The sequence below is a fragment of the Pituophis catenifer genome, unplaced genomic scaffold, assembly GCF_029215685.1.
Source record: "Pituophis catenifer annectens isolate HBS135680 unplaced genomic scaffold, rPitCat1.0.hap2 SCAF_2, whole genome shotgun sequence".
Lineage (NCBI taxonomy): Eukaryota > Metazoa > Chordata > Lepidosauria > Squamata > Colubridae > Pituophis > Pituophis catenifer.
Window position 1 is genome coordinate 82,665,820 of NW_027256882.1, and position 72,089 is coordinate 82,737,908.

The window sequence follows — 72,089 nt, forward strand, 5'->3', positions numbered from 1 at the left end:
CTTGATCATTCCATTCAATATAGAATTCCTTTTAAATATTGAAGTCAGGTCCAAATAAAAATATTCCAATTAGTTTTCTTTCTAATATGCTTAAAATAAGCAGGTGGATCTATTTCATGTTTTTGATCAAAAACTTTGCCTGGATAGAGGCCAGTAAAACTGTTCTATGAACATTTGTATTGGACATTTTTCCAGTTGCCTTTTATCCAAAATTATTGTAACTTGCTGTGATAAAGATGCTTCATAAAAACAAATTGTTCAAAATTAAAATTTTAATTAAAAAATTAGAACTCTCTTTTGGCTGTAAGGTCTGGCAGTGCTGGCCTAGGTGATGCTTTTGGCACAAGAAGATCTATGGTATCCTCCCAGATCCTGGTGGGTGTCATCATCTGGACTAGGGCTGGTTGCTGGCCTTTGGCCTCCTCTTCGTACTTATGGTCTATCACCTCAGACTTGTTACATCTTGTCCCCCTTTGGAACAGGTGGAGAGGACTGGAGTTGACAGGGTATTTAAGACTGCCGAGTGCAAAGGAGTAGATATACAACCTGAGGTGAGGTCCAAGGACTGCTGCAAGAGCCAGGGGTAAATGGAATGTGTTTGGTTATATGTTTGGGGTGAATGTATGAGTTGATGGGACCAGAAAATGAATGAGGGAGGAGAGCACAGAATGGGAATGAGATGGGAAGAGGAGGGAGGGCACTCTCTTACTGGCCTGCCCTCAACAAGAACAAGATTCGCCCCCTTTCCCATTCCCTGCCCTCAGATAAACTTAACAGACCCTCCCTCCCTCCCTCTCACCATGTACTATTTATACCATACATAAAACGTTTATTTCATATTTAAAGTATGTTGTCTTTTATAACAGAGTAATATTGTAATTAAACATTGTTTTAATGTTACAGCTTTGTTCTGCAACTAGCACTGGCTCCCAATTTGCTTCTGGGTGCAATTCAAGAGGCTACATGCATGGGGCTGGTTATTACCTATAAAGCCCTATATGGCATGGAGCCAGACTTTCTGAGGGATTGCCTTACTGCTATTGTTCCTAGCTGACCTATTAGACTGGGCAGCATGCCATTGCTCCACATACCATCAATTGGTTTTTTTTAATCTAATGCTTTTTCCTTTGGAACATAAAACAGGCCAAGATCTGATCGGCCCTAACCCTTGTCACCTCAGAAACCTTGAAGACCTGGCATTTTACAATATTTGAGAGATTCCTGCCTTCACATTGGACCAGATATTCCTTTGATGTTCCTTGAATACCAAACATTTAGGGTTCTATCTAATGTATCTCAGTTTACATTAGTATGGTAGACGGTTGTGGATGGCTTACTCTATTAATCTTACTATTGAGAACAAAAACTCCACATCAAGGTACAGTCAAATGATTTCTCCCATTGGAAACAGCAAATCAGTCTTTTAAAAGCTGACTGTGAAATAGCTAGGTAAGAAATTCTGTGCAGTATTAAAGTAATTCCATAAGTAAAATAGATCAATATCTAAACCTTTAGATTGCTGGCTCCAGAGTTTTCTTCTCACTTCTAAGTGTATGGATTGCACTTACAGAACATGGCAGTTGATCTAACTAATTGTTCAGCCAGGTTTTTCAAATAGACACAAGGCTGGAGGTTGCTAAGCCTCCTGCAGTCCTTTAGAAATTGGTATGAACAGTTGCTGGGGGAGTTCAGGTTGGCTGCTAATTATTGAGTCATTTACAATGCACACACACTGTTCTGTGTTCCTATCTCTCTCTTATCCCAGATTATTTTCTGTAGTTGCTATTTTCTGTCATTTTTATTAAAAATTTTTTTAAAAGGACGATAAACTAATATAAAGCAGGAAAACAAATTAAAGAGAAAGGTAGAAATGCAAAAAAAAAAATAGAAAAGGAAGAAAAAAAAGATACAAAGAAGTATTTACTGAGGTTATTAGTACAATCGTAAATTTGCCTCTTACTCTATGACTCCATCATACCTCTCCTCTTTCCATAATAAGCCATCCTGTCTAAACTTCAAAACCATAAATCATGAGTTCATTTCTTCTTGTTTCATACAAAAAAAATCTAAAAGGGGTTACCAGTCATCAGTAAATGTAGATATTGCCTTTTCTCTGCTCAAAGAAGTCAATTTAGCCATCTCAGCAAGTTCTATTATCTTCACCATTCTTCCATTGTGAGTAATACTGAATGTTTCCATCTTTTTCGCTTCAGAGATCATGTCCTATAGTTGCTATTGTTCTGCAACATTCTTGTCAAAGCACTATTAGTATGTTTGGATTTCTGGAGAAAAGAAACCAAGCTGTACCCATGTTTCTAATCTGTCTTGCGAAGCAGGAATGATTAGAAGAGCCAGGAAAGTTGTTTTGGCATGGTAGTGCTGCCAATTGCTAAGCCAAACAGACAGCATGGAAAAAGATGTTCCTTTTCCAAAACCAACTCTCTGTACCATAGAGAAGGATGCTGTGATGGTCTGGCAAATAAGAAAGCAATACTAGAAGGTTGAACAAAGGTCTCATCTGATCTTTAATTTTCTGCTCAGCCATTTGCTTGCAGAGTAAGACCTTCACAGACATCACTGCCAGTCCTCTAGGCCCAAGTCCTTGTATTTTGGTCCAGAAAGAGGGAAACTTTCCCAAAATGCCTATTTGCCACTGAATTTCAGAGATATAGTCTCATGTTTTGCAGGCCACAAAAATGGGCCATAGATTGCCTCACATTGATAAATGTCCCAAAACTGAAGTCAAGGGCTAACAGATATATCTGTGCTCATACATATAAATAATGAAAATGTACATGCCTAGATACACACATTGACTCATGGTTTTTTGTCTTCCGAAGATTAATAAACCAAGGCCTGATCATTGTCTGCCCAGATCATTTGGTGCAGAGGAATTTAATTTGGGTCTTGAGAAAGAGGAAAGAGAGAAGATATTTGCTCAACTCTGGGAAAGCAGAAGGCATGAGAAAAAATTTCAGAACAGCCCTCACCTTGACCTTGTTGTCCTTGAATGGGGGCAGTGAAAGTTTGGGATGGGCTTTCTAGATTTTGTTAAGGTACACCCAAAGATTATCTTGACCTTGATCATCCCCCTGATAGGCTTGACACTTTGGCAGAAAAATCTGCCAGGAATCTTCTGGTTGTGTGTTCTTAGATGTATACAGACATAAACCTTCTGAATGTGGTACTTCAGAAAGAGGCCTATCACAAATCTAGCAGAGCTTGGGCCATTTTTATGATGGCTGTAACATTTTGGAATTCTCTTCCCCGATTAGTGTGATCCGCTGTTTCTTTTATATGTTTTCACATTTTAGCCTTCCTCCCACAGCTGCTGTTTCAACTGCCTAAAATTTATGTTGCAATCATACTTTGGATATTATTTTGATGTCTTTTATATGTACACACATGTGCACATACATATCCATGTACATACTGCTTTGATAAGGCAGCAAAATGCTGTTTAGCTGTTTACTATGCTGCACAGCATAGTAACAAAGCATCTTATCTTTACACTATTATAGGATAGCCGGAGACAATGTATAATTTAAATAATCATTACCTGAACCATTTTTGCTTTGTAAAAGAAAATGTTTTCAAGACAAGTTGAACCTCAGGTATTCCTATTAGCAATTTATATAATAGTTTTATTTGCGAAATACATTAAGCTTCTAAACCATGGTTAGCCAACTATATTAGCTGTGTTCATATACCATGCTTAGCCAAAAATAACAAGTCATGTCATAGTGTCCATGGTAGATGGATTCATACAACACATTACAATACAATGTGATTGGGATTATTCATATTTGAAAAACAAAGATTTGTGGTTTAGTAGAATGCATGAACGCAGTTTATATAGAGTTTTCTATAGGCATAAGAAAATATGCAGTTCTGCACATTGTGTCTAGACTGTCTCTGACCCACAGCTTTACCCAGGGGTGGGTTCCACTTACCTTTACTACTGGTTTGCAATGGGGCTGCGCACAAGTGCAGAAGCTTCTGTGCATCCGCAGAAGCATTTTGATGACCTCGGGGTTGGTATTACAGAGCCTCCCGCCGGTTTTACTACCGGTTCTATAGAAACGGTGCGAACCAGGGGCAACCCACCACTGGCTTTACCTCAAGGAGCCCTACTTGGTTGAGTAAGACAGAGTTCCCATCAGAGTCCTCTGAAATTGTATTACAAGTAGTCCTTGAATTACGACCACAGTTGAGCCCAAAATCTTATGTTGCTAAGCGAAACATTTGTTAAGTGAGTTTACCCCATTTTACGACTCTTCGTGCCACAGGTGTTAAGTGAATCATTGCATTTTTTAATTTAGTAACATGATTGTGAAGTGAATCTAGGTTCCCCATTGACTTTGCTTGTCAGAAAGTCGCAAAAGGTGATGACATGAATATGAATCAGTTGCTAAGCATCTGAATTTTGATCATGTGACCATGGGGATGCTGCAATGGTTGTAAGTGTGAAAAACAGTCATAAGTCACTTTTTTCAATGCCATTGTAAATTTGAATGGTCACTAAATGTACTGTTGTAATTCAAGTACTGCCTGCATTACAATCCATATTTCCTGAATTATCTAAAATTGCTCCCAAACCACTCTCAATTTTTTTAAAAAAAAAACTATGTCAACTGTTAATAGGGTGGTCATCTTACAAGTTATTTAAAAGTCAAATAAATCAGTTAATATTAGAATTCCCCAAGTCAAAAAATCCAAAACTGCTTTCGAGGTTTCAACTTCAGAAAACCGGAGCATTTTTACAGTCCCCAGAGCTCCTTCAGAATGGGAGAGATCGCTATTTTCCATTTATTTTTATTTTGTTTTGCTTTTAAGGAGTTTCCACAGCCAGGAATTATAAACCAATTCTATTTTGTTTTTGTTTTGTTTTTTAAATCGGCAGATATGCTTTTCCTAATAAGGAAGTAAGTGTAATGTGTATAGCTTTTAAGAACAATTTGAACAAGTGTAGCCTGAACCTTTTCTCTGATCAACAGAGAATGAGTGCTTCATATCATAATCCTGTGTGTCAGGGGTGGGTTCCACTTACCTTTACTACCGGTTCGCAGCGGAAGCGCATACCCGCGCTTCTGCGCATGCGCAGATCACCCATGTTGATGTCGTGGCAGGTGGGCGGAGCCTCCTGCTGGTTTTATTACTGGTTCTATAGAACCGGACCGAACCAGGAGCAACCCACCACTGCTGTGTCTGTACATAGAAGCAACAGTCCCAATCTAGTCAGTCACCCCCCTTTTTTACACTGGAGTTTGGTGAATGACATTAAGCTCAACCACTGACTTTCTGCCCTAACAAATTCAGCATTGGAAATGGCTCTGCTGGCAAACTGCAATCATCTTTGTTAACTTTTCCTCTCATAAATCTGAATTAGAGCAGACTGCTCATATTGACTTTACTTGTTTTATGAGCAGGGAAAGACACATCAGGAATATTGAGCAAAAGTGCTGAAGATGTCTCTGCACCATTGTATTCAACATTTCAAACAGAACATGGTGACAAGGAAGTATCAAGTAGCGTATCTCAAACCCAAAGGTGTATATGAATACGTGTATAGGTCTGAGTGTTGCTAGCCATGGAAGATTAATTTCTTCTTTCAAGTGAAGAGTAGTTGCCAAATTAGGGGGCAAATGAACCACTTCTCAAATCAAAGGAAAATAGAATAACAATGCTAGAGCTTCCCATTACCACTGCTTTCTCTCTCCTGCCCTCCACAAGCTTTCACCCATCCCTGAAAAAAACACTTGTATTAGTCTCTAGTATGCTGAGGCTGGATCAGTGGTGGGTTGCCCCGATTCGCACCGGTTCTATAGAACCGGTAGTAAAACCGACAGGAGACTCCGCCCACCAACCCCGACGTCATCAAAATGCTTCTGCGCACATGCACGCAGCCCCATTGCAAACCGGTAGTAAAGGTAAGTAGAACCCACCCCTGGGCTGGATGGCACAAAAAAGCAGCCTGACAACAGAACACTTTTCAACTTCCCACATATCTACTGTCTCTGTGGTACAGGACAGTCTCCAATGCCAAGCTAAAAGATTGGTGGTAGCTATCTACTGAACAGAAAGGGAGCATTCTTTTTATTAAGGGACGATAACAAGAAAAGAGTGTCTTTTCCTCAGACTGCACAAAATCTGAACTTGTTGGCGTTCCTCCCCCACACGCTTCAAAAAACTCTGCTCTTCCAGCTGGTAATTTAACCGAGAGCCATGCTAGATTATTGCTGAAGCTTTCTGTAATACATTTATTATATGACCACATTAATAATTCATTTTTTTCAGCCACACAAGAGTCCAGTGCTGTTCATGTTATAGTTCAGAATATGATCCTGATTCTGAATTACTGAGTATCACAAATGGAGGCAAATGGAGGGTTTGAGAACACTAGTGTACCAGCAGCCTGGGACGGAAAATTCGAGGCTGCTGACACACTAGTAACAATCAGTAGACTGCTGCTGATTGCCGGTGTTTACCATTAAATCAGTGTCAACTTTTAGCAACCACATATCTATTCTCCATGACAATCTTCCTCTAAGATAATCCCTACCCAGATCCTTCAAGTATTCCAAAAGTGCATCCATCACCACTGTAACTGAGTCCATCCACCTTGCTGCTGGTTGTCCTCATTATTCTCTTAAATTTACTGCTGGCTACATTTATTAAACAACTATTACAAAAGAAAGTAGGAAAAATTCTGCTTCAATGCTATAAGTTGTTCTTCTTTCCTTCGTTTGTATTTCAAGAGGCATTTGTAACTAAGCAGCTCAATAGCAAAGATGCTCAAGTGTTGTGGGGCAGCGGTCCCCAACCTTCGCGGCTTCACAATTTGGCGGCTTGGCTTGGGGGTGGAACATGCATGCAAGTTGAGCTGCATGTGCATGCACATGCATGCCAGCCTGCCGTTCACATGAATTGAGCTGCACATGCAAGAGTTGAGCTACATGCACATGCACACTGGCTCACTTATCATGCGGCCCGGATCCGAAGAGGCCACAGCCTGGTTATTGGGAGCACAGCCCAGGGGTTGGGGACCAGTGGTGGGTTGCTAGCGGTTCGCACCGGATCGGGCAAACCAGTAGCGGTGGCAGGAGGCTCCGCCCACCCACCCGGATGCTTCTGCACACATGAGCGAACCAGTAGTGACGGGATTTGGAACCCACCCCTGTTGGGACCCCTGTTGGGGAGGGTTCTGTGCATCAGACAATGATAGATTTGCCCTACCTTCATTCAACTAGGATAAGCAGAAGATATTCTACATATTAAATGGAAGCATTCTAGGTTCTTTTCCTTTTCTTTCCCGTAAAGGCTGTGACTGTGGAAACTTTACTGAGAGTACCAGACTGCATGTTTTCATAGGCCCACACTAGGGGAAGTCTGAATGGAACAGATCCCAGACAGCTGTTAAAAAAATACTCACCGAGGGAGTGCAAAAGGGAAGTGAAGCAATGCTGAACTTCATTCAAGCAACCCTCACTGCAGTTACTCCGTTAACTCTTTCGGTGGTCAAACTACACATATAAACCATTTAAGTGGGGAAATTATTACGGTGGCTCTTTGCCACACTGGGGAAACTAATGAAGAAATGATGCAAGGCCAGAGTGGCACAATCAAGAAAAAGGGACTTAAATTTACTCTTTGGTAGAGTATGTGAGAATGAAGTGAGCATTCCAAGTTTATTGTTAGCCATGGAAACTAATCAACTGCACATGCAGTTATGTGTGGACCCGATCTCTTGAACTGATGCAGATTTATTTTCTCTGCTGGAACTGCCCAGAAAGAAGATTTTAAGCAGATGCTAGGAGAGGAACATTCTTCCCCAACTACAGATTGAAACAAAGAGCCCAGTGGAGCAATTTAACCTTTCTAACTTAAATTTGCAGAATAACACATCCAATGTTAGGCAGGTCTCTGAGAACGAACGACCCAGAGGAGTTCCAGTAGTAAACACCAGATCCAGCCTTCCTGCTCTAAGCAGTGCTAGGCAGCTGACTGCGCCTATGTTAAATTTCCTTGACAAAGTATTGCTGCAAAATGCCATAACAGAATAAAATGGCAATCAGGTCCAGCTATTTCCAGTGTTACTTAACACTCTGTCTAGGTCTAGGATCTGTTCAAAATGAATGTTACTCCTGCCTCCATTTTTGGTAATGTTTATCTCTATAAGTATTTCAGGGAAGCCACTATAAAGCATAAAGCATGTTATAAATCTAATCCCATATTGAAGGTTTACATTCAGAGGGAGTTTCCACACTAGAGGTATTGTTGCCTGGGTCAACTTTTTTGCCCACATTGTTAAAACACATATGATTCATCATTTATCCCAGACCAGGGGTCCCCAAACTTGGCAGCTTTAAGACTTGTGGACTTCAACTCCCAGAATTCTCCAGCCAGCATAGGAGAATTCTGGGAGTTGAAGTTCACAAGTCTTAAAGCTGCCAAGTTTGAAGACCTCTGCCCAGGGGTGAGTTCTACTTTCTTTTACTACCAGTTTGCAACGGGATTGCACACGCGCCTTGCTTCTGCACATGCGCAGAAGCTTCTACGCAAGTGCAGATCGCCGATGACGATATCCGGGGCGGGGCCTCCTGTCAGTTTTACTACCGGTTCTTGCGAACCGGTCTAAACCAGGGGCAACCCATCACTGCCTCTGCCCCAAACGCTTATTTGAGTAAAAAAATTATCAGTGTTAAAATAACAACGGTAGGAATGGATTTTTGTAACTTAAAAGGCTATGTTAAACCCAGAATTTAAAGCTGGTTTAGAAAATGAGAAACTGAAATGACTAAGAACTCTGTATTTAAACAGCTATTCTTATCCATTCTTGGAAATGTATATTGAGACCAGTTCATGCATATTACATATGTACAAAATTACTGGTTATCCCTATCAGAATGAGCCATGGAGGCATATGGAAATTTAAAATAGTTATGCTCACAGTGACTATGTGGATATAGAACAAGAATGCAAACATGTCTCTCAGTACTTTCTCTTTAATTATAAGGCAATGTTCTGCAACCAAGAGTCAAATTATGGTTAATTATAACTGTGATGATTGCATTGCCTACTCCACTTTTCCACTATTTGGCCTCCAAATAGTAGAATAACAACTTCCGGAATTTCAACTACACTTTGAGTTGGGGAAGGACGCCTAGCCATTGAACATCAAAGTATGTTTCCATAATAAGCCAGAATGACCTTTTCCCCCACAACCAGTTGGAAGTGAGATCAATCAACACATCAACAAAGCTATAAATTTTAAATACCGTGTTACCCCCAAAATAAGACCCTGTCTTATATTTTTTTGAACCCTGAAATAAGCACTTGGCCTTATTTTCGGTGTGATCTTATTATTTTGGGGCGCATGGAGCAAGACGGGGCTCCTCTTGCTGTTTTACCTGATTTCCAGCTCTGTCTCCCTAACCAGAGGAAATGGCAGGGACCGGCTGCGCGTGGTTTATATATTTTCAGGGAGGGCTTATTTTCAGGGGAGGGCTTATTTTAGGGGAAACCCAGTACCTGTTGGTGCTAAAGTAAGAAAAAGTAAAAGCTAGATTAGATAAAGAATGAACACACTAGACTTAATACAAAATGGGGCTTCATTCTACTACCAGATTACATTGTCGTTGTGAGAATGGGAGTAGAGAAATTATATCTCATGCTGGATCTTTGACATGTAACTTTTTTCCATCCTTCATATGGAAAGAAATATACAGCACTATATAATTATAAATTAACCACAACATTGCTTTAGTTTAAACTCCTAGACAGGAAGGAAAGTGGGCATTGCTTAAACACTGCTTTTTTTCACTGTATTTGAGTACGTTTTAACATGTTCCATGCCCACAAGAGCCAAAAATATTCCTTTGCTTCAGGCCCTAGGGAGTATTCCAAATGAAAAGAGCTGTTACTAAAAACTTCAGTGAGGTCATATGTTTGGCAAAGTTAATGGCAACAAATTAAACTGCTGTTTTAAGAACTTGGCTTAGCATTGGCCTCTGAGATGCCAAAAAAAGTCCCTTAACTCTTTGTAATCTGCTCCAGACCAAGCCACAACTCATTTCCTAAGCTGTATATATCGATGGAGTACTTAAACAGGAATTTGCATCAGACAACTATTGAGTTGTTTCCTGAAAAAGCAGTTTGCAAGATGAGGAATGCAGCTGTTTCATGAAGGTACATGCAAGGAATAAGTATATTTGTGATCCTCCCCGATTAGAAATATTATTTGAAGCTACCGATGTACTTGAATTCACACATCACACTAAGTCAAAATGCAATTTAACCCTGGGTTTAGTCTGCTTGTTTGAACCTTATGACTGATTCAACAAACTATAATTAAACCACAGTTTGGCAAGATATGTAAACAAACTCTGTGAATACTAATTAGAATTTTGACTATAATGCATGAAAGTTATATTGATCAGACTGATAAAAAAATTAAAGAGAACTTATCTTAAAGGGGAAACCTAGGAGGGAAAAAAGCATATCAAGATTGTTAAAGTAATGATAGCAGATCACCAGCTTTATATGCACTCTTACTAGTAGGTTTATTGCTACTTCATCTACAACTTTGTTACTTAATGGGCAACCAAGAGATCAAAGCAAACTTCGATAAACTGTGCAACATCTTGGTGAGTGCTTCAATTCCTTAGGTTACAGCTATAGTCGTTGGGCTTCTCACTTGAGTATAAATTGCTTGGGACTTTTCAGTGCCTGTGGCTTCTTCTCAATGCAAGTTTGAAATACTGCCCAGCCATTTAGAACAGCCAAGGTACAGCAATGGATGATTTGGATCGGGCCTTTCAATGAACATCTGTATGGATATTCAGAACCACATGAAAATACCCCCATAAGCAGAAGGGCCACAAAAGTTAATATTTATCTAGTATAGAAATATCACTTTATGTGTACTTATCTGCAACTGAAAGTGGATTTTAAAATGACAGACTACAAGAATGACATGGAAAAAATGTTATATTGGACATAAAAAAGAACTAGCTGATGTCTTAATAATTCAAAGCCATGTAGAAATAATGAATCAAGAGAGTGACCTGGATAATGTTCTTATATTGGATCTACAAAAGAAGCTTGTTAAAGCTTTCAAAAATTTTGTCTGAAGGAACAAAAAAAAAAAAAAAATGGGAAAAAAAATTCTAGGACCTTATTTGAAAGGAGTAAAGATCAAGATTGTTAGAAATAAAAGGAATATAAAGTTGATTTATTTGATCAAGGCTCAAATAGATACGTTGTTACCGGTATCTCTGGTAACCCTTAATGGATTTTTGCTGACATCAGCATTGAAATGATGATGTTTTATGAGTTTGTTTCCAGTTAAGAGATGGATATGGGAAGAACATCACTTTTTAGTATTTTAAAAGAAGGTGTGTTTATACTTGTGATAAAGGCGGAAAGACATTTCTTTATACATTTCTTTTTACTACATTCTTATTTTTTTCTTTTCTATTTCTCTTATTTCCTTTTTCTGTACCTTCTTTTTCTTTTCTTGTTTCAGTTTCTATTATTCTATTATTATCAGTTTCTATATTCTTGTATTTAAAAAACACCAAATTAATGAATGTTTCAGGGGGAAGTAATTACAAGTATCATTTGTAAATAATAGAAGTATGGGGTAGGCAGTTATGGCAAATAAGTCTATGATTAGGAACAAACGTACAGATCTGAAACAGACAAACAGAGAAAATATACTAAAGGTTCTGAGGTTTGATAACCAGACAAATAATGTTCAAATTAACATTAAAATACAACAGCAATATACTTTTTTTTACAGAGAAACGTAATATCAGAAGTATGTGAATCAGCATGGTGTATTCATTTAGAAGTTGGACAGGATGAGGAAGATCCAAGTTCAGAACCACCCTCAGCCACGGAACTTCAGTGGAGGACTTTAAACAGATTATCTCATTTCTCAGCCCAACCTACCCCACAATTTTCTTATATTGGGAATAAAAGGAAGTGGTGGATGGGATACTCTGCTAAATAAAACACCTAGAATTCCTGGAAGAAAAAGCAAACAGAGAGAAAGACATGTATAAACCATAGATCTCTCTGTGTAAATAATATTTCAGTTCTTCTGGCATTCGAGATTCAAGCAGAAATCATGGTGTTTTTTTTAAAAAAAAACAATTTGAACTTTATGCAGCACATTTGTAATTGAGACATCTTCCATTTTTTAATGAAAAACTCCCACAGTGTGTCATATGCATGAATGCACCGACACACAATACTTCAACAAGTCTACTTCAAGTTCGAAAAGATCGGTTTCAAAATAAGAATATCCATTTCTACTTTCATTTCATTTTTGTTTAGATTTAGATTTGAAATGTTTTTGCTAAATAAACCTTGGACATCAGAACAGTAAAGCCAAGCAACACATCTGGCCATTTTTAATAAGAAAGGAAAGTTTAATCTTAACCAAAATGTATTTACAAACATTTTTAGCTATACAGTTTATTCTAATAAAATATGTTTCACTTTAAAACCATTCACACGAAATGTCTTCATCAGCTTTGGGGGAGAATCAGTTAGCTTTGCTCTGAGCAATTTTTTGTTGATTCTCAAGACACTCCTTCAGCTTGTCTTCTGTTAATGTCAATCTTTGTTCTAGAATGGACACAGTCTGCAAAATGAGAAAGATAATGACAGAATGTGATAGGGTTAGCATAAGTCAAGACAACAATTCTATGTAACTACTTAGAACAAGTCAGATTCATGTGAGAACACCATCTGAAGAAATATCTGTAATATTAAGCTATGCTGCCCATTTTATTTAAGGATACCATGGGCTGTTTTTCTAAGAAAGGAGTGCAATAGAATAAATTACTAAAAAGCAATAAACTCACACAAAAAATCATGCACTGGCAAAAACACAATATTGCAGAAGAAAACATTTCGCCACATTACGTATCAATTTGCTGGCCATTCCCTATAATTTAATGGGAAATTATTATCTAAAGTAGAAAAGTATATAATTTGCTAAATAATTCATTACTATTAATCTTAGCCTTTGAGAAAAGCTAACATTGAAAAGAAAATATAGCCTTAATTCCACATTAAGGCTCAGCAAGCAGAAAGGATGGAGAATTGTCCTTTTTCCAATTTTGCTTCTCCTAATAATTGATCTTACAGCCTCAGGAAGAACAAGCTTGCTCTTTTATATGTTTGTTTTGCTTCTCCAGCATAGTATTGTCTACAAAACATTAAACAATATTGGACCCAACCCCAATCTAAAAGAACTCTCTGATCATCAAGTATAGGGGGAGACCCTTTCAGAAATTTAGTGACTTCCCTTGCAATTCAAGAGCTTCCTTGAAGCAGGAGTAGAATAAGGACTGGTAAAAATATTTTGAATTAAACTTTACTCTCATCCCCACAGGTATGAGTGACAGCAACTGACTGACACCAAAGATGGCAGTAACGTACATTCAAGGTCACCGTGGTAGAGCAGTAATTTGTATGTCTGCAATGAAGTATCTGATAAGAGAAAATTTCTTGTTGCTTGCAAAGAAATATCAGAAATAAATCCATTTTGAAGCTATAGCCAAGATTTTGTTTTGCCGACCACAGAAAATTATGAGAAGATTGGGAGATTAACTTTTGCGTCTTTTTTTTTTTTTTTTTTTTTTTGTCTTTGTATGTGTGCCTTCCAGTTACACATGGCAATTTTACTCCTGGCAATTGCCTGGATAGGTTCCTGCAATTTTCTTGGCAAGATTTTCAGGAATGGCTTGCCCTTATCTGCTTCCCAGGGCTCAGAGAGTGACTAGTCAAGGTCACCCAGTTGTCTTTGTGCCTATTGCAGAATTAGAACTCATGGTTTCCCAACTTCTTGTCTGATGCCTTAACAACTAGACCAAACTGGCTCACTTTGCAAAAGCCTAGCACATAATAGCACCAGGCTCATATATATTACTAGGAAAGCTAAATTATCATTTTTCATTAGATACCAAATTATTACACTCTTAGCAATTTACAACATCTGCTAGAATATCTTACTGTCATGAAGCCAAAATAATAATGGCAACAAGTTTCCTATTACTTCCATGTTGAGTAGCTGATGCTATAAGTACGCCATTAATCCCTACAGATAATCCTCAATTTACAACAATTGGCACTGGAATTTTGATAACTAAGCAATGCAATTGTTAAGTGAGTCATCATGTGGAGACCCAATTTTATGACCATTCTTACTACAATTATTAAACAAATTGCATGGTTGTTAAGTGAATCACATAGTTATTAAGCAAATCTTCAAGTCCACTGCAACAAATTAACTTTGCTTGTCGGAAGCTGGCTTGAGAAGATTGCAAATAGCAATCGTGTGATTGCAACATGCTGCAATCATCATAAAGGTGAGCAGTTTGACAAGCCCCCAAATTGCATTCATGTGACTGCAGGATGATGCAATGGTTATAAATTCGAGGAAGGATCGTAAGTCATTTTTTCTGAGTTCATCGTAACCTCAAACCATTGTTAAATGAACATTTGTAAGTTGAGGACTAGCTGTAGTAGGGAAATGGGCCAGGTACAGCTTGGGAAAATACTATGCAACGAAGTTTGTTGAATGATACAGAGTTCTACACAATGGGATTAAACAATCTGGTAATGGTTCCATTAGTTTCCTTATCCTCTTTTAAGCCTTATGACTGATTAAAAAAAAACACATATTTAAAATGATTGTGGCTATATAGTTTAGACAGATTAGAAAGTAGAGTGACACTCCTTCAGTAACGTGGTATGTGTTTAGATCCCTCTGCTGTTCATTCTAGGGTACTAATCAAAGAAGTGCTAATAGTACGATATAGTTCTTGCTTGAAACTTCTTCAAGTTCACTGCAACAAAGCTTTTCTTCTGGAATTTGTCACCATGGAGGAACAATATAGAAAAAACTCTTACCCAACCCAAAATATCTTAAAGATTGGGGCCAACATGCAGTAATGAAGCAAAGTTTTCAAGTCAAAAAACATTTTAAACCTACTAAGCATGGACTACTACAGACTATTTTTTTAAAATATTGCAGATAATAAGCATTACATACTGTACAATAAACACGAAGTAAAGTATTTTTGCGTACATGAATAAAAGGACTACATAAAACGATCAGAATATCTCCATTACCCTCAGTATTTTTACAACTTTTTTTTTTTCAGGAATGGCATTACATATGTCCAGTAATACTCAAAAGCCTCCCAACCACATCCAGAGAGGCAGTTAGCCATTCTTAATGTCACTGTCCTGGCTGAACTAAAAGTTTCTCCGTCCCTAGGCCATGTGACTCTCGGCCAAAAGCAGGCACCATTCATTGCAGCCACTCTGAAAATAGCACCCGTTTTCGGGACACAGCTATGAAGCCAAGGATGCTAAGGCACATAGAGGCCTGTCCTCCTTCCCTCACATGAGGGAACTCTTCTAAAGTTAAATGCTCATTTAGTGACAGGGGTTGGGTAGGATGGCGTGGGACCCAGTGGAGTGGGAACTGGTCCAAATCTTGCAGGGACCCTCAAGGACAGGAAGCAGAGCACAGGGTGCTTCAGGGGTGGAGAAAGCCTGGGACAGGCAGGTCTGGGCCTGTACTAGCCCTCCCATGGCTTTCCCCATCCCTGAGGCACTCTATGCTGTACTTAATGACCAGCACAGTCACTTAATAACCACACTGGGAAGAGCAGGGAATGCTCAAAGCAGTGAATGCAGCCCAGAAATAAAACATTGGATACACAACTGAATGGATAACATCATCATCATCATCATCTCATGATCATTTTGCTTAACAACCATCACAACTTGCAAACATAATGGGCAGGTTCCATTATGGTCATAGGTTGAGAATTATCTATAGGGTTATATGCCTCACGCCAATCCAAATGAATTCCCAAAGCAAAATTCTTTTATGAAATTTTCTGTACTGTACTCTTCTAATTTCCCTGAGACTTTTAAGATTCAGATTTGCCATCATTCTTCAGATTGGGAAGCCATTCTCTTTTTTCTTTATCTGAAATCCGGATGTGGAAAGTATCACACAATTCCAGCCCTGTTATTTCTACTAATTAGCATCTGCATTTGAACACTTTCATGTGTGCATGCATATATGTATTTTTATATTTGAACATAGCAGAAGACATATTCCAAAAAAGAGCTGGCTGGGGCAAAAATTGAATTAATTGAATTAATAACTATATTAATTAACCTGCATATATCAATTATTCTCTTCACATGTAAAAATACGACGACATACTCTGAGAAGTGACCTGAGCATTGGAAACCTCTCTAGGTTTCCAATCTGAACTAGCTCTATGCCAGTAAAAAAAAATAGCAAAAAATGGGAAACCTGATCATCTCTTCTTATATAAATGTACTAAACTTTTCCAATCATACAGTCCAACTTTAAAGAAAAGTCACCTCACAATTTTCCAAATAGGATCACACTGTATATAAATCTATCACTACCACCACCCACAGTGTCTGTATACGGAAAATACTGTATAGGGAAAATACTGAATGCCAGGAACCTCTGTGGCATGTTGGCTAAGGAGTTTGAATAAGAGCGAATCAAGGTCAAATCCAACCCATTGAATCAATCACTATCTCTAAGCCAAACCTATCTTGTCTGTTTTGGGGAAAAAACTGGATAAAAGAATGACATATATGCCTCCTTGAGAAAGAATGAAAGACAAATGAAAGTTAAAATGTCAAGCTTTTTGCTATGAACACTTATTTATTAGATATGTGTGTCACCCCTCTAGTCTAGTAGCAACTAGCATGTAAGGCAGGAAGTTCCTAACTATAAATTATGCACACAAGCTGATTCCAAACATTAGCAACTTACAGGCAAAGAAATGTAAAATGCTGTGAATCAGAAAATTCTGCTTTGCCTCCCCTCACTAATCCATTATAATGCAAGGCAAGTATACAAGCATTTTTTGTTTACAACTTAATTTTCATATGTAGTTACCCAGAAGTTTCTTCATCATGTTCCTCACACTGATTCTTCCATAACAGCATGATTCCATTGTTATAAAACTATTTATAATATTATGACATTTCATCAAAATGCCGAAGTCTTCTCTACCTGAGTGAGAACATCCAACTGTCCCACGATGTGCTGGAGAGTAGTGGTAAGCCCAATCTCATCAAACTGTACTTGCTGTTTTTGGATTAATTCTGCCGTTCCAGCTTCTTGAGTTTTTTGTCTAACTGGAAAATCTCCAGAATCCATCCCCAGTTGCTGGAGGATGAGAGACACAATGAAGGTAATGAAACAAAAGACCTGTCACTCTCATCACATACACATTTAAATTGGCACAAACATATGCAGAGAAGCTTACGGCACAGAAGAGGTGCCTAAACCAAGGAGTTGTGCCAATGTTGCCTTCAATCTCCATGGTTGGGGAACAAAGATTTGAAGAAGGAAGCTGATTTTGTTACAGATCTTCTGTTTCTTGTTGCTGGAGGGAGATGGTGGCAGTTGTTACCTGCAGTTTATGTCTGGGACCTCCAGGAATTGAAACAGCAAAAACCTGGAGCAAAATCAATGGCAGAAAGGTGCAAGTCCCAGAAAGCTTGCAAGCCGGCAGGCAGGTGACTGCTGTGGTACGAGTGTGTTGCAGGTGCACCAAAGATGGGAAGAGTGGCTGCTGCGGTCAGGCACAAGTGCAGTCAGATGGGGAGGGAGGGACAGTGTGCAGGAAAGTGGCAGGAGCAACTTACTGAGACGACTTGAAACCTTCCCTCTGGCTTCCCCATTGACTTTACTTGTGGAAAGCCAGCCGGGAAGGTTGCAAATTGCAACGACATGACCGTTAATTAATTGCCAAGTGCCTGAATCATTATCATATGATCATTAACGTGCTGGACAGCTCAAACTTCAAGGACTGATTTTAAGTACCACTCATTTAGCACCATTCTAAGATCAGTCACTGAACAAGTGATCAATAACTGAGGATAACCTGTATACAAATATGAGAAATATGTCTTATCAGTTTGAGGGTGAGCTTTCATCCATATTCTGATGACACCCAGCTATGTATCTCCATCCTTGGCTGGACACGAGATCCAATAGATGAAGGAAAATCCACATAGGCTTATTTTTCATTTTGGGCATATCCCCAGAGAGAAAATAATGAAAAAGAGACAGAGAGAGTGTGTGTGCGATTATAAACTGTATTAAGCTAAATTAAATTTAGTTTTGTCCTGGCCCTGACCATGTTTGAGAATCCAAAGAATGTATGTGGCTCTAATCTAATAAAAGAAGATCATTTTCATGTTAAAATATTGTATGTAAATATTTTTAATTTTTTAAAATATTTTTAAAACGTATTATAAACAAACAATAGTCTCCTGATAAGTATACATTCAATTTGGCTTACCTTTTCATGTCCGTAATTTCCAGCTTTTTGTTGCTCGCTATAGCCAGTGTCCATCGGTTTCTGCAATCAAACGTTTGAGAAGAATCTGTGTTATTCTACATGCTTGCAATTTCACTATAAGCATCCAGATATTCAATCTGCCTTCCCCAAATCTCAAGTCCTATACCATCCCTTACTTTAACAAATGTCCCATCAATTAAAGAATATCATCTGGCAGGCCTGCCTGGTGGAACATCTTCTCCTACCCCCAAGTCAGACTGGCTCTGACCCTAATAGACTTTTCCAAGACCCTGAAGACTTCACTATGCTCCCAAGCATGGGGATCAAAGTTAAATGGCTGTACTGATGGTTGTTTGGATGTCAACTATTTATTTTGTCTTCTTGTTGGCTTTGTTATTAGCCACCCAGAGTCACTTTGAGGAGATGGACAACCATTTAAATCCTGACTGGCCTTTTCCTCTGTTTATAGTGCAGTCATTTTGATAAGCTATTGTTTGTTTGTTTTATCAAGAGTCCTGATTTTAAATAACCCATGCTGGACTCCTGTTGTCTCCTCTGGTTTTCTTCAAACCAAAACCTCTCCAACTTTATACCTTCAAATTTCATCATTGCAGTGAAGGAATTGATGCCTTCAGACCCTCAATCAAGGAAATGTTCACGCTTGCATAACAACAAAGTGGCTGTTTGGCCATAAAATTATTCTCCAGATGCATATTTTGAGCTCCACAATCAATATAAAAACATCAACTATTGGAAGGGAAACTATGTAATTATACTGGTAAAGAGATGACACTTATTTTAGTTCATTGTTCCAGTTCAAAATTTATTCAGCACAATAGAATGTTTAATACTAACAGTAGATGGAATCAAAGCCAGAAAAATGTTAAATGGAAAGATAGAGAAATGAGTGTTAGTTCAATTATCAGCCACTAAGAATCCTTATTATCTAATTGTTTATAATCTCTACTAAAATATTGGAATTGAAACAGTTGTGGGATAGAAAGGAGAAAAAAAGCAGTCTTTATTTGAATCACTGATTATTCTTGTTAATTAAGTTGGCCAAATTAGACAAAACAATGTATCTACAAATAATATTAAAAACATCAATGCATTGAGAACTGAAGAAATGTTATTTACAGAAGCATAAATTCAATAATAATCTTGTAAAACAATTTCTAATGATTTTATTTATTTATTAAATTTTTTGCCACTCGTCTCACCCAAAGGTGGCTCTTTTATCCAGTATTAAAATATTTCACATATTTTCTTCACTATAACTTACAAGAACTCTACAAAATCTATCTGATAGGCAATAAATCCATTTATTGTAGTATCAAGACCCAGTAGGTGTACCTTTTCTCTCAGGTAGAAAGCTGACAGATAAACAAAGAATGGAGTCAAAGCATCTTTGGTCACTTCAGATTCAAATGTTCTTTACTCTTTGCCTTGGAATGTTTCATATATTTTAACATTCTAAAATTATTAACCCGCCCTATCAATTATTTTTATTTTTTACCCACTGCATTATTTTTTAAAATCTATCTGTAAACTAATGATAATTATCAGTGACAAATAATTATGTGAGAAATGCTAAGTAAGGAATATGTTAAAAAAAAAAGAAAGCTGAAAATACAGAGCACTAGACCTATTTTATATTAACATTTCTTTCAAATAGAGCTAAGAATTAGGTCACTGTATTATGGTTCCATGGTTCAAAATGGTAGAGTGTATCATAATAAGAAAAATCGGCATGTACAGTGGTTAGAAAGTCAGATTGTTAAACATGTCTTTTCAGTTCTATCCACTAACACATGAGTTTCTTTCTACTACTTTTAGTGTTTTCCTTGTAATAACAGCACCCATCAATTTTAACTCAAATAAAATTTCTAAAGCTCTACAGCAGTTAAAAACTTTCAGTTATCAAAATCAATCCACTTCTATTTCAAATTCTCTTGATCTTTCTGAGGATGAATTATCATCACTACTGACAGATTATCAGCAAATACCGTATTTTTTGGAGTATAAGACGCTCCAGAGTATAAGACGCAGCTTACTTTTTGGGGAGGAAAAAAAATATCTGCCTACCAGGTATTCATCTGGCTAGCATCCTTAGCCTGGTCAGCTTCAGCACATTAGTTCGCTGATTTTGAGCATGCACAGTTGGGGCTGAAAAAAGCTTCAAAAGCACTGCTGATCGTCGGAGGGAGCAAGTGAAGCTTGGAAGGGGTAAGAGAAGGCAGCAGCTGTTCCAGGTAGCCATTTTGGGCACCACGCATTGTGTTTTAAGCCTCCAAATGCATTGCGTTTTCGGGCTGTGATCGGCGGCGATGTGCTTTGGCGATCCACGCAGTCTTGAAGAGCTCTCAAACAGAGCATTTGGAGGATGAAAACGCGACACGGGGAGCCCAAAAACACAAACCATTGTCGGGGGCAATCTCTGCAGGCAGGAAGGGGTCGTGCGGAGGCTGAAGGGTGGGAGCCGGTGGGTGAGTGGGGCTACATTCGGAGTATAAGATGCACCCAAATTTTCAGCCTCTTTTAGGCGGGGAAGTGTGTCTTATACTCTGAAAAATACGGTATATGGAAAAAGCAAACAAGATGAGAGCCGATATAATGTAACACATTGGTTATAGTGTTAAATTAAGATTGGGAAAATCTAAATTCAATTGCTCTTCAACCAAAGACTTTGCTAAGTTAAAAAAAAAAGGCCAATTGCATTTTCTGAGGCCAGCCCACCTCCTGGTTGTATTACAGGTAGTCCTTGACTTACAACTATTCGTTTAGTTCAAAGTTACAACCATTTGTTTAGTTCAAAGTTACAATGAAAAAAGTAACTTATGACTGTTTTTCATACTTACAACCCTTGCACCATCTCCAAGGACACGTGATCAAAATTTGGGCTCTTGGCAACTGATTCATATTTATGAGGGTTGCAGCGTCCTGGGGTCATGCAATCCCCTTTTGCAACCAAAGTCAAGCAAAGTCAATAGGAAAGGCAGATTCACTTAACAACCATGTGACTAACTTAACAACTGCAGTGATCCACTTAAGAAAGACCGTAAAATAGGGAACGATTCACTCAACTAGAGTCTCACTTATCAACAGAAATGTTGGGCTCAATTATGGTCGTAAACCGAGCACTGCCTGTACTGTATTAAATAAATATAGTAGTCTTATTATCTAAGTTTGGTGTTATGATTAAGGTATCAGGCTAGAAACAAGGAGACCATGTGTTCTAGTTCTGCATTATGCACGAGGCCAGCTGTGTGATCTTGGGCCAGTCACTCTGTCTCAGCCCTAGAACTAATGACAAACCATTTCTGAAAGAGCTTGCCAAGGACTTGTTCAGAAAGTTTCTGAAAATTGCACACTACCAAACAGAAGGGGGGAAAAAAATCTAAGAATTCAGGATATACTGTTGTGTCAAACCAGAAGAGAAAAATCTAGAATAGCAATTCCATCAACTTACCATACCATTAAAACAGCCATTCATATGCATAATGGAGTTCTGTGTTTTCAGATTATTACCATAATCATTTGCATTCATAGTATATTTCTGGCCTTGTATTGTATCACCATAATCAGCAGCATCGAAGTTTGTCTTCCAAACCATTACCTACGAAAGTAAAATTGTAAACATGTTTAAATAATCAGACTCAGGATCATAGGAAGTTCATTTCCATAAATTCATTTCCATTTCTTTGTCCCATTCCAAATTCTTTCAGAATACAACCTGGAGTTAACACGTTATTCATGTGCACAATAACATCACATCACTGATCCACAAAAGAGCAGAGAGAAAATACTAAACGTTGTTGTTGTTGTTATTTAAGCTAATGAAACATTCATTTCATCATATGTGAACCTTCTTCCCAAGGAAGCCCAGAACCACTAATAATAAAATGAGGAGCTTTAACACTGACACTTCTTAACCATCAATGGTTAAAGACAAGGTAGCCCTTTCCATATGTCTACTTCACAGAATTCCCAACTCTTTTGACTCAATGGGCACATTTTCTAATTTCAGAGTAGGGCACAAATGCTCACAAGCACTGGTTGATGAGTGGAGGGTTTTCTTGCCAATTCACAAAATAATTGTCACAGCAGGTATAATCTGTTACAAAACAGCAAATGATTAGGTTACTCCCTGATGCCCTCTCTAAGACATTTACTGAAGGCACAATTAGATTGGTGAGCATGGGAGTGTTCATGCAGCATCTGTTTGCAACCCCCAAAGCCAAATGCATCTTTTCTTGCGGTTCAGCAATCACAGGAAACAGCACAACTGCTTCAAGGAACTGCAGTTAGGGCACTATATAAGCATACCCATGCATTCCAAAGCACTTTTTTGCCTTGGAATCAAACGGCTTGCACAGTACTTGTGAGCACACACTATTTCTGCCCTATAGGTGTACTTGCTACAGGGTTATTTACAAAAGCAGTACCTGCTCATCAAAGCCTCCAGACGCAAACAAATCTCCTGTTCTTGAAAAAGAAACACAGGTAGCTGGTCCCTATAAGGTTAAAAGAACAACCATTTAGTATAGATTGGAGGTACTAAATATCCGTGTGAAAGCCGATGGCATATTTTTCCTATTACCCTGTTTCCTCCAAAATAAGACATCCCCTTATAATAAGCCCAATCTGGCTTTCGAGCGCATAGCAATAAGGCCAAGCGCTTATTTCAGGGTTCAAAAAATATAAGACAGGGTGTTATTTTCGGGGAAAACATGGTACAATACCCACACTAAGCTATTTGAACAACAATATTGATTTTGATTGGATCTATATAGAACTGTGCATATAAATAATATGTACAAAATAGTGCTCTTTTCCTTAATGGTAGTCTACATTGTATTCTTTTTAATTTTATCTTGTAAATTGCCTTGAGATCACTTTGTGTTGAAAATCTGGCATGAACTCATTTTAATGAAAATAGATGAATACAACTGTACTTGATTTTCCCTAAGAAGTCTTTATTGTTCCTAGATCACTCTTATTTCTAAGTCATACACAACAGTATCCACCATCCCACTGAACAGCAATAATCTCCCTAACAGATGATAGATGACTGATACATGAGTCATGAAGCATGGTTTCCTTAACAATCACGTATCAACAATGGTTCTACGCATTCATTCCAAACCTTGTTTATAGTTTAAGGGAAAAGTACTGCATAAATGAAGATACCGTACTTAAAATGCAGTCAGAATATATCAAATTGTGTAGCTGTAAATGTCAGCAATTAAACTCCATCTCCCTAACAAGCTTTCTGGTTTGAAAAGTAAGCACCATTGTAATTAAAGACAGCAATGTAAACTTAGCAGTATTCTCTATGTAATCAACTGGCAACTGATTCCGGTACAGAAATATGTTACGTCAAAGTACATTTAAGACATCTTGGGCTTTTCCTATGAGTAAGTATCCCAGAGAAGTAATCAACTGTTAGATTATAAACCATATTTGAGCCAAGCAATGTCTTTAGTACAAACATGCAAAGTTACATAAAAATGTAACAAGCTCTTAATCCAACTAATATTACTCGCAGAATTAACACTTAATTATTAATCCTTGCATCTTTAAGCCTACTTTTATCTATTGTTAATATAATAGATTTAGCTACAGCTCATTAATTAGAAATATGACATTTAGTAAATTATATACTGCACAAAATAAACAGTGCAAAAACATATCCCCAAGTCTTTCTAGCATATTCCTACTAACAACATGGAGAACTTGCTAAAGTCAACTATAATGCAGATGACAGGTTACCAAGTACACAGGAATGAAAACTGGGAGAACAGGTTGTCTCAGAAATGTTAGATTCAAGTATCATAGATAAAAATTTACAACTTTGATCAACATTAAATCAATGGTTAATTAGAGCTTACAGATATAAAAATTGCATTCTATCGTTACCAGAGCCTCCACAGCACGACAGGATCTGTGGCACAGATCCTTACACACTATGCTTTTTTTCAAAGAATTCTCCCCTCCAAAACTCAAACAACCTCCCTCACCCAAATAAGGTCATGCCTTATCTTTGTGAACATGGATATAAACTGCGATGTGCCAGTTCTGTTGAAATCCCATGTGAATATCATGGATATCTAGCTGCATCTGTGCCTTGTAACTGTTTTTGTGCAATAGCGCTCACTGGAAAAAGCAATGAATTCTTTTACTTGTTTGTTATTTAAACTTCTCAATTTCCTTTCATAGAGACTTGGAGAGCCAAATGCTGGTTCTTTGTTGGCTTGGCAGAAGAAGCTCATGCACATTTAGGATAAAATGCTTAAAAGAATATCTTTCATCCTTTCTATTATGATCAACCTCTGTTCAAACTGTAGGAGAAGGAAAAGTGAAGAGAGATAGGACATGTGGCCAGGTGGGCATTTTGCTTACTGACTACCTGCAGCCGTGTGGCTGCATGTTGCAATGTGTTGTATGTGCAGCTCCTTTCAAAAACTCTTCTGCAATATCACTTAATACAAAATGTATCTGCAGTTATTGACTAGAATCAATCGGAGTAGGAATAGCACTTATAAAACTGGTTACTGGTACATTTCTGGGCACAATTCTAAGTACTGATTATTGTACCGATGAAATCCTAAAGAGCTTGGAAGTAGACTCTGCAAAAGATATTACAACATATCACATCAATCTTTCTGGAGCCATTGTTCCTTTACCAAAGACTCATTCTCAAATTACTCTGGATCATAATGGTCCCTTCATAAAATACTGCCACTGCACACACTGCAAAGTTTGCCTGGTATCATTTTTTATAATTTTTTTATGCCCAGCAATTAATTTTTTATATAGTCATGTTTCCCAACATATTTAACCTGTTTTAGCTAGGTTTTAATGGGTTTTGCGCTTTTTAAAACTCTACTGAATTTATAGTTGTTGTTGTTAGTTGCGAAGTTGTGTCCGACCCATCGCGACCCGATGGACAACGTTCCTCCAGGTCTTTCTGTCTTCTACCATCCCCTGAAGTTCATTTAAGCTCACACCGACTGCTTCAGTGACTTTATAGTTACTGGATTTTAATTGCATTATTATTATTTTATTCTATTTGATTTTATTAGAATTTTAACATATAAACTTTTGTGAGCCTTGAAGTTAAAAAAAGACTGATCTTTTTAGAATATTGTATGCTATTAACCAAACTGCTACATGAGATTTTTTTAAAAATTGGTTCTTGGGAAAATCTGAAATTCTGAGAAAATGTTGGAGCATATTTTTTTTAAAAAATAACACTTAAATCAATTGATTTTCAGTTCAAACATAATCACACCAAAATATGCCTTAAAAACATTTTTGTAATGACATCTGTATAACTGAACCTCTACAATATGTAAAAGGTATAAATGAATTCATCTGTAAGTTATATATAACAACTTCTGCTATAGAATTGTTTACATAGTTATTGCATGCACAAATGCTATATAATACTTCTGAAACAACTCTCCTTACCTGGTGACCATGCAAGGTATACAATAGCCTGCCTTCTAATAAATCCAATATTTTTAGTGTTGAATCATTAGAAGCAGTAATGAGGTAGTTTCCAGAGGAATGAAAGGACAGGCAATTCACTGAAGCACTATGAACTACAAAAAAGAAAAAGAAACACAAACAAATATTTGCATGTCACATTAAAAAAAAAAAAAAGATAAAGTAGTCCCTGTGGACTACTGTGGACAGCATTGTCCGAAGATATTTCTGTGGTCATGTGGCCAGCATGATATCACAGAGTGCTGTTACCTTCCCAAAGAAGCAGTACCTATTTATCTACTCACACTTGCATGCTTTTGAACTTCTAGGTTGGCAGGAACTGGGGCGAGGACAGGAGTTCACCCCATTGTGTGGTGCTCGGGTCTCGAACCTGGACTGCCGGGTTTTCCAGCCGACAAGCCCAATGTCTTAACCACTGAACAACCGTGCCACCTTATGTTACATACATTCACTTAAATTAAAGGTATAAAATAGAGAAAAGTGAAATAATCATTCAAATAAAATAACTGGAAAAAATTAACTCTTAATTTGTTACAGTACAGCTTAGCTCTCAAGCATCCTCATGTAGAAAAAACACTGGTGCAGTTTTATGTGAATGGTAACAAATATGAATTTTGGACAGATTAATGGCACTGCACCTCAGAAATGTCCCAAGTCCATCAAAGAACTGTGAGTTCTAGGCCTCTTTTTGGCATGAAAGCCCCCTGGGTGACTTTGGGCTAGTCACTCCCTCTCAGACCAACCCACTTTACCCGCTTAGCTCCCTCCCCCCATATCTGCCCTTTGGGCCACCCTGCACCCTGCCTTGCTGCAGGGTGCAATACACAGCCCCAAGAAATAAAGCTTTAAACACTGGAGCAAAAGTTTGCTAGAGAAGCTGGGTCCGAAAAGGAGACCGCAAAGGCAATGCGGCACTGGGTGCAAAAGGCAAACAGTTGATGCGGGAACTGGGAGAGAAGGCAGATGACAAACAAATACTTGCTGGTGCTTTTTAAGGCTTCCCAAAAGCGTGGCAAGCACTACAGAGCTATGCAATTCTGAGGCTACTTGTTGCCCCATTTGCTACCCCACAAAGCAGGCTGCAGGGTGGACAGAGATGAGAAGAGAGATGGGGGGGGGGGGTGGGGGGAATTGGAAGCAGTCCCTGACCTTATTGAGGCTCAGGGCCAGGAAGGACTGAACCTGGAATAACTTGGATTGGGGCAGGTACTCTCTTAATGACCTGTGAAGCCCAATTAATGACTGCCACAGGGAAAACTGGGATTGGCATCATAAATCAATGAGATCAGGCAATGCCTCATTTTGTGACCGCAGACTTACAATGGAAATTCCAGTCCCAATTGTGGCTGTAAATTGAGGACTACTTGTAGTCATGTTTCATTGTGAAATAAACATATATACTAAAGATATAATATCACCATTTTTCAAATATTTAACTGCCTAAAGTTAATAGTACTGTCCATACATAATATTTATTTTATTTTATTTATTTTATTTTATTTATATACCGCCCTTCTCCCGAAGGACTCAGGGCGGTGAACAGCCATAATAAAAACAATGTCCAAAACAGAATTTAAAAGCAGTACGATAATAGTACGATCAGAAAGGAATTGGGGGCTGCATTGTTTAAAAAAGGATATTTTTATATAAAAATGATGTCCGCATACTGCTTAACTTTCAAAACAAAGTTCTTCATGCAGTCAAATATGAAGTCCTTTCAAATGTTCATTAGGAAAAATAGCAAAAAAACATGCTTTTTTCATTATTTATTTATTTATTGGTTCGATTTATATGCCACCCTTCTCCGGAGACTCAGGGCGGATTATTGGGAGTTTATTGTTCTCTGACACTCTTACAATAAACTTAGCAAATATTCTGTTAACTGGTTACATGGGTTTTGTTGCTCCCATAACTACAATTTAATGAATGGATTAGAACGGACTGAGTTTAGAGAAAACACTAAAATGGACTCAATCAAATCACATGATGATGTGCAGCAGTGAGCACAGCCAGTCTAACAATGCACAGGTTACTTACCTTGATAATGTTGCAGCAGCCTGTTCATCCTGACATCCCATACTTTCACTGTGTTATCAGTGCCAGCTGAAGCAATGGATGTACCACTGGGATGAAAGTCCACATGGGGGACAAACCTGTAATGATTAAAAATGAAGGAAAAGATCTAAACCAAAAATGAAAAAAAGTTGCTCAAGTGTTGTCTTAAAAGTTACATGGTTGATCTGTTTCCTAGAGAGTTTTTTAAAAGTGCTGCTTGACTAGTGAATACTTCTTAAACTTTCCTGATAAAGCAAACCCATCAGGGAATTATCTCATTAAAAATATGTATGTGACAGTATACACCTTACCCCTTTAGAAGCAGAGAATCTGCAGAAAGGGTCATAACATTTTTGTTCCTCCATTTTCAGATTTGAAAAACTTCTGTTGGTTGATTGATCTTAGAACTTAGAATAACAGAGTTGGAAGGGACCTTGGAGGTCTTCTAGTCCAACCCCCTGCCCAGGCAAGGAAACCTACACCACTTCAGACAAATGGTTATCCAACATCTTCTTAAAAATTTCCAGTGTTGGGGCATTCACAACTTCTAGAGGCAAGTTGTTCCCTGATTAATTGTTCTAACTGTCAGCAAATTTCTCCTGAGTTCTAAATTGCTTCTCTCCTTGATTAGGATCTCCTTGATTGATCTCCTTGAAGGGAGGCATGAGCAATGCTCATCCCGGGGACACATTGCCTTCTTGCAGCAGGATAAAGGTACCGTATTTTTCGGAGTATAAGATGCACCTTTTTCCCCCCCTAAAAGGGGGTGAAAATTTAGGTGTGTCTTATACACCGAATGTAGCCCCGCCCACCCTCTTGACCCCACCCTTTGGCCTCTGCCTAGCAGCAGTTACCTCCTTGCATGCAAACAGCAAGAAAAAACAGCTCCTTTCAGCTTCAGCACAGCCTAATTAGCACAAGTTGATTGGATCAGTCTCCAGACTCTCAGCTGATTTGCTCTAAGCTGTTTTGCGCAGGGCTCTGCTGCTTGCTGCAAAGAGGTAAATTGCTCAAGATTTTTTTTTCTCCTTGTGCTAATCAAGCTATGCTGAAAATGAAAATGAAAGTAAAGCAGGCTGTTTGCTGCAATGAGGCAAAATTGCTTAGAGGTAGAGGGAGATTTCTTTTTCTTCTTTTCCTCACCAAAAAAGGTGCGTCTTATACTCCGGAAAATAAGGTACATCACCACAATAGGTATGCAGCTTCTTTACTTCATAAAGCTCAATGCAAGGGGATGGCTAAACCAAGGTCCAGCATTTAGCTCTTACATTTTTAGCTTTGCTTCCCATTTAGAACTGCAAAAGTCTCTCATGGTTACATGATACTCTCTACCTACCTTACTTATTTTCATTAGAAACCTAAACAAGAGTGAACTATGGGATCCATGGGAGCATTAGGACAAACTGAATCCCTGAATCAACAATATGCATAGAGTCTAGTAACTTTCACCAAAGACAGAAGAATGGATCATCCTAAATTATGGGTCTAGCTGGGTTTGACAGAATCTTGTAATAACGTGAGGTTATAAATATTTTAAATCAAGTAAGCATTTTTGTAAGGATGGTGGTTGTACAAGACTACAGGTTTTTCATGAATGAAGGCAAATATACGTGTCCCAGGATAATGTTGCAGGAACCAATCTGAATTGGTCACCGGGACCAGAGGTTTAGTCGTCTGAGCTTTCAGACTTGTGCTGGAGCCCATCCTCAGGGAACTTCTCTCTAGCAAAATGTGTTAGCAAAAAATTCTGTTAGGGAGAAGTCCCCTGAGGATGGGCTCCAGCACGAGTCCAAAAGCTAGGAAGACTAAACCTCTGGTCCAGGTGACTGATCCAGATTTATTTATTTATTTATTTATTTATTTATTTATTTATTTATTTATTTATTTATTTATTTATTTATTTATTTATTTATTAATTATTGAATTTCTATACTGCCCTTCTCCCTGAGGACTCAGGGCAGTGTACAGCCAAAATTAAAAAACATGCAGGACAAATATTAAAAAAAACAATTAAAAGATATATAAATTTGGCCCAATTAAAACTCATTACCAATTAAAACGTTGGATCCTACTACAGTATTTGCATAAAGTTTCAAGCCTGAACTCCCTGAAATTTAGTTGTAGCTCTATGAGAACAGCTTAGAATAAAGGGTACTTCTATAACCAGTCTTCAGTGAAATTCTCTCAATAAATATTCACTCTAATTATAAACTTTATATTCAGCATTCTATAAATCACAGTAAATTATTCTGTACTCTTTGAGAGGCTTTTCTAGTCACTTTTTTATTTCAGCTCACTGGTCTTTTGGACTAATTGTACCTCTGCCAAGCTACCTTTATTATCTTTATCCCCAAGTGCCTTTTATGTCACTCAATAGTTTGAAAGAGCTAAGGAGAAACAGGGTTTTCATCAAGTGTGGGTGGAAGGAAAAGCCCAGCAGTTCCACTGATGGTAGAAATTGTTAGAATTTAACTTAAGTAATAATGCTTGTGGACCACTGCTTTGATTTTTAATATAGCAAAGTACATAAAATTCATTACAAAAACTGCACCACTTTTAAAACATTTTAATTAATTGTTAACCTGGTATGCTGCCTGACTTAAATAAGTGGTATAGCATTATTATTTTTTAAAGAGATATTTCTTTATAGGCTTAAAAAAAATATATAAGACAAGCCCCAATGAACTATAACTGATACTTGCCCACCATGCTCACAAAAAGAATGTATACATTCTCGGCTTGCTTTATCCCAGAGTTTGACTGTTTTGTCATCACTGGATGATACAATCAATCTTCCATCAGGAGAAAACCTGCAGCAAAGACATTTGTGGAAGCACATTTAGTAATAGCCAACGGAAATTATATCTGAGTTATTCTCAGAGGAAAATTACTAGAACGGTGGCAATATTACCTGGTTATAAGGGGCTCTGTGAACCATTCAGAGCGATGTTTCACAAGCAATAAAAGCCCCATTCAAACCCACTGCTTAAAAACAATGAGGTATTGGGCCCTCTCCAAAGTTCACTGTGACCACTTTGAGGGCCTTCTCACATTGTTGGAGGACTCATATACAGTACATGCACCGAAAGCAAGTCCAGCGGGGCTGTTACCAAAACAACCCATCCCCACCCCCATCGCCCAAATGGCTTGCACAGCTATAATAGTTAATAAGACACTTGTTTTAAATTAGAGAACCATTTTTTTCTGTTCCTTCTCTGGCAAGCTATTATTTTACCTATTCTATAGCCAGAACAATGGATTTCTATGGTTTTTTGACAGCTCTTAATATATCAGCAAATAATAATAGACATTCTCAATCAGAGCCTTTCTTTTTGAAAAACATGTTTCCATTTTTCCTGTCCTGTATGATCTAAATTTCTAAGTATTAAAAGGAAAAGAAAACTAGTTAGCAGTGAAGTTCTCTTCATACCTATTTCGAAATGAAACCTATTGAGTTTGATAGTATTTAGCTTCAGTTAAACTTTTTTGAAAGGCCTTCAGAAAAAGCATATTACACAACTAAATACATGCTATTGCTTCTAAAAATCTAAGTTTTTTTCTTTAGTTGAAAAAGCAAGTGGGTGAAACTTCTCCCTTCTTCCATTCATATCATGTAAAACAGCTGATTTTATTCTACATTATTCTCATTTAATCTAAAGTAGTAATTATCCCTTCCAATAAGATAGAGGTGTATAGAAAGGAGATCTGGAATATGAAATGTGGCTAGTTCCTAAAGTATATAGGTAAGCATAAAAGTACATTACAGATCTTCACAGATATTGTTTGAGAGCGCCCTAGTCAAAATATTTTTCTGTTTCTGCAAATAGCATTGCATAGAGACAATGACAGGGTGCACTGTCGGCCTATCCTGCCTCACAACTTTTCTGTCTCCTCTTAGTATACATATTTGAGGAAAATCTAAATCCTCAGGAACAGTTTTCTACTTCCAGAGTTTCCTCCAATGGATAAACAGAATGAGACTGCAGAGAATTTAAGAACAAGGCAAGGCTACTGCACCTAGCTTCCTATGCAATATTGGTCTCTAAGACTTGAACACAGCTGTTGTCACATGACAGTCCGATAACCTAAACATCAGAGGTGTCAAACTCGCATCGTCATAGCAGTGTCACGTGACATATCGCAACTTTTTCCCCGAGCTAAACCAGGCATGGGTGTGGCCAGCGCATGACGCATCTGGCCCATGGGCCACGAGATGTGACAGCTCTGCTATACATTATCACAAAATCATTTTTTTAAAAAAGACTTACTTAGCACAACGAACCCAGTTTATGTGTTGATTCAGGGAAAATAAGAATTTTTGTCTGTGGACAGCCCATACTTTGATTGTTTTGTCATCAGAGGCTGTAACCAATGACTGGCCATCGTTAGAAAAGTGAACGCTTCTGACTGTTGCTGTATGAGCCTTGAATGAAGTCGATTCTCCCTTGCTTAGTTTAGGGAAACAAACACACAAAAATTATGATACTAACTTCGAAATCATTCAGTACTTGTACACATTTGTTTTAACGTACACATTTACATTAACAGAAATTTGTTGAATTTAGATATATACAGTACAGCAAACGGGGGTGAAAATTTAGATGCATCTTATACACCAAATGTATAAGAAAGAAAGAAAGAAAGAAAGAAAGAAAGAAAGAAAGAAAGAAAGAAAGAAAGAAAGAAAGAAAGAAAGAAAGAAAGAAAGAAAGAAAGAAAGAAGGAGGGAGGGAGGGAGGGAGGGAGGGAGGGAGGGAGGGAGGAAGGAAGGAAGGAAGGAAGGAAGGAAGGAAGGAAGGAAGGAAGGAAAGTTCTATTTCAATTTATAGTCTGGAATAAGTGATTAGTTTAATAGTTGTGCAAAATAATCAATTAATACTTGGAGTAATAAAACAGTGACCTACTAAAACTGTGAGGCAACAAAGAAAAGTAGAACATCATGTTAAGCGTTTTCATATAAAAAGAAAAAAGACATGAACACAAGCAAACTGAAAACTGAGAAGCTCTGTAATCAGATGAGGAAAAATCACAATTAGGAACATATATAATTCCATCACAGAAAAACAAATATTTTCTGTATTTATTGTGTGTCATCTAGCCAAATTTTATTTATTTATTTATTCCAAACACAGGTACCAAGTTGCTACCTCAGTGTAAACTGAAGTAGATTTTCATGCAATAAGTAATGTATTTATCTTCTTACCATAGAGTTACAAACAGCAAACAACACATAAAAATTCCTAGTTCAGCATAGAGTTTAAAAAATGACTGCTATAGATCTTTTTTTAAAAAAAATCTTTAAAATTCATCCTATCTTCCCAGGATGCATCATGGATTAAAGGAGATAAATGAATATTTTTTTTCTATTTAAGTAATGATAGGAATCAAGAAAAAAAAGGTAACCAGTATAATTTATTATACTTACACACTTGGAACCCATAAACGAACTGTTTTGTCTCTAGAACCTGAAGCAATCAGGTGGCCAGATGGTGAAAAATTAACACACATTACTGCATCTTTGTGACCCACAAAGCGATAGGCTCTCATCTGAGGTTTCATACTCCAGATCATCAAACAAGAGTCCATAGAGCCACTTACTAAATGAAATAAAAAATATGTTCATTATAATTTTAAATGACTAGAAATAAATCACTTATTTTACAGTGGGAAAAAAGGAGTGGCCAGTTTCATCAAACTACCGATTCAACAGATTTTCCTAATGTACTTCTGGAAGCTCTTCTTAAAAGTAGACAAATAACAAAATGAAGAATGAAAAGCAACTGTGTCATTCCAAACTACTATTACAATTAAGAAGCTGTCTCCAAACTTTCTGGCTTTACGGATAGGGGAGGGGAGAGGATGGTTCGGTGCGAGCGGCAGACAAGTTCCGCTCCATTTGTGCAAGCAGCAGGCACGCATGCCCGCCACTCACACAAGTGGAGCTGTGCACACATATGCATCACTTGTCGCTTCTGCTGGTTCTGAGTGGGCCGCAGGCCAGTAGTGGGCCACGGCCCAGAGGTTGAGGACCCCTGAACTAGGAGGTACCTCCAATTTATCTTTTTTTAAAATCAGAATAATATGTAGTATCCCTTCAGTTCTCTGAAACATATGACTTTGTGCCTAAGATTAACATATTTGCAAACTGCTCTCGTCCCTTAAAGTTAAATGTAATGTTTTAACTCTGTGTGTGTGTGTGTGTAATTAGGACATCTTTTGGAAACTTCACACTGGAGACATCATGATGCTTATTTTAGGAAATAAATCTGAACAAAATGATGCTCAGAGAGTAACTTACCTAGCTGTTTCTTATTTAGACTGAAATCCACACTAGTTATTGCATCCCGGTGGCCTTTGAAATTCCTTTCCAAAGTTGGGTCTTCCTATATAAATGTTATATTGAAACAAATGTTATTTTACAAGAATGCAAACATATTCTTAAATATTCATGTATCTTATGATGGTAAATGCAGGGAGATGCATCCTGCCTCTTTGTTTACATTTTAGTTAATTTTTTGCATTTCTTGTATCATTTTTCTTTATACATCTTGGAATTATGTTAATTTAATTACTTGATGATGTTTATCATACTTCCGTAGAAAAAGAAAAAAAAATCTATGATTCAGAAAATATTTTTTTCAAATCATCTACATCCATTTTTGACAACTGTCACTATTCTGATACTTATTCCTCCCTCTAGGGGTGTAGGAGGAGAGAGGGGAAGGCTTCCTACATTTTAAATAGTGATAAAAAAGATGCATAGGGATACAGGAAGACAAACCTAGCACATGGATTTGTTAAAGAGAAAAATCCCTGCACCCACATAGGGGTTACCAATAAAAAGAAAGGGGGTGGGGGCGTTCTTCCAGGCCCAGAAGGACAGGTCGGGCTTGACAAAGGGGTGGACTAGAACAGGAGTCTCCAACCTTGGCAACTTTAAACCTGGAGGACTTCAACTCCCAGAATTCCCTAGCCAGCAATGTTGCCGAGGCAGCAGCCCACGATTTGGGGGGAGGGGGGGTGAGCCAGCCTAATTTGGCTCAAATCAGCGGCCCAAGCGCGAGTTCTGGCTTCTCGGAGGGCCTGGCTCTCTCCGCAGATTTGCTGCCTCGGGCCGGCCTCGCTTCAATCAATCAATCAATCCAGCCCCACTTTCTCCCTGCCTCTTCGGTCCCTGCCTCCTCCGACATCGCTTCAGCATTGCCCCTTACCAGGCATGGGAAAGCCATCGCGCCCCGAGAGAGCCGCAACGGAACTCAAGAGCCGCCCCGATTGTTGCCGCCGGAGGAATTCAGTTTGCCCGCTCCTCCGACCGCCTTAGTAACGGCGTTCCTGCCTTAAAGGGGAAGACGGCGTGGAAAGGTGGGGGGGGGGAACTCTCCGCCGACACAAAAGGGGCCAACTCGGAAGCGGCCGCTTTTTGTAACATTCTGGTGGAAACTTCTTGCAGCTTAAACTCTGCTTAATAAAGTAAGCGTTCCGTGTGAACACAGCAACAAGGCTGCATTTCATAGTAGGCATTAACATTTTCTTTGAAATACCCTCCATCTATTTTGTTTACTGCTAGTCTCCATTTGAAAGGAGCCAGGAAACTCTTCCTTAAGGTGAAAGCAACCAATAAACGGACACCAACAAATTACCTCTGTGCCTCCTGACTCTTTGGGCACACCCTCTGCATACAAATCTTATTTTCCTCCACTACTAATCTTTGTTCCCTCCCTGTAGAAAAATATTGGCATAGTTGTGAGGATACTACTGTGTATTATGGCTGGCATAGGTGCTGGGTTTTGAAAGACTACTGAGAATGAAATAAATCAGAAAGCTTATATTTTTATCTGTTCCCTGGGCTTTTAGCAGTGTGGAGTTCTGAAAGCACTAAGCCTGTATTCTCCTAAGAGTAAAAGCAGAATGCAGTCTAAGCCATCTTTCAAAATTCACCACACCTGCAACCTTGCTGAATAGTTGTATAGGTTGCAGCATTTGGGAACAGATTCATCCTTTCTTGTTTTGCTGTGTAAGTTAAAGCAGGAAGACATAGGTCAAAACTTGTGTTCATATCACTGTCAAGATTGGCTACAATTCATATATTATCCCCGTAATATAATATATGTATATATATTATTATGTTAAGTATATTATATTAATATATATGTATCTATCTATCTATCTATCTATCTATCTATATATATATATAATATATTTATCAATATACTTACTGATAAATATATTACAAGAATAATTACTTCCTCCCCTTGCAAATCAGGCCCAAAATATATAAACTACTACATCTATTTGCATCCAAATTGACCTCTTGTACATCTTTCTACTACATACTGTAGGAACCCACCCCCACCCCAATTAAAATATTTATTCTTAATATTAAAAAGCGGCAGGATAGAATATTCTCCCAAAAAGATCTTAAAGCCAGAAAGCAGCCCGTCTTTCTGCCATAGGAAAACTAGAATATATGTAACAGGTAACCCAACAATAAAATTAAACTTCAAAGCCTTCTATTCACAATCTATTATTGTAATTATCTCATAGAAATTCTACAATGGCTTCCGATCTACTCCATCATTATCTCTGATCAGCCCAGGAAAAAATATCCTCATCAGTTTTTTAATAATTAACTTTTCCTTAAGATTTTAATTGAGAACTTCCCAACAATTACTTTTCATTCCCCTGAATCATAAACCTCTGTTGTAAATATTTCTGAAGCACCATTGTTCAGAAAGTGTTTCTGTAGGCAAAAACACAGCAGCTCTTGTCAGGTTTTGTGGGCTTAAATATAATAAATCCATTCTCCAAAGTTGATCTATCTTGCCAAGAAAGTTCAGTCCATCACTCAATTTCATTATCTCAGAGTTGCTTGTATTCACGCCTCTTCCAGCTTTTTCCATCAAAACTGCCATAATCAGACTAGGCTCTCTTTCCTTCACATCTGACAGCATCAAATCAAATTCCAGTCCATTAGACTCCAAATTGGTAGTCCAAGATTGGCTAATGGTCATGATTCTTCATCAGCTAATTACATTTGGAAAAGAGAAGAGTAAGAAAGCAAGAAGGTTTAACCCAGCGTGTATCAATCTTAGCAACGTTAAAATATCAGATCCAATAATTCCCCAGCCAGTTTGCATTGTTGATGCATCCTGCATAATCTGGGCAGTAAAACGGAAGCAATAGGAGCAGCAAATATTAGGCTGATTTAGGTGAATATAATTGGAACATGGCAGTAGTGATAGGCCTAATTATTTATAATGAGTATGTTATAGCTATAGATTTTTTTCAGCAGATGGCAGCACCTGACTGCCTGCATGGAATCAGAAGCAAAGCAGTCAGATCAGGTTATAATTTGATGAGGAAAAATAGGCTCATAAACTACACAGAGAAATTCAAAAACATCCCAGAAGAAGGCAGTGGGGAACCACTTATGCATGATTGCCCCCCAAAAATCACAGATGTCCCTGTGAAGGCATTGAGAGTTAAGAAAGGAGATTTTACCCTTACCACTATAGTTATAATTTCTTTTTCTTGTGAATAATGCTTCTAGCCTTATTCTAAAAGGCACAATCAAAAATGATATATATCTATGAAGTCGTGTGTATGAAATGCCAAAAAAATAAGCAGGTATTACTTTATCACAAGTACCTTCTGATTAAATTCAAATAGCATTAGAGTGGAACATTGCAATTAAGAAATTCTCAATATTTATTCTGTTGGTTAGGCCATTTTGACTTTTTAAAGAAAAACTTTTTAAAGAAAGTTGGGTGGAGGTACATCTCCATTTTTTTAGTCATTAATATAAGAACCTTGCACATTAATATTCTTTTTTAACTCCTAAATGAACAGAGTTATTGGTTTGTGTCACTTTTCTCTCTATATATATTTTTATTTTATCCTCTACATACTTGGATACCTGATGAGGCAAAACCTGTTCTCATTTTTCATGAGAACTGACTTGAGCAATGTTCAGCTTAACCAAACTTTGTTGTTACAATACTGACAAAGCAACATTCTATACGAACAGTTTTTTCCTGGTACTGTGCAAAAAGCAGTATTACATAGAAAGGGTAAATTACTATCATTGTTCAATAGTTATAACATGGCAAAGTACATGAAGGTATAATTTATCTGCTCCTGAGAAAAATGGGGGAAAGTGTGAAATGTAAATAAGTGAGATAGAAGTACATTTTGAAATGAAAGCTAAAAAGCATGAGCTGTTTGAGAAAGAAAATCATAAGCAAATAAAGTCAACCTGACATGATCCTATGGTCTGTAGCATTACTAATTTGTGTTTTTTGTTCTTTAAAAAAACTTCTGAAATTTGGGTTTTCAGAATATTGCCATTTAAATAGTTCTCCACTGAACTATCGGATACATATTTGAATAAACTAGGTATGTCCAACCCTCATTATTAGCAGTGCTGCATGAAGTCCTGCATTGCTAGTAAAGCAGCCCCACAAGATCTGAAACTTTTAACATTATTATGTGCATTTATAGACATTAAATATGTTATATATACTTTATATGCAGTCCAAGGCAATTCCTTTCCACTCACTCTCTAGTCCAGGGGTATCAAACTCACATTGTCATGGGGACGTCACGTGATGTATTGGGACTTTTTTCCCCTTCACTAAACCGCAGGCCGCCAGTTTGACAGCCCTGCTCTAGGCCCTGGCAAGCCTAAAGATTGCATATGCCTGGTATATATTAAGGCATTAATAGCCAAGAAGTCACAAATAGAGCCTTTGAAAATTAAGAGAAATGAACCTTTATCATAATTACTGTATTTCTTAGAGTAAAATTAATTTAGGATTTTATTATTTGACATATTCAGTTTGAGGACTCCATAGGCCTGAAGGAGTTTAGAGAGTTGATGCAATTATCTTCCTTTCCCCAGAAGATTTTCTTTTGTCTCCAAAAGCTGGACTTTTTTATTAGCATCAGACAACCAATTCAGAGTTTTATTTTTTTTTTTTTGTTTTTTTTTAAAATTTGATTTATATGCCGCCCTTCTCCGGAGACTCAGGGCGGCTTACAATGCGTTAAACAATAGCCTTCATACTTTTGTATATTTATACAAAGTCAGCTTATTGCCCCCACAAACTGGGTCCTCATTTAATTTACCTTAGAAAGGATGGAAGGCTGAGTCGACCTTGAGCCTGGTAAGATTCGAACCTGCAGAAATTGCAGGCAGCTGTGTTAATAACAGGGTGCATTAAACCACTGTACTACCAAGGCTCTTATCTGCATAACTTGGAAATTATTTTCAGGAACAATCAACTGTTGTCTTTTTTTTTACTCAATGCTAGTAAAAAAATCTGGATTACAAAAGTCTGGATGACTAGTAGATGGCAGCAAAGAGGTATAGAAAATAATAACTCTTTGTTAGAACTAATAGTTCTAATGGAGATGTATGCAGGAATTGGCCTATATCTGTGATGGCGAGCCTATGGCACAGATATGGCAGAGCCATATCTGTGGGCACACGAGCATTGCCCTAGCTCAGCGTGCATGTGTGCACTGGCCAGCTGATTTTCAGGCCCTCCGGGCCCACCGGAAGTCAGGAAATGGGCCATTTCTGGCCTCTGGAAGGCCACGGGGGTGGGGGTGGGAGAGGCTGTTTTCACCCTCCCCAGGCTCCAAGAAAGCCTCTGGAGCCTGGGGAGGGTGAAAAACAGGCCTTCCGGGCCGACTGGTAACCTTTTTGCCATCGCGTGCCAAAAGCGGGGGGAGCGCAGGGGGTCACCTCCGCATGCGTCGGGGTGTGGGGGGCATTGAATTATGGGTGTGGGCATGCATGCGCATGACCCCCCTGTGCTCCCCCCGCTTGTGACATATGACGGCAAAAAGGTTAGCCATCACTGGCCTATATGATATGCAGATTTTACATATTTTCCTCCATAACAAAAATATTGAAATACTCAAAGCAGTTTGTATGACAGTTCATAAAACATATTCTTTTCTTGTTGGGTATAGAAACAAAATTGCTGTAAAACAGGTCAAACTGGTTTTCCGTATACAGAAACAAAATATAAGAGAAAATATTCTACATATACAATCTCTCAAATTAAATCCCTGGTATTTTTATTTTGCTTTTGTTTTTATTTTATATTCTATTAGCAATATTGCCGTGGTAAATATGATTGGGCCATATAAAGCAATCATCTAATTTTGTATAAAGAAGTTTCTTACATCAGAATCAAATTAATCCTGTCTGGGATACAAAGTATTAATTCTGTTAACTTCGAAGAGAGAAATACGATGATTACCAAAAAGAATTTTATTGGAAGTGTAGGAGAACAGGTGCTTTCTTCCTCAAGTCTTAGGCACAGAATTGGGTGGCCTTACATACAGCTGAACTCTTTCCTAAACTACCGTACACTTTCACAAAACAGGTTACTTTCATTGAGTTATACAAGAAGGATATTTATTCATTCGTTCATTCAATTTCTACAGCAACCTATCTCAAACAAGCTCTGTGCATGAATGTGTTTTACTGTAAGTAATGTGTGCTAAATTCAATAAGTAAATGTATTAGGTTGATTGAAAAGGAATCCGATTCTCTCTATTATAGCAATACTTTCAAAATATAAGTAACTTTATTATTCCTTTCTGCCATTATTTTAAATTTGTTGGATTCAAGAAAATTCATTGGTTTTTGAGTAAATTAATCCACCAAAATTTGAAGCTCAGAAGCTTGCTAGAGGTAGACCAGCAATTGGAAAAAGGACATTAGAAATCTCTAGACTTCCTACCTAGTAATGACATTTTATATATTTTTTTAAAAAAAGGTTTCTGGAATTACAGAGAATGTGAATAAAGAATGTCCTCCAATATTTCACTGTGTGTTATATTTCTTGTGAAGCTCCAGGAGCATCAGAATCATTGAAAGAGAGAAGGCCAAATTAGCTAAACCACATTGATTTTGCAATTATTATTTTTTTTATTTTGCAAGTCTGGCCATAGTCTGTGCTATTGGTTTCAAGTTTTTTCCTTTCCTCCCTCCCTTCAACCAAGCTGGAACTTTGCACAAGGTCAGAAAAGTTCATAGCCTTCACTGTACTCACGGACACATGGGCACAAATAACGTGGATGTCAAGATATTATCAGATGAACTGATTAGAGGTAATAGAAGTTCACATGCAGCTCTTCATAATATAACATGACACTTTTCCTGATTTTTTAGCTATAAACTGTCCACTATAGTAGTTGGACAACTATAATATGGTCCAACTGCATTAAATGTTCTTGCACAAACATTTATGGTCATAATTTTGATGGCAGGTTTTTTTGCAATCTGTTGTGCCCTTCGGCTCTACTTGGAAACAACTTCAGTTCCTTACTAATATTAAATAAGGGATACATTGTGTTCTTCCATGATGTGGAGTCATCTAAAGATATTCTTGGGTTTGTACAGATTAGATAGTTCTTATAATTGTTGCATATACATCAAAGATAAGTGTGAGTGAGGGCACAAAGTGAAGCTATGCTAGCAGCTTTTATGTGCTTTTGAGATGGGACTATAATAAAGGATACATTGCTTCTTTATACAGAAGTACTTATTTCTAACTCATTACATAAAATGGGAGAAATGTATATATCTGCCCATATTGCGATATTTAAGTTTGAGTAGGTTTAAATTAAAATTTTCTTTATTATACTTGATGCTATCTTTAAATAATCCTGTGTGAACCAACCTGTTTTGATTGGAATTGGAGATCAGAAGGGTATGCAAGATTTAATTTCAGTTTGTAGTTAAAGATTCAGAGCCAACATGATTTGATTCAGTTAAAATAACTTTGCCCATAGGCTGTAATGAAAAACCACCAAAACTCTTGCATCTGCTTCAATTTTTGGCAAAATAAGAGGAACATAGCAGTTTACATTACCATAGTTGGTAATGTAAACTGTTTCAATGAGGTTCAGTTTCCCAAGTTTTAGTCCAGTAAGTTTGAGGGCTATGTCAGAATAAAGTTTTGAAATATTCCCTTTGTACATTTAAATTGGACAGCAGACAAGAGAAACAGTCAGAACAACTATGAAAGAATCATCACAGCAGAAAACAATTGATTTTTCCTCATCTTCTTAGAAATGAACCCAAAATAATCCCATTTTCTACCTTTTCTCCTTTAGTTGATTGAAAATAATTAGGTTAGATGAATTAGTTGTTCTCCAAGTGTACCTAGAAATGTAATTGTATAATGATAGCAGCCAGAATGACTACCTAAGTAACATTGGATAAGACCACAGTATATTTCCAAGTCAAGGGAAACAGGGAGGAAATTAAAGGAAACATATAATAGGAATAAGGACATTTGGAATAACTATGAACTTTTTAATGTAATCTTGTATACTAGAGGGCCTCACTTGAAAGGCAAGGCTGTAAATGTGCCTGTTTTACTAATACCTCAATCCAAGTATTTTGCAGACACTTTGGCAGTTAGCTGCAACCCAACAATGAAAACTTTCGAAATCATCTATTTGACTCCTCCACCCACAAACATATGCTGTTCAATGATTCAGCTAAAGTAAAATACTGAACAACAATCTAAAGTAAAATACTGAACAAATTGGAGTGTATGTGTTTTAATGTTTTAATATTTTAATGTCTTCTTTTAACTTTTGTATGGGATATTGTTGCATTGTTTTATTCTCTGTTGTAAGCCGCCCAGAGTCCCTTGGGAGTGGGGCGGCATAGAAATGCAACAAAATAAACAAACAAACAAACAAACAATAATCTTGGATTAATTATATTAAATCTGAATTAGTTGTACTGTGTGTGTGTTTTTAATACTGTAAGTTTATAGATTTATTTAGTCTAGTTTACGAAATACATGGTATCTTACAAGATAGTGTCAGTGCAACATGTCTATATAAATAAAGGGACTTGTCTTCTGACTGCCTTTGAAGATAATTTCCAAACTGAAGTTGACTTAGAACAGCATAGCCATTAACTAGAACACCTAGAAATTAATATATTTCCCCTAACTGCCAGTTAGTTTACAGGCACACCAAAAGAATCCAGGTTTAGCCTAGGATTAGGTTTGAAAATCAGGATATATCCATAAAAAGCCACATGCAATAAAAAACATAGATTGCCTGATTCTGGAACAAGAAATGAGCTAACAAATTGATCCTTTTCAATATGGCTCCTTAGGTGTGAATCTCTTTCCATCTTCTATTTAACTGACATTCAATCTGATGTAATGTGTTGGATATACCATTTTTTTTTATTTTATTTTTTTTCTATAGCTTTCAAGGGTGTAACACTTTTAGGACTTTTAAATGGCTTTTAGAGTTCTACTGCTGTTGAGCATTGAGTATGTATTTTGTTTCACTATGGTCTGATATTACTTTATATTTCAACTTTATAGTAGTATTAGAACCTATTTATTGAAAGTTGTTTGTGGTATAATCATGTTATAGCAAACAATCATGTTTTTAATTTTTGGTGCATGTATCCTAGGCAAATGATAACATTTTTAAAAACATAATTAAATGTATTTAATATTTATGTATATACATTCAAATTTAATTAAGACTTTAACCACATACATGCCTACAGACTATGACAATTAATGCTACACTTAGACTTTTGTGAAATACAGATATTATTTGCTACACAGCAGATATTCACAAGAGGAAAGAGACTTGCTTAATAGTTTATTTCTAAAATATTACTTTGACTGAAAGACAGAAAAGAACCCCTTAGAGGTAGATACTAGATAATGACACCAAAGTTCCAGAAAGATTTTTGTGCAAGAGGAAAATAAATGAAGCACATGGATTCTTTTAAACAAAATGCTTCAGGGCAGTTTGTGTGTCACTGATCACTGTCAGTGCAGGACTTCAGAAAAAGCAGCATGAATTGAAGCAAAGTGTAACAAACATCCCCGATCAAATGATTGGCTAGAGTGCCAATAACTTTATTAATTTAATTATCAGGTACATGATTTGGAACACAGGATCCTAAATAGGAGGAGTGGTTAATATGGGTTGTTGAGAAGATACTGCACCCTGTTCTTACACAACAATGTTTGGATTTTCAATTACAGCACTCACAAAATGGCTATCATGGAAATATGCCAGTTAGAAAGCAAAGGATTAACCAGAATGCCTCTTGCCACTCCCTCTAGTCCATTCTTTGCCAGTATATTTACTATTCCACCCTATTTCTGTCCTTTTTCTTGATAGATGGTAGATATACTGCCAAACTGAGGGACCCTTGGGATGCAAGAACATTCTTGGAAATAAAAGTTTACACTAGGTTGTTCTTGCTTTGTTTTGCAATATGCCACAGAAACAAGGAATTACAGACATTTTGAAAGCTTAGTTGCATTGAGCCTGCGAGATCCATCATGTTCTGGCTTTTACTTTACCTTCCAAGTGATGCCCTCTCACTTGTCTGTCTTTGATAACCACTATTTTCTCTCCTTCGTGTAATAACTTTGAAAATAGCATTCCAGTTTTATACTCAAGCAATGCAACATCTTGTGATAAACTGAAAGGACAATAATGGCAATTGCAATGTTCTCCAATCTCATATATCCTGGGTCCTCAATGAGGTTCTATTGGATTTGTTGTATATATTTTTATAAAAATTAAATGGAAAGCTAACATGGAGCTAATTTCTAGCCTCTTTGCGTACTCCAGAAAAATAGAAAATAAAATGAATAGGAGACTGGTGCTTGATATGTTTGGAAACATGCCATATTGCCCTTCCCCCTCACCCCCAGTTTGGAAGATGGAGCAACTTTATCAGGTTGTTTTTATTTTACACAAACAGGGCTCTTTTATTTCAGTTCCTGGATGTCCTCATCAGTAGTGGGTTTCAATTTCAGCCGCTACCGGTTTGCTCGTGGGCGTTCATGCTTTCATGCACACACATGACACTTCTGTCATGCGCAGAGATGTCTGGGCAGGTGGACAGAGCCTCCTGCCGCAACTGCTACCGGTTCGCCCGATCCGAGGTGAGCCAGTAGCAACCCATCACTGGTCCTCATGTATGTATATAAGAGATACAGATAGAGATAGAGATAGATCGATAGATCTGTCTGTCTGTCTGTCTGTCTAGAAGAAGATATCCAGGGACAGGGATTAAAGAGCCCTGTTTTTGGAAATACAAAATCTTTTACCCAATTTACATTCAAGCCAATTTACATTCAACCAAACTCTCGTCATGGCTGTTAACTGAACAAAATGATGCATCATAGGGCAACCATTTGTGAACCAAAGTACCTCAAATAGGCTAATTTACAGAATGTGTCCAAAATCTGGAACCCATGACTCCCAAGGGAATGAAATTGGGGTGAGGGAGAAATGTGGCTGCTTCAGTACCATTGGCTGCTGCTGGGCTGCTGTTTTGGTCACATAATCTTCATATTCAATATCCTGTAACAGTTTCCCAGCCACTGTGGCAATTTCTCACTTCCTCCCTCACCCAGCAACAGCCACAGGCCAGGCGGGCAGGGGGAAGATTTCTAATGTTTCCTGGCAGATTCCCACAAAAAAGCTCACTGAAGCTGGTAGAAGCTCCTGCTCCCACTGCTTTTTTGCCCATTCTTGATCATTCTGTCTCTGTTTAGGTAAGGAAATATCGCTGAAATGATATCCCAATGGAGCATGGGTTGTCTAGTTTGTTCTACAAATAAAACTATCCACTATGATATAATAGGAATTCGCTACAATCGTGCCTTGTTTGGTGCTAAAGTTTATTATTTAAAAGACACAATGCATTATCTAATCAACTACTGCTCCAGATTTTGTGGCCATTTGAGGCTTAGTGGGTGGTAATGGGAGTATGGCCTTTTTGGTAGCCATACTCATGCAGATTATCTTGATATTGTTGATTCAATCTTAAAATATGTTAAGAGTGTTTTCTTTCTTCTGTTTCTTTACTTTTGGGGCTTGGCAATGCTTGGTCTTTGAAAGGTTTCTATATTTTTTCAGTTATTTTCTATATTTGGGGATTAGAATATTAACTACTTCAATTAATTGTACAAGGAAAGATTCAAGGGAAACATATTGCTGGCAGGTAATACATATCCTGATTGAAAAAGTGACATACATGGTATAATAAAAAATACAGAATCTTTGTTTATACGATATCTTCAGAAGAGCACTGATAGTAGCCATCTTCCCCTAAGAGATAGCACTAAAATGTGTAAGCCACCTTGATTGTTTTTTAAAATAAAAGATATTTGATTTAATATAAAGTATTTGATTACTAAATTATTTCATATTTCCAAATATAAAATAGCTTATAACCTACTTTATCCTGTTGGTCTTATTTTCTTCCTGCAGTAAGATTTGCATAATTATAAGAAGTAAAGTACCGTATTTTTCAGAGTACAAGACACACTTTTTTCCCTCCTAAAAGAGACTGAAAATTTGGATGTGTCTTATACTCCGAATGTAGCTTTTTCGAAGCTTTTTTTCAGCCCTAAGAAGGCACTATCTCATGCTTTGCCTGCTCCCTCTGACTCTCAGCAGTGAAGTTTTTTTCAGCCCTAGGGAGGCGCTAGTGAGTGAAGAGATCTTCCGAGCTTTGCCTGCTTTTCTCATTGCTTCTCTCTCCAAAGATTAGTTGTGCTTTAGAAGCTCTTTTTTTTATCCCCAAGCAGGGGATAAAAACCAGCAAACTAATGTGCTGAAGCTGACCAGACTAAGAACGCTAGTCAGATGAATACCTTATAGGCAAATTTTTTTTCCCTATTTTCCTCCCCAAAAACTAAGCTGCGTCTTATACTCTGAAAAATATGGCAAATCATGCCTTCATACACATTGCAAAAGTCCAGATCCAGATTCAACTTCTTTAAAATATATATATATATATATATATATATATATATATATATATATATATATATATATATATATATATATATATATGTTCACCTTATCACAAATAAGGAATTAAAAATTAATCTAGTATATTCTAGAACTTCATTTCGAAATGCAGGGTTTTATTTTTCCATTATATCAAATGATCAAAGTGAAATGTACTTTGTCTTCCTGCAATGTCCCAAGACTGACTTTCCCAAGCCTTTCCTCCAGACCTTTGTTTCTTTTTTAAATTGCTTTCAATCACTTCAGTATTCTCTGAAAAATTTCACTGTAAGTTTGTGGACACAGATGTGCCCTCTGCTCCCAGTTCAATGCCATTTCTCAGCTAGGATGAGGAAAAGAAAAATAAGCATCTTTAGAATACAACAATGGCATTTCTGCTTATCCCTCTGCCTTAATCCCCTGAGGAATGACTACAGAGCAATAGACGAAAGTGAAGACTTGAGCTTTGGTAAAAGGAAGACAATAAACTGCTTGTCGGGACTATTGGTATGTGTTGTTTGCTAACATCTTTCTTCAACAAAGGGGAGCAAGGAAAAAGATGATTGAGGATATGGGAAAAAGAACATGGCAAAAAAGAATATGCTTAACATTTTGGAACTGTTTTGTTTATAACGTATTTCCAATCGTTCTTTATCCTCCTCTCTCCCTTTTTTGTATTTACGCTTATCAATTTTGAGCTTATGCTTCAATGCTGTTTTGTTGATTACCCATATTTTTTGCACTATAAGGTGCTCTGGACCATAAGACACACCTAGCTTTTGGGGAGGAAAACAAGAAAAAAAAATCTGCCTCTGCCTCCCAGCAATTTGCCTCCTTGCAGCAAAGAGCAAATAGCCTGGTCAGCTTCAGCAGAGTCTGATTTAGCACGAACAGCTGATTGGCAGTTGGATCGATGTCCCAGAATACTATCGATCAGCTGTTCCAGGCTGTGGGAATCACCACCGCCCATCGCCGCCATCAACACCCTTCAGCGCCGTTTATTACAGCCTCGGCGTGACCCATTTGTGACTTCTGCGCACCCCATTTTCGACCTCCGCACGTCCCATTTTTGGCCGATTCCAGGCGGCAGGGATCCCTCCCATTGCCAATCATTGCCGCCACTGTTCAGCAGCGATAGGCATCAACTTCAATCCCCGCCGCCTAGAACAGGCCCAAAACGGGCCGCCCGGAGGCAAAAAATGGGGTGCACAGAGGCCAAAAATGGGGCATGCAGAGATGGCAATAGGTGGCGATGGCGATGGGCAGTGACAGCAGCAATGGGCGGCCATGATCCCCACAGCATGGGACAGCTGATTGGCGGTATTCCAGGAGGCTGATCCAAACGCCAATCAGCTGCTTGTGCTAAATCAGGCTGTGCTGAAGCTGACCAGGCTGTTTGATGCAAGGAGGCAAATTGCTGGGAGGCAGAGGCCAAAGGGTGACGGCCGGCGGGTGGGCAGAGCTTCGCCAACATTCGCTCTATAAAATGCACAGATATTTCCACCGAATTTGGGGGGAGGGGGGAATGTGTCTTATTGACAGAAAAATATGATACATTAGCATAATAAGATAATAATTACAAATAAACAATGTATTTCAAATTTTTAATCTCTACATGACGCCAACGGCTTCACAGGTTACCAACATTGATGATGGAAACCAACATTTTAAAGTAAAAATATATTTCAATTTATAAACAATAGATAGATTTCTCTATCCATCTTTTATTGGGCTTGTTAAGGAAACATAATAGAGCAACTAGCTTTAAAAATCACTCTACTTCCAAGTAATTATGCAACAAAAGAGTTAAATCCATTTTCTTTTTTCTACTTTTTTCTACTAGATACTACAATGAACAAAATCACTTGCCCCTGATCAATGAGACCTATAACAAAATACTTCATAAGGAAATCAGCTTTTTATACTTCCAGTCATCCATGCCCTTCTTCAGGAAACTTAGTTTCATTTCATGCCCAGCGTAGTTTTCTGTCCCCTCTCTAACAATCAGCCAGTATTCATGGCCTCCATGCATACACAGCATCATTAAACTTTGATTGCAGTTTTTTTCAATGAAAAGCTTTTGTTTTCCTAGCAAAGGATCTTTGTAGTTTCATAACCTTGGGATTCCTGTAATCTTGTTGATATTTCCCTCCCTCTGTATAGATTGTGCATTTTTGGATGGAGAAGCAGCATTTGCACCTGAACACAAAGAAAGAAAAAGCAAAATGGTTAATTCAGCTTCCCACATTTAGTGTCCTCCAGATGTTTAGGATTAACTGTCAATGTTTTTCAGCCCAAATTCACACTTTCTGGGTGTTAGGGGCATTACAGTATTATGCACCTGAATGGCATTAGAACCTGGATTAAGTACTCTGGTTTTCATGCCTCATGTTGTAAACGATCATCACTATGTTATATAAGTAAACATTATACCTGTTACCTAATACAAGCAAGTCACAAAATTCATTATTCCCAAGCAGCTACTTTCATGTTGGTAATTATGACATATCACAGTAGAATCCAGTAATTAAAATATGTCCTCAGTTCACTTCTTCATACTCCTATAGAAGTTTGACCTAAAAAGAAGAAATGCATTTTATATTGCCAATGAATTACCCTGGATTCAAAGTAAGAATCCTTATCCCTCAGGCTTTATATTATCCATCTGCTGCTGCCATACGAAGATTTTAGTTATGGTTGCTTAACCTTTGCTTCAATTTGATGGGCACTTGAAGTAAAATCCTGGAGTGTGACAAAAGAAATGTCAAAACCACCTCTGGTTGCTGGCACAGGCGGTGTATATGAAAAGAACACAACAACAAAGCTTCCTTGTCAAAAACAGCAAGCTACAACTTAATAGGTGAATCTTTTCACAGTATGAGCCGATGTGTCGTGCAGCAACCATACTCAACAAAACCACTTTGTAAATAATAAATTGCAGTAGGACTACATGAACTGTTATGTACTATTCTTTGTTCTCTTAAACATGGGCTCTAGCCATTCCTAGGAAGATGTGAATGCAGCAATAGAAAAGAGTCCACTGCCATGCATGTATGTCAAATAAAGGTGGATTTTATGAAGCTTAATCTTTCTCTTGCCTTCTATTTTTCTACTGAATAATTCCAACTTTATTCTTCTCTCATGTACAAACCCTGTATCCATGTTTACTGGCAGCTTCTTGAAAGCTGGAATCCATAAAGAGTTTTTGGGTTCCTTGAAACTAACAGGTTTGATTGTGGCATAAACAAATATGGACTAGAATCTACTTCCTCAAATGCACAAAAATTTTATGTCATGTACACTCATATAATACTTGCATATGCATATGAAGGCCTTGATATACAATTGCCCTGAATTTTATCACCAATCTACCATGTGTCAAGGATCTCAAATGTCATCCTAGTACTGTAGTAGCTAAAGTTTTCATTAACATAGCCCAACTTTATTCCCTCTCAAGCCTTCACTTCCACCTTGAAACAGTCCATCTCTGATAGATTGTCCCTGATCTGACAAGGATTTAAGAGACGGTTGGGAAAGCACATTCTTCAGTTGCCTGAGAAACAGAGACGTAACCTGAAGTTTCAAAAAAGTCACAGTTGAACGAATTAGAAGTTGTCTCTGCTCTAAAGAAATTGAAATTCAAAAATAAAAATAATCCAGTTACTTAACTTTCCGTAACAATATCCTTTATCCTTTCAATCAGCAAGAATGCAGTTTTTTGGCTATCAAGATCAACCTGTTCAACAGGTTTTTCAGGTGATTTACCAACCATATGATTTTCAACAGAGGTCTAGAATTCACAATATGTTTCGGGAGAGCTCAGCTTCAGATATTGATTATTAAGTTCTACTTGAATGGAGAAATGAAGAAGAAAAATTGCTATAATAACTGTTATTATAAGGGCCAGTCTTGTTTCAGGTTCTTTGCTTCTAACTGGTTGTACAATAAAACTACTGCAGCTATCAGCAATTCTAACACAGAGAAATAAGGCAACTTGGTCCTGTATAGAGGAGCAATGGTAAGGTCACCAGACATCCCGCTTTTGGCGGGACAGTCCCGATTTTTAGCAATTTGTCCCGCGTCCCGCGGCGTTTTAAAAAAGTCCCGATTTTTCATTCTGCCTCCTGAGTCCCGGCTGCCTCCTGAGTCCCAGCTGATGGCTAGAGGGAAAAAAAATTGTTTAAACTCTTGCCGCGGGGCTTCAAAGGGCCGCCCTACAGCTGATCAGTGTTAAAAGAAAACAAATGAGTAGACCGATGCCTGCAAAAATAGAAAAAACAGCCCCTTACAGTTTCCGCATAGGTTAATTAGCACAAGTTGATTAGCTCGGCTTCCCCACTCTCAGCTGATTTGCTCTCAGCTGTTTTGCGCAGGACTCTGTTCTGTTGCTAGCTGCAAAGAGTTCCTGGAGCAGATTTGTTTTCCCCTAGCTATGCTGAAAAAGCGAAAGCGAAAGTAAAGCAGGGTCTTTGCTGCAACGTGACAAAATGAGGCAGAGAGAGATTTCTTTTTCTTTTTCCTCACCAAAAAAGGTAGGTGCAAAACTGCAAACAATGGGAAATTTAGGGCAAAAGAGGAGAGTTCAAGATTTTAAAACACAAAAGAAAAAAAGCTCTATTTAACTAGGGAATTGTAATAATTGAGATACTATTAATTGTATATTGTGTTGAAAGCAGAAATGGTTAAGTTGTGGTTTGGAGGAATATATGGGGGAAATTATTTGGTTTATTATTATTGGTAAATATAATTAATTGATTTGTAAGAAATTGGATTGCATGGAAATAATTGGAATATTCATGTTCATATTGATTAATATACAAAAAAGATAGTTATATAACTAATTGATTTATATTAAAATGTTGAATTTGTATTAAACAACTGTATTACATAATTACATAATTAACCAATGTGAGGATGGAAATAAAAATAGATGACAATGGGAAGGAGTATAATATAGAATAGAAGAGAAAAATTGAATTTGATTAAGATTAGAGATGAGGATGAAGGGTAATATTGTTTTTTAAAAAAAATAGATGAGGAATAAATATGGCAAAAAGGAAATATAGAAATTGTAAATTTAATTGAAATGACTAAACACTGTTTAAATTTGTGAACCAGCCAAATATTCTGTTCAAAGAAAATACATTGTATGTTTGTATGTGTGTTTCTAATTATTGCTATTTATTCATATTTGTTCTCTTTTATTCTTTAAAGTTTAACAATTCATTCTTTATCTTAATATCTTTATATTTGTTTGGGGTTGGCTTTCTTCCCTTTCATCTTTTTTATTGTACAGCAATCTTTCTCCTCAAACCTACCACCTCTCTCTTTTCTTTCCTTCTTTCTTTCTCTTCCTCACCCTCTTCTTCTCCTCCCTACTTCCTCTTCCTTTCTCCTTCTCCTCCTCTCTTCCTCCATCTCTTACCCTCACTCCTACTCTAATTTCCCTTCCCTTCCTTCATCCCTCTCTATTGCTGTATCCTTTTATGCATATGGACTACTCAGAGGGCTGAAAAAGTTATTTTTGACTGGTCGTCACACTTTTGACCAGTCCTCAAACTTATGACTGTCCTCACATTTTACATTTTTGCCCTATCTTGTCACCATAGTGAAGAGAAGCAGTTGTGAAATGAGTGACATGGTTGTTAAGAATGCTGCACGGGCATAAATGTGTGGATGGTCATAAGTGTGAGGACCAGTCAAAAGTGCGAGGACCTGTCAGAAATGACTTTTTTCAGCCCTCTGAGTAATCCCTATACACATAGCCATGGCCATCCGGTCACATGACCAGCTAGCCACGCCCACCCAGTCACATGACCTCCAAGCCACACCCACAAAATAAGCCACACCCACAATGGTGTCCCACTTTACCAATGTTAAAATCTGGTCACCTTAAGCAATGGACAGTTTGATGACCAAGGAGAGAAGTGTGGAAACATATTTTTCTATTGCTTCACAACCTCTAAGATGGGAAGAAACTGTGCTTCCTGAAAAAGGAAGGAAGGAAGGAGGGAGGGAAGGAAGGAAGGAAAGAAGGAACGAAGGAAGGAAGGAGGGAGGGAAGGAAGGAAGGAAGGAAGGAAGGAAGGAAGGAAGGAAGGAAGGAAGGAAGGGAAGGAAGGGAAGGAAGGAAGGAAGGAAGGAAGAAAGAAAGAAAGAAAGAAAGAAAGAAAGAAAGAAAGAAAGAAAGAAAGAAAGAAAGAAAGAAAGATGAAATTGAGGCTGACTGGTCAGCTATTATCAAAGAATAGGACTCCAAGGAGGAAGAGGGAAGGGGAGGTCCCAGTCAGCATGATAATGGAGCAAGGAAGAGAAATGTCTCTTTTGTGTCATACTGTTGGGTCAAAAAGAAACAGGGATTCCTGCTTCTTCTAGACACACAGAATGGGAAGCGTTGTAGAATGCAGAACAGGATAGTTGAAAACCTAACTGCTTTTTAGAGCAGAGATGACAGTTTTGTCTACCACAAGGAGTCAATCAGCTTCAAGGCCACAAAATGTCCATCAAACTGTGGAAGGGTAGGAGAAAGAACTGCTATAATTAAGTTGTAAGGAGAGATTACATGTTCATGTTACAGAACACAGCTCAAGTCTTTCAGAGGCTTCATATTAGCCTTCAATAAAAAAGTCTTCATCTAGCCTTCATCTCAGTTTGAGCCTAGAAGTCTAGTCAAGCATTGCCAAACTTGTTTGGGAACTAGCCAGCAAACCTTTCCTGTTGGAATGTATCATTTTTTTTTATTTTAATGTGATAATTTTGACATTGAGAAATCTAGCTCACCAGGTTTTCAAATGCTCTCTATAGTACTGAGTACATTTCTTTTATTTATTCAATTTTCCCTGCCAAGTGATTCTGGGTAGTTTACAAAAGGATGAAAAAAATAACAAAGTAGAAACAGACAAAAGAATCACAATAAAGCAACCATGCCAGGGAAGGATTGACAACCATATACACACCATATTCCAGCCCAGTGTCTGTAGGCAAAGTAAGGCCTTCAGGGCAGTGGTGAAATGTAAAATTTGTTACTACCGGTTCTGTGGGCGTGGCTTGGTGGGGGGTAATGTGACTGGGTGGGCGTGGCCAACTTTTTTTTTTTTTTACTTTTAAAAGCATTTTTTCTACAACCTCTTTGGCCGAAGAGGTTGTAGAAAAAATGCTTTTAAAAGGCTCTGATGATCCCATTTTTTTTCGGCCGAAGAAAAAATGCTTTTAAAAGTAAAAAAAAAAAAGGCTCTGATGATTGTGCGGCTCAGCTGGGCATGGGGGGTGGGCAGGAATTTTTGCTACCGGTTCTCCGAACCACCCGCCATCATCGCTACAGGATCAGGCGATCCAGTCCAAATCGGGAGCATTTCACCCCTGCTTCAGGGACTTCCTAAGGGACAGCAGAGTTTGGACCATACAAATATCAGAGTAGGGGTGCTATTGAAAAGAAGAGGCACACCAACAGAGATGAGATTGATTCATTGATGGGACCTGGATGGCCAACCCAGGCCTATCTATACCAAAAATGGACTGCTTGGTATTAAAGCTGTTTCTACTACAAATGCCCAAGGAGATACTTCTCAGCTGAATTTCAACCTGAAATCAGAAATACAAAGTAGAAGTTACTTTGGATTTTCTAAGGTTTGGGATTGTAATTCTCAGAAATGCAACCACTCTGGGAAACGGCCTCTGCAGCTTGGACATGGAATCCTAATCCTATTCTATACGGAAGTCCCTCGGTATGAGAAATACCAAACAACTATTATTTCCTTAACTGGGATTCCCCCCACCCCACCCCCATGCATGACAGATTTGGTGTCTTTGTTAAATCTTCCTATTTGGCTAAACTAACAAAGACAGAAGTTAAATGAATAAGTGACTAAAACAAAAATATCAGTGAGCATTATTTAAAGGAAGTAAACTAAAAAAAAGAAAATCGATTAATTTTCATAATGTTTACTTCTCATATATATTAATAAAAAGGAATGTAGCATTTTAGATTTGGGATATGTAAAACAATATTGTGCTCTATGAAACTTTATGAAAATGTAAGCAGGAAAATAACAAGGTGTTGGTTAATTTCGATGTTATGTTTGCATTTTAGTATAAGGTACTTTCCAAGAAAGTGCACAATAAAAGAAAAAAATAATGAAATCAAAATGAGTAATTAAAAACAGACAGCACTATATAAACCACAGACCTGCTACAATCCTAAATTATAGGCCCAACTGAAGTCCTACAAGTATGGGATTTAATGGAGAACAGCAAGAGGACATTCTTCAAGTAGAGAAATGGGTAAAGCACACCCCTGATTTTCAGCATCTATAGTAGGAGAGATTTCCAAAAATAGAATTTGGGGTGTCACCTGCTATACCAGGATTTGGATAAAGGTGGGTAACTAGCTCTAAATTCATATGGAGAAAAAAATGTGGTCTTTACAGAAACATGCCATGTTTCAAGTAAGAAACTAAAGCTTCTGACTTTTCAATATGGAGTTTGGGAGTTTTGGAAGATGCTTTTTTTTTTTTATGCAGCTCAGGTTTTTACATATGTCAAATCGGTGTTTGCATGTATATGGCCAAACAAAAAACAAACTCCAGAGGCATAGCCTTACAAATCAGACCAGGAAACCACCTGCCATGGGTTTTTTTGCAGAGGACAGTTCTCTAGAAGGGCAGTCAGAGAACTACCCCCTGTGGAAAGATAATCAGAAAAAGCTGTTTGGTCCAGGTGTGGTTTTAAAGTAGCAGATCATTAAACAGTAACAAAGGCCCTTGAACAGGCACAAAGATCATTGGTCTACTCCGCTGTAGTGACGTGCACTGTGGTCAAACTGTAATTACTCATTGATTCATAGGAATATTTTTGTAGACCTGTTTCCTCTCTGATTCCTTTCTCTGAAGTTAAACCATTTTTCAAGTTCTTGTTCTGGAAATAAAGGGAAATCCCATGTTATCTCTTGGGGAAAATTATATATATACACACACACACACACACACATCTTATGCAGTGGTGTCAAACTTAATTTCATTGAGGGCTGCATCAGGCTTGTGTTTGACCTCGGGGGGCCAGGGTGGGTATGGCCAGCTCAACATCACTTGTGTTGGGGATGCCTGTGGTGGCCCAAGTGCTCTGCCAGCAAAAGCAGGCTCCCAAACTCTATTTTCAGCTGCAACAGCCTCCTACAATCCTCTGCCAGCGAAAATGGAGGTCGCAAGGGCTGCCCTCACCCTCCTGAGCTCCGTTTTGACTGGCAGAGGGACCGCGAGCTGGTCCTTCACTGTTTCCAGGGCGTCCCCCCCCCACAGCCTGAATTTGACACCCCTGATCTAATGCATATCTACATGAACAGATAATGAAAATACCCAAAAAATATAAAGTGTAGAGGTCTCAGGTATCAAATTACTGTCACATTTATGAATTGCTCCTAAAATCAATCTAGCTGGAATTGTAACATAACACAAGCACCATACAATGTTGATATCAATCTGCTATTTCATTGCTTTTGAGACTCAACTGCTTTATGTCCGAATCCCCAATAGCATCATAAGACTTAGAGTACGTACTACTGTAATGCTACTATTTTGTATTTTTTATTTTTTTATAATATTTTAATAGCTGTATATTGCTAACAATTTCATTTGAGTTTAGGTTTGTTTTTTTTCTTTGAACTGCTTTAATTCAGCATACCAGTTGCCATGGGAATTCCAGCTGGCCAATACTGAAAAAGCATTATAGCTACAGTGACCACACATTCTTTATTATAAAGGACAGTCATTTATTTCAGAAAGCTGTCCTTTAGACTGATTTTTCAAAATCTCACTTTTATCCTTTATTTTGATAATTTACCATACAAGTATTACTACAATACAATCTTTCACATTAATGTGAAAAATATGGAAACTGAATTATGTTCAATTTCTTTGGTTTTGCTCTTGAATTTTCTGTTGTAAAGCAGAGTTATAATCATAAAAGAATACTTCTTTATCCTTATAAACGCCCTTGACATTTGCCCTTTTACCAGGTTTGTCCTTTATTTTTCCAAGAAAATATGTAATGATAGCTCACCATTGATTATTTTGTAAATTACCACCACAGTAGGTAAATATTTAATTACATCAAATAAATGGGACCTTTGTCCTATGTACAATTTTAAAATATTCAGGAATGGGTTAAATTTATTATGTGTTTTATTCTGAGAAATGTCAAGCATCAGGCAATTTTGGCATATATTTTTATTTCCATGTGCTAAGGCAGTAAGTACAGAAACTCATATGCTGAGTAAATAAAATTATTTTACTAGAGGTGGAGGCCAGACAGAAACTTCATGTACCATGTGGAATGCTACAGTACAATGGAAGATTAGTAACAATGTTGAGGCATTTGTTAAAACAAATGGAGTGTTTTAGTAATAGGATCATTCCAGGGGTGGGTTCAGTGGTGGGTTGCCCCCGGTTCGTACCGGTTCTATAGAACCAGTAGTAAAACCGGCGGGAGGCTCCGCCCACCAACCCCAATGTCATGAAAACGCTTCTGCGCTTGTGCAGCCCCGCTGCAAACCGGTAGTAAAGGAGTAAAACCCACCCCTGGGTGGGTTCCACTTACCTTTACTACTGGTACTCAGGGGAAGCATACACAGATCACCCACGATGACATCATGGTGGGTGGGCGGAGCCTCCTGCCGGTTTTACTACCGGTTCTTCTTCTTAATTATTTTAATTATTTTAATTTTTAATTATTGTTGTGTCTTGTGTTTTTAAATTGGGAGAAGGGCGGTATAGAAATAAAATTATTATTATTATTATTATTATTATTATTATTATTATTATTATTATTATTATTATTATTATTATTATTCTATAAAACCGGACCAAGCCGGGAGCAACCCACCACTGGATCATTCCAGGTATTTCAAAGTAGCAAGGCAAATCTGCCCATTTGGAGTTTCATTCACATTCATAGGCTCATATTCCTATTATTTTTAACAGTTTGCAAATTCAACCTAGAAAGGCAAAAAATGTATATACATTATCATATTCATATGTGCCTCCTGATAGTTCTGAGAATTTTACCTATATGCACTCTTTCCCAAGATAATTTTATATATTATTATAGTTGACTGCAGAGTCGGCCAAATCCTTAGACTTGATTTGGCATTCTTGTGGACCTATTGAAACCTTTCCAAGAACTTAGTATAGGCAGATATTGATGTTTGACTGTGTTAAAAGTATGTAAGCTAATCCAAATAAAGCTCCCTTTTGCAATTGACAAATGGTGACAGTTAAATCTGGTGTGTTGTGAGCCAAGACTTTTATCAGTTTATCAGAAATTCCACAATATTTTAACCTGCTCATTTTCTACTACAGTTAGACCTGAATTTACAACCGTTCATTTAGTGACCATTCGAAGTTGCAACAGCATTGAAAAAAGTGACTTAAGACTGTTTTTCACACTTATGACTATTGCAGCATCCCCATGGTCATGTAATCAAAATTCAGATGCTTGGCAACTGATTCATATTGACACCATTGCAGTGTCCTGGATTGGAATCATGTGATCACTTTTTGTGACCTTCTGACAAGCAAAGTCAATGGGGAAGCCAGATTCACTTAACAACCGTGTTACTCACTTAACAACTACAGTGATTCACTTAACAACTGTGGTGACAAAGATTGTAAAATTGGGCAAAACTCACATAACAAATATTTCACTTAACAGAAATTTTGGGCTCAATTATGGTTGTAAGTTTAAGACTCCCTGGATTTTCACCTCTAGGTTCCTACCAAGTTTTCATTACTGGCACGTGATATTTTTTATAGATGTTCCAGTGAATCATTTTGGCAACTGTGTTAGGTGGTTTATAATCAGCTTGTGCAATCTTGCATGAGCCGAATATATGACCTACTGTTTTTTCTGTTTCATTGCACAGTCTGTACTTGAATTATTAGACAATTTCTCAATTCAGGCCTTGATTTCATTGGTTGAAATAGCTTGGTCTTGCGCAGCCAAAATCAAACTTTCAGGGTTTCTTTAAATGTTCCAGTTACCAGGTTTTTAATGCCATTGCTAGGTTTTTATCTTTATCTACTGTCACCTTGATCTTTTGTAGAAACTGACCATGTAATGCTTTTCAAAATAATTACATTATTTCGATACTTTTTGTTTCCTGTATCTTTAGTAAATTCCAATTTGTAACTTGCATCAATGCTTGTTCTTGCCTCTCTTTTATATAGTTAGCCAATGTATGTTTTTCTTCTTCAACAGTTTGACTCAAAGTAAACCTCTGCCTCCATTTCTGTGACGCAAATATGATCCATATCTTAATATCACTACGAGGACGTAGTGCACAGTGAATAGTCATGAATTTTCTTATTTTTTAGTCCAAACTGTCCAGTTCAGTTTCTGCCCAGTTAATAATTCCAACAGTGTATGAAACACAGGTATGGCCCAGTTGTGGGTTGCCCCCGGTTCGCATCGGTTCTATAGAACCGGTAGTAAAACCGGCGGGAGGCTCCGCCAACCGATCTCAACATCATGAAAACGCTTCTGCACATGCACGGCCTCGCTGCGAACCGATAGTAAAGGTAAGTAGAACCCACCCCTGGTATGGCCCCAGTACTGATGGTGCTTTATCTTTAGCAATTTTCTCACTCTTGGGATGTATTCTTTACTAGTCACATTTTAACTTGTCCATGGTTGATGTTATCCAATTGTTAAAATGCCCAGTTTTATTTATTTATCAAAAAGTAAATACTGCCCATTTCGCTCTCAGATTGACTCAGGGAGATCACTTGTAGGTTTCATCCTGATGACTTTATCCCAATTTATTACCACTGTAGCACATTTCTCTAGGTCTAAATTCCATTGTGCTAAAAATTCTCAGTATTTGTCAATGATGGGATTTTGATTTCTGACTTTCCAGAAAGCTTCAGATCATCCATATAAAACAAATATGATTATTTTATTAGCATATTTTTTTTTTTTTGCTGTTTTATAGCTAAGATTTGTTTTCAGTTGACCTAGGAGTTATATTTCAGTTGAACTATGGATAATCTTTAAGACCAGCATCAGTTTTATTTAAGATTTTAAAGGTGAGTTGTCTCGTTGTCTGAAATATTATGCCTTACATCTCTTGATCATAGCCCAGAAGCTGCAGTATTTGTCATGGACCAACCTACCTTACCACCTGTACAGTATATGAACAGTAAAACTGAACAAGAGGCTCAAAGTATTAAGCACACCATATTGATTATCTGCAAGGATGATGTATATGTGTCACTGGTGGGATTCAAAAATTTTTTACTACCAGTTCTGTGGGCGTGGCTTGGTGGGCATGGCATGCTGGGCATGGCAGGGGAAGGATACTGTAAAATCTCCATTCCCACCCCACTCCAGGGGAAGGATACTGCAAAATTCCCATTTCCTCCCAATCAGCTGGGATCTGGGAGGCAGAGAATAGATGTGGGTGGGGCTAGTCAGAGGTGGTATTTACCGGTTCTCTGAACTACTCAAAATTTCTTCTACTGGTTCTCCAGAACTGGTTAGAACCTGCTGAATACCACCTGCGGGTGTGTGTGTGTGTGTGTGTGTGTGTGTGTGTGTGTGTGTGTGTGTATCTGAATAGCATAACCAAGCAATGGGATTGGTCTTGGCTATTTTCCTGGTTACCCAGTCCTTTGTGGTGTGGGTGATTTTGCAGAGAATTCTGGTGATCTGGTGACAAATAATGGTTTTCTACCTGATGTTCCAATGTGGGAAGCATTTGTGTTTAAGGATTTTGTAGTAAAGAGGAGACAGAAACATTGAAAGAAATGTTTTGCAGAATGTGCTGTATGCAAGAGAGAAGACCTTGTATCTAAGACCAAGGCGGAAGACACTCTGAGGTCCCAAGTGGGGGAGGAGGAATGGCTGCAGTTAGTCTGGGCAACTGCACCTCCCTTTTCTCCTTCCAAGGGCAGCTGCATTTGCTCACACTGGGGGGTGGGGGGACTGAAGCTGGGCCAGAGAGAAAACCAAGGACAAATGATAAGGAAGCAGGAAGAATTATAGTATACTGTAGTCAAAATTTCTTGTTCAAACAGGGTGCAAAAGGAAAGAAGATTTAACCATAGCTACATTTCCACATGCATGTAACAGTCCAGCAAAAAGAATCCAACTTTATCTCAATGTAATTGAAAATTATTTGGGGTTTTCCTTTCTTGCTCCAAGAACACGGTTTCCTTTGAAAGCCATAACCAAGATGGTCTGTAAACAGCACTGCTGGCCCAACTCAGATACTACAGAGATTGCTGATCTTCAGCGACAAAGACAGGCAGGATGCCCTAAGCAGAGTTTCTGACAAAAGAGGACAAATTCTAATTCAAGAAGTCTTAGCTGTCGCTTTGTTCCATATTAGAATCATGTTTACACATTTTTATCATCATTACACAGGGTCTTGAATGGCTGATAGTCTGTTTCAATAGAGCCTAGCCAGTATATTTCTGATATTCCAATGCATACTTCCTCTTTGTCACTAGCAGGACTCTTTGTGTCACTTGAGGGTTGCAGTTAAAATGCTTGGGAGTTTTTTGTTTTTTTTTAATTATTATTTCAAAGTATTTTTTAAAAAATAAAAATAGCTACAATTGAATCTTTTGTTTGGAGAGGTGCTCAGTTGCTCCTAAAAAATGGAAAAGGCATCATGGAGTGGTAAGGAGAAACTTCTGGACTAGGAGTAACTTTTACTTCCTCTTAAATAGTAGGCTTGTGACTGGGCATGCCTATCAAATCAAATGTTTTGTGAGATAGAAAATGTCAACCTCTGGAGTGACTACAGTATGCACTCAAATTGAGGGAAGGTTCAAACCCTTCTGCAATGGGGCTCATAAAATGTTGCTTTCTGGTATTTTCTAGACTAGAGCAACAATGTTATGTAGAACATTACTTGCCCCAGTTGCTTTATTTAGAAAACTTAAGAATTCAGACATGTGTTACTAATTTACTGAATGTTTGACTAATGCTCTTTTACTAAATAAATATTTATCTAAACAAAATACATAGCCTAATTGATTTAGCATTATTGCTCAGTCACAAAGTATCGCTAAGCACAACAGAATTCTTGTCTACCTTCTTAGCTTTCAGCTCTATTAAAAAACAGGGTGCTACAACTAAAACGAGAATTTTTCTTTTTCTGGCCGATGGCTTTGATTTCACAGTCCCAAAACAACTCTCAGTTGGAGAAACTTTTTTTTTTTTTTTTTGGCAGGACAGAAGAGGAAAGTCCCTTGCAGTTCTTCTCCTCTGGAGGCTTGTCTGGTCTTCTCCTTTCTGGCAAGCGAGGGAATCAATTGGACTATAACCCTTAGTCTCTTAGTTACAAGGACGCCTATGTGTTTGCTCCTACTTGCTTCTGCTCTGAAATCTCAGGACAGCTATAGCATACCCAGGAAGCAGAAGGAAACAGTTACACAGTACAAACATATTGTGGTGTTTAAAGTGTTTATTTATTTATTTGCAAATTTAAATTTAAAAATAGTTTGGTAAGAGTACTGTATCTAATTCTTCATTGTCTGTGTGACAGAATGAAATCATTGTTCCCATTCTCACAGAGGAATGTAACCTGAAGTGTAGGGATTGAAATATTGGCATTAGACTTAAAGAGACCAAGATCCAAGTTCATAGTGGGCCACACAAGTATACTGGATGTTTTTGAATCAGTTAGTTTGTATCTCAGTCTTTCTCACACAGTTATTGCTCTGGGGATAAAATTAGGGGAGAATTCTTAATTTGTACTACCCTGTGTGCTTTCAGAGGAAAAGTGAACTATAAATGCAATCAATAAATCAAAGGCTCTGAATTAACTTACAACTACACTGGAGTTTCCTGTTCTCACAGAAGTCTTTTGGCTAAGAGGAGCCACAAACTGAAGAATTTAATAGAGAAATATAGTGTGTCATCTACACTCCAGGAACTGCAAAGCTGAGTTGTTTTGATTTAAAACTTTTGATCCAGCTCTTATCTAACCATAGGCAGTGCTCTCATTCCGATAGCAGACATATCTAAGGGATCTTTCCCTTGCAATTAAGAGGGATTTTAAGCATTAATAAGGACTTCAGCCATTTCTTACAAGGCTGAGAAACTGTAATTATGGTCAACACATAAGTCCTTAGAGAAATGACTTTTAATAAAAAAAATAAAACTATGTATGAAAACAAGTTAGAAACATTAGTAAGAAAAACAATGAAGCCAGTGCAAGACTTTATAATTATTTGAACTCAGGGACTTAGAAAACAATCTCTCATGGAACTTCGTAAAAATGAATTATGCCATATTCAAAATAAATAGCCTGGGAAGAAATTATTTTGTTTTGATCCATGCATCACCAGGAATTTGAAAGAACCACTCTCAGGGCACTTGAAGTTCAAGGTCTATGTGAAATGCGTCAAGGGTGAGGACACTGAAGCATATACACACTAGCTGGATACCCGTGCTTCGCCACAAAACTATGTGATGGGGCTTGATAAATCGACACAACTTGAAAATTACTGAGTAGTTACGATTGGCCTCTCCTTTCCCCTTCTGTCCCTCAGCCTTGCCCCACAGAAATGTCTCCTATCCTATCCCCCTTCTCTCCCTCAGCCTTGCCCCAAGAAGCCTCCCCTATTCTATCTGCTTCTCCCTCAGCCTTGCCCCACAGAAGCCTCCCCTATCCTATCCCCCTCTCTCCCTCAGCTTTGCCCCACAGAAGCCTCCCCTATCCTATCCCCTGGTTGCTGCTGTGAAAGTAAAACTGAAACTGAAACTCCTCTCCTCTGCTTGTGTTTTACATTTGGAACAGATTTCTTTTCAGGTGGGGAGGGGGAGTAGAACTCCTTAGCATCAGAGCGTGTTAATAATAATATAGGAAATACTAATGCTCTGGTGATCATTTTGAAAAATCCTTTCTTAGTGAGCACCTAAAAGCCAAGATGAACATACGTGGCAAATTTCAAGTTTGTAGCCTTTACGGTTCTAGAGATTTCATGATTACGGTGTGAGTGGTTTTCGCTTTTATATATTTAAGATTTGTACTGTGAATTAACAAAATAGCTGATTACTGGTACCAACTAACCTGGTTCCCTTGACAAAAATATCAGCGTTCTTGCAAATGGCATTCCTGAAAGTTTAAAAATGTTTAAGAGGTATTGGCATGCAAACACTACCATTACACTAGCATCTTAGGGATATCATACATGGACTAAACAGGAGTAGCTGGAGGATTGTGAACTTACTTATGCAATTACAATAATTGCAATGGGACAATTTCTTAATAGCACAATTTTAAATCATGTGGCCTTATTTTAAACTCTGCTAGCATATCCATTATCTTGTGTTGCTTTGATCTGTCAAGTCTCCTGTTCTCCTGGCAATAGATAAGTGAATAAAGTTGATGATGAAATAGCAGATTTAATTTCCTCATCATAGAACTCCATATATTTACCTGCTTACCTAATTAAATACTATAAGCATTTAAAAAAGGATAAGGGGAGCATGCAGAGAATGATTTTTGAATTATTTCTAGCCCTTTGACAGCAACATCCAATATCCAATACTCCTTTCTTCTCCTATTTTCTTTACAAAACGAAACTCTGAAGTGAGTTGGTCTCCGGCAGAATGACTGAACAAAAGTCACCCAGCTGAGTTAGGGTTGAAACTGTGAAGGAGAATTTTTTATTAGGGACCAATTATCAATATTATAGTATTGAGAGATAGGCGTTGATGATTTCTTATTACTTTATGGTTGTTTACTTATTGCTTATTGCTTAAAATGCAGGGATGTTTAGCATCCAGCAAGACAGATAATTCAATCCAGACTAGTTTGTTGTTTTCTTCATTCTTGCCATGTTCCATTTGTTTTCCATATATATTTCTTTCTCTCAGTATTACAATTCCTTAGGTTATTTTGACAAAGAAAGCATTTTATTTCCTCCACAATTCATATCAGCACACAATAGAAGAGAAAACCTTTATTTTGGTCATTGACCAGTAAAAACATATTCAACAAAACGAACAACAGAAAACTATCCCCTAACAAGAAGAATGATTGTGGGACACACTTACATATAATATAGCAAAATTTGGCTACTTTAAGAAAAATAAATTTGTCTTGATTGTTTAAGAGACAGTGCAAATAAAAATCATAGACTGCCCCAGAAATTTAAATAAAAAGGGTAATCAACTGGTGGCAAATGTCCTTTAAGAACTGGCAATACAGAAGAATGTGAGCCATGGTTTCTATGGTACCCATATCACAGTGCCTTTCATATGGGGTTTTCCTATATTTCCCTGCCAAGACAGCTGAGGGGAAAGCATTGAATCCAGCTAAAGATAAGGCTCTCCTGAATCTGGAGAGTATACAGTAGAAAGTAAACTGGATTGTGCAAAACCAAAACCATAAACATACCTGTAAAAACAAAGATATCTTCCTTAGTATTGTTGGGGAGATAAAACAAAATGTTTGCACATTTCAAAAATAATTATGTATTGTATCATGAATACTGAGTTTAATTTTGTACTACAGTCTTTTAAAGTAAAGATATTAAGAAAGAACTATTAATGAATATGTATGGAAATGGAAACATTCCCTTTTAATAACTTTGACAGGGTTGTGTAGCACTTCAGATTCAAAGGCAAAACGATGCTTCAGAACATACTTACCTATCTGTATTTCTTTAAACCAAATGCATCTTTCCCAAAATAGCCATGCAATTCCAGAAAAGCCACAGCTGGTTTAAAAAGTCACAGATTGATGCTACACTGTATGAGATGCAGTGTTGGCCAGCCCCAAAAAGGACAAGTAACAGGAATGACTGAGTCTGGATTAAAGGCATTTGCCTTCTGTAATTTCTAATGCAGATCAAACAATGCAGTAAATGGATTCCAATTTGACAGCATCTTATAGCATCTTCAGTCAAAAGACAATATAATAGATAGAGGCAGGCAAACCATCCAAACTGAGCAAACACGTCTAATCACTTTTCATTTGGGATCTAGTAGTAAGGATGTAGTAACATTTGATTATTTTGCTGCTCAGGCATTAATGCTCAGAGATGACTCATCCCTTTAAGCCTGCTCTTTATGAATCCAGAGTGATAATTAGGCAGATAAAGCTTTGTGTTCTCCATCCAGAAAACCATAGCTTATTATATTAATTATATGACGTTGTTGTGTAACAATTGAGCTAGAAAATGATGGAGGTAAGCTGTCAAATAATTTGCAAAATGGAGTCAGAAGCTATTTATTTCAATTAGCAAAAATATGAATAGTCAGCCTATGGCTTCAAGGCCCTATTTTGCTTCAGAATCCTATTTTGGAGATCGCTAAAGTCAGGGTATGATTCAAGGGTGAAATCCAGCAGGTTCTAACAGGTTCTGGAGAACCAGTAGTGGAAATTTTGAGTAGTTCAAAGAACCGGCAAATACCACCTCTGGCTGGCCCCAGAGTGGGGTGGGAATGGAGATTTTGCAATATCCTTCCCCTGCCATGTCCACCAAGCCACACCCACAGAACCGGTAGAGAAAATTTTTGAATTTCACCCCTGGTATGATTGCATCATTACATTTCATTAGTACAAGCATCAAAAATCAGTAGTGGCATGATGTTCCAGCAAGCAGAAGTGAGAGATGTGCACAAATAGCGTATTTTTAAATCTCTCTTCCAAATTCCAACCATATGTGCTATGCAACCCTGCCACCCCGCATGATTTCCAATGACTACAAACCTCCTTCCCCCCCCGCCCCCACAAAATTACTATAAACGTAATCCGCGCCACCCAAAAGATGTCCATTTCTGGGAACAAAATAATTAATTAAACATCTAGTAGTGTGGTTATAATTTTGTTTTTCTTGACATGGTAACCACTGAATATTTGTTTCTTTAACTGCATCCATACAATACATATGAATTTAAATCATTTGCAATAGTATGAACCGTTTTTCTCTTCAATGCTATTAGAAATCTCTAAGGCAAGGAATTTGTTTTGTAAGCAGCATTATGAAACAATTAGCACTTCCTTTAATTCACTAAAGAATTCACATGTGGATTACTACCATGGACCTTTGAGACAAGTAAACTATTTCCTGTTACAAAAACCACTGTGACTGGAATCCTTTCAGAAATGCCTAGAAAAGTTGTGCATTTTAGGCACATTTAACTATCAGGGGTGGATGTGATGGTAGAAAACAGGTGACTCTCACCAGTATTGCTATAATTACACCTTTGCTGCTCATCATGGTGTTAATACTTCAGTAACAGCATTTTTCATCATGGGATTTTTACATTAGTTGAAACTTCTGTATTTTACTTTCTTTCTTTAATCTGGATGCTCTTAAAATATATAGATATTTTGAAGAAATAGTATTGTAACTGGATAAAATGCTAAGGTAATTTAAATTCAGTGAAATCTATTTAAGATTCTACTAAGCAGATTATGGATGCCACAAAGCAATTTTTCTCGGGGACCATCCCTTAAATTTTAGACAACTCCATCGCATCTGATGTAGCCTGGCTGAGGCAGTTCAACTTAATTTTATGTTGATATTGCATCACTTGTGATCATTTATATAATTTAGGCTATTTTTAATAAATTAACTTGAAGGACTAAAAAAAATATATCTTGAGAAGAACTATATATAATAGACCACTACATAAACCTTGGCCAATGGATCTCAATGGAAGATGATACAATAAAGAAAATTGAACGGCGTTGTTAAAAGTGGTTGGCAGGCATTCGACAAGCTAAACATAATTTTCAAGAACAACCTCCCCCTATGCCTTAAGAGAAAAGTTTTTGATCAGTGTGCTACCTGCTCTAACATATGCCTGTGAATCATGGACACTAACCTCAGAATCAATACAAAAGCTACAAGTGGCGCAACGAACCATGGAAAGATACTTGCTCAGCATCATCAAGAGAGTAAAAGAATTGAAATGGAAATGGGCTGCTATGGTCACATAGCAAGAACTGATGGCAGGTGGACCAAGGCAGTCACAGAATGGATCCCACTTGATAAAAAGCATCCATGAAAGAGACCCGAAGAAGATGGATCAGCAAGTATTGCGGGCCCAACTGGCAAAAGAAAGCTCAGGACTGTATACGTTGGAAACATGTGGAAGAGGCCTTCATCCTACAGTGGATAGACAATGGCTAAAATGATGATGATGATATGATTTGTAAATTCAGCGAGTTTAATTCTCAATTGAACGTGCTTATGACTGCAGTTTCCTAACATTGGTACAATAATGTCTTAAGTGTCTGTGCAATTTTAACCATCAACCTCCAACCCTTAGAACATGGAAAAAGGGGAACAGGTAAAACTAGTTTTTAACAGTAAATAGGAATAATAAACTATTAAAATATTAAATTTTCTTTCAATAAAATATAGTAGCAACATGCAAAGGTTTTTCTATAATTATGATGTCCAATTTTATAATTCTTCTACCTTCAGATTATATCAATCGTAAAACTAAAAGAGATTTAAAAAGACTTCCATTAAATGCACAGCTAAGAAACTAGGGTCCATAGCCAACCATGTCTGTCTTAAAGTATCTTAAATTAATTAGCCTTTCTTTCTTCCTTTTTTCACTACTGGTCTTACATTAGCCTGGCTTCTTTGCCATAAAGTGCTGCCTATATTCTTTGTTTCTGATTCAAAGGAGTCATTCAACAAGATATGTCTCATTAAACCAATTAAGCTTTACTGCACGACCCTTTGATCACTGGAGCTCATAAAGCAGAAATGAAAGGCTATGTCTGAAGTTTGCTTCTTCATAAAGTAGCTCTGTGTATCTGATAAAATGAATAGAATAGTTACTGAAAGAGATTAACTACAGAGCACTGTAGCTACCGCTACTCAATTACAGTATGCTAATAATATCCCATCTTGCTGATGTTATTACCTACCATATTGTCAAAATAATCTATAAAATGAGATATTTAGTATTTTATATGGATTTGGGAGGATAGGGAAGAAGAGGAAAAGCATACAGTACATGTGCAATATCTACAATATACTTTTATGCTTTTAACAATGGAATAAAATTACTAATTGTGATTAATAGATATTATAACTATTGTTAAGAGGTCCCATGTCTTTCAATACCATGGGAAACATGAGAGGATGGCTGGTAGGGCACTGAGCATGACCATTCTATTAATTAATTGGCCTCTCTGAGAAAAGGGACTGCACAGGCCATTTATTTGAAACAGCATATTTTTCTTTGTGAATATATCCAAGAATTGTAAATAGCCATGTTGACGTTTTAAGAGAAGAACAATCCAATCCTGACCCCTATAAAAAGTAAATACCCAATGGTAAATGCAAAATTCTGAAGCCTCCAGAATGCAACATCACGTTGGACAAAACTGGGCATAGCTAGCTAGCTAGCTACCTTGCTTGCTTGTTTGTTTGTTTATTTATTTATTTATTAGTTTGATTTATATGCCACCCTTCTCCAGAAACTCAGGGTGGCTTACAATGCTTTTTAAGCAATAGCCTTCATACTTTTGTATATACCTGCTTAGTAGGGCTTTTGGCCCCCTCCTAAGCGGTGTTCTATTTTATACAAAGTCAGCCCCCACAAACCGGGTCCTCATTTTACCTACCTTGGAAGGATGGAAGGCTGAGTCAACCTTGAGCCTGGTGAGAATTGAACTCGCAGTAATTGCAGGCAGCTGGCAGCTAAATACAAGAGCCTTGGTAGTACAGTAGTTTAAAGCACCCTGTTATTAACACAGCTGCCTGCAATTACTGCTGGTTCGAATCTCACCAGGCTCAAGGTTGACCCAGCCTTCCATCCTTTCTAAGGTAGGTAAATTGAGGACCCAGTTTGTGGGGGCAATAAGCTGACTTTGTATAAATATACAAAAGTATGAAGGCTATTGCTTAATGCATTGTAAGCCACCCTGAGTCTCCGGAGAAGGGCGGCATATAAATCAAATTAAAAAAAACAAACTACTTTAACAGTAGTTTAGTCCACTACACCACCAGGCTCCTCCAACTACCACCAACTCTGCAATTTGTAACCTTTAAAATGAAGCACTGTAGCTGTGGTAAATATAAATGAATTCCCTTTATGAAGGACTGTTGGATATAATTGTGTCAAACAGCCAACAACAAAATTTAGGACTTGCTTAGTTCTGACCCTAAGTGAACACTCAAGCCATGTGATCTGCCCACTCTTTTGGGATTGGAGCAGCACAGAAATTGTGTAAAATGGATTCATTAGAGCTCTATTGTATTTTAGATTAGAAGTTTGTAACTAAACTCTTCTAAGGCAGGGGTCTCCAACCTTGGCAACTTTAAGACTTGCGGACTTCAACTCCCAGAGTCCCAGAACTGTGGGAGTTGAAGTCCACAAATCTTAAAGTTGCCAAGGTTGGAGACCCCTGTTCTAAAGAGTTTTTAAAGAGGACAATGTGTCTAAATAGGACAATATTACAATCCACATCTTCCACAAAAACTCCCATAGTCCCCTTGGTATCATCTGGCTTGTTGAAGAGTTCTCAATAGAGGGGGGGGGGGGGAATCACTGAGTCACAACAGGAATTTTCCAGAGAAATCTGTCTCAATCATGCTGAACTGCCTCTGGACCATGCCACTGTGTGGCAGTTCATCAGTTTTCATAAACTCATCCTTCATACTGAAAGCAGTTTAAGGAGTCCCTGACATAGTCCAAAGAGGCCTGTTTTATCATGACTATGATGTCCAGAACATCTTGAATGGCTTCCTATTTGGAAGAAATTCTTCCCAAACTTGTCTATCTGACCCCAAAAAAGCATAATCCAGAGATATGCCACAGTATGAAGGCAGAACAGAACATTTTTTAAAAATGCACATCGCTACAGAGAACTCAGTACAGTTTAAAGCTGTACGATGTTGTATTTCCTTCTAATAAAAACATGACCATGTTTCATGTTTTAGATTTTATATATCATTTTGTATAAAATGTTCCTTATTCATTACACCTTGCCATAGCGATCCTGGATAACTAACACCATATAAAACCACAATGCAAAATGAACATCAGAAAAACAATAGATAAAATATATACAGTAACTGAAGCAGAATTCAATCCACAATAGCAACATCTTATGCAAACGTTATCAGAAACATCCAACAACACCCTCACCCCCCTCAAAGTTTCAAGTGGCATTGCTATGTGCACTGCCTTGAACTCCAGGAAGAAAGGCAGGCTATAAATTTCTATGCGCATCCTGTGATTAGATAGTTACTTAGGCAGCATATGGAATGCAGGGTAAAATTGCGTAATGTGCTATAGAATGGTAGGAGAAAGTCTTGTAAACGATTGAGAAGCTTGACTAGAGAAATAAAGTATCAGAAAAGTACATAAGCCATAAATCATTCCTCTCCCTCACTGGCTCCATCGAAGCTCATCAAACCTTTCTACAAACCTAACAAAGAACATAATACAGAGCCAAAATCTCAACATCCCTCCCAAAAAGCACTGTGACTGACAGAAGTCTACCTTTTATATACAAGGACTGCCTTTGGGGGATGTCAAACCACTCAACTCCTCCTCTCTTGGATAAGAAAAATAAATGCAAGCTAATGAATTTGAATTGTTGCTTCTTCTTTTTTTAATTTGATTTATATGCTGCCCTTCTCTGAAGACTCAGGGCGGCTTACAATGCGTTAAGCAATAGCCTTCATTCTTTTGTATATTTATACAAAGTCAGCTTATTGCCCCCACAAACTGGGTCCTCAATTTACCTACCTTAGAAAGGATGGAAGGCTGAGTCAACCTTGAGCCTTGGAGATTCGAACCAGCAGTAATTGCAGGCAGCTGTGTTAATAACAGGGTGCTTAGACCACTGTGCTACCAAGGCTCCTATTTTTCATGTTTGTGCAGACTTATCTACCTTTCTGAAACACAAAAAAACCACATTTCAACTCAGAATCAATTGAGTCCAATGCACATTATTAGTTAATATATAAAAACCAATTTAAAACTATTTTTAAAATCATACCGGAGGCAGCAAACTATGGCACCAAGCTAGAAATCAGGAGACAGTGAGTTCTAGTTCCCGCCTTAGGCATGAAAGCAGGCTGGCTGACCTTGGGCCAATCACTCACTTTCAGCCCAATTCCCCTCACAGTGATTTGTTGTTGTGGGGGAAATAGGAGGAGTAAGGAGCATTAGATACACTCACCGTCTTGAGTTATTTATAAAAATAATAAAAGCAGGATAAAAATAAACAATAATACAATATGTAAACCTGAGAATGTAGAAAAAAGCAATGTAGTAGCATACAGTTTAAGAAACAGAAACTCT

The 72,089-nt window shown here is 37.7% G+C and overlaps 1 protein-coding gene across 1 annotated transcript; it reads right to left on the minus strand.

Moving 5' to 3' along the window:
- Nucleotides 1-12,487: 12,487 nt before the first annotated feature.
- POC1A (POC1 centriolar protein A) lies at nucleotides 12,488-35,262 on the minus strand. Its single transcript, XM_070933696.1, has 12 exons — nucleotides 35,174-35,262; nucleotides 34,261-34,345; nucleotides 33,388-33,559; nucleotides 32,231-32,410; nucleotides 30,665-30,772; nucleotides 27,945-28,060; nucleotides 25,869-26,002; nucleotides 22,841-22,909; nucleotides 21,865-22,011; nucleotides 18,396-18,455; nucleotides 17,099-17,254; nucleotides 12,488-12,652 (listed from the first exon to the last, which is right to left on the minus strand). The coding sequence occupies exons 1-12, from the start codon at nucleotides 35,189-35,191 to the stop codon at nucleotides 12,554-12,556; spliced, it is 1,344 nt and encodes a 447-aa protein (XP_070789797.1). The 5' UTR covers nucleotides 35,192-35,262; the 3' UTR covers nucleotides 12,488-12,553.
- Nucleotides 35,263-72,089: the final 36,827 nt, after the last annotated feature.

Excerpts from the sequence above, each read along its gene's own strand:
- POC1A (XM_070933696.1), bottom strand. Across the intron at positions 30,773-32,230 it reads AACTGGGTTCGTTGTGCTAA|GTTTTCTCCTGATGGAAGAT; the intron begins GTAAGTCTTTTT and ends TCTTTGCTGCAG. Across the intron at positions 28,061-30,664 it reads TCTTTTTGTGAGCATGGTGG|GTTTGTCCCCCATGTGGACT; the intron begins GCAAGTATCAGT and ends TAATCATTACAG.